The sequence below is a fragment of the Humulus lupulus genome, chromosome 6, assembly GCF_963169125.1.
Source record: "Humulus lupulus chromosome 6, drHumLupu1.1, whole genome shotgun sequence".
NCBI lineage: Eukaryota > Viridiplantae > Streptophyta > Magnoliopsida > Rosales > Cannabaceae > Humulus > Humulus lupulus.
The window spans coordinates 178,790,868-178,862,956 of record NC_084798.1 but is presented as its reverse complement, the minus strand read 5'-3'; the positions used below and the strand labels follow the sequence as shown (position 1 = coordinate 178,862,956).

The 72,089-nt window shown below is 39.8% G+C and overlaps 1 protein-coding gene across 10 annotated transcripts; it reads right to left on the bottom strand.

Moving 5' to 3' along the window:
- Positions 1–27,130: 27,130 nt before the first annotated feature.
- On the bottom strand, positions 27,131–67,678 carry LOC133782758 (uncharacterized). Of its 10 annotated transcripts, none has more exons than XR_009870704.1 (5): positions 67,371–67,640; positions 29,112–29,197; positions 28,755–28,890; positions 27,472–27,600; positions 27,134–27,394 (listed from the first exon to the last, which is right to left on the bottom strand). XR_009870704.1 is itself a non-coding variant. In XM_062222128.1 (4 exons), the coding sequence occupies exons 1-4, from the start codon at positions 67,376–67,378 to the stop codon at positions 27,313–27,315; spliced, it is 312 nt and encodes a 103-aa protein (XP_062078112.1). In that variant the 5' UTR covers positions 67,379–67,658; the 3' UTR covers positions 27,131–27,312. The 10 variants fall into 10 exon arrangements, 2 of the variants coding, with proteins under 2 accessions (XP_062078112.1, XP_062078111.1); XR_009870702.1 differs by having other exon boundaries at positions 27,134–27,406; positions 27,472–27,683; positions 67,371–67,625; XR_009870703.1 differs by having other exon boundaries at positions 27,135–27,394; positions 27,472–27,683; positions 28,755–28,865; positions 67,371–67,625.
- Positions 67,679–72,089: the final 4,411 nt, after the last annotated feature.

The window sequence follows — 72,089 nt, the reverse complement described above, 5'->3', positions numbered from 1 at the left end:
AGGAAGTTTGAATGGGCGTTAAGATCTAAAATTTGTATATCGGGAGGCACACTGCCTAATCTTTTAGTAAGTGAGAAATGATAAACAGAAGCCATAAGGGCTATTATGACTCTAGGGTATCTCGGGGTTAGTATTGAGGGATATAGTTATGGACCATAATGGGGGATCACCTCAGATGGTGGTGAGATGAGTGGATGCGAGAAGTGGTGACTTGACATATTAGATTAGCACACTCTGGTTTGTGTGAGCGAAATATAATAAGAATGAGTGTGTATGAAGGGAGACCGTACGATTCCGTGGGACACCAAAGTTGATACCATTGGAGTGAGACCTTTTATTCCCTAAGTTCTAAAAAGGGCCATAGAGGGCGATGAGTATAAGATTGGAATTTGAAATTATTGGTTACCTTCAGACAGACTAATAACCTGAAGGACTGACTCAGACTTTAAGTATTTTACTTCAAATATAGAAGTTTTCAAGACAGTAAGGCCAATACGGTCCCTTGGATGGACTGTTATAGTGATGAATACCAGTCGATGGTCAGAGTGACTTTGAATAAGATGTTGTGAGATAGGGAGTGAGAAGTACTCATTATGGGAAATGAAACAAGGGACAGGAAGTATCCTGGTTCAGAATCAGTTTAGAGGACTAAGGATTGTTAAGGCAGGGGTGTCTGCTTATTTGAAAGGACATAAGAATTTTTAAATTTGAACATGGGAACGTGGAGTTCCCGGATTGGAGACTTTGTATTTCTCCGAGTATTGTAGACAAAAAAAAGGGTAAGATAGTTTAGGAAAGAACAAGGGGTTTTGACTCTAGATTTGATAGACTTGAGAGATCCTAATGAGGATTAGGCCAGGGGTCTACAAATTAGCCTTACCCCAGCATGGGTAAAGGCTCATGAGGTGTTACTGGTGCCAATGTTAAGGGAATAAATGTTGAGTATTACCATTGATTGGGTGAAGAAACCTTGGAATTTCAATGGAATTTATTGTGTAAGGAAAGACTAGTGGAAAACTTTGATAGAATATATAAAGTCTTATGGGATGAGAATGCCACTCTAGTGAGGGTGTTACAAGAAAGTCACAGGGCAAATAATTTGACTCCAAAGTTAGAGTTAGGTGTGCAGGATTGGTATCCCCAGTTATTAAGGATGGGTGCCTTGGTTATTGTGCCAGGAGGGCATAATCGGGTTTATATGCGATATAAATGATTTGTGTGGTAATGTGACTAGATATGCATATTTATGTGTATTAAATATTCATGTGGGCCCATTTTTGTAAATTGGGGGCATATCTGTAATTTTTGACCCATTGAGGGTATATTTGCATTATGTATGTGTTGTGAGTGAGACCCCAGTGTTATGAGGATATATTTGAGATGTGTGGTCCAAGGCGATCCTAGTAAGCGTGTTATCCAAAAAGTAGGCATGGATGACGTGGCAGACATTTTTAACACGTGGCTAACACCTGACAGAGGTTCTGTTTGACCATCGACCAGTGAGATTCCCCTGACATAACATTTGGATTTTATATACGACCAGCTTGGTCATATACTCCGTATATTTTGAGATGATCTTGTAGAATTGTAATCATATCCGAGATTATCTCCCATTATTCCTGATGATCCGATTATTTAGGAAAGAATATCTGTAACTAATTCATGTAATCCTCCTTGAGCCTATAAATAGAGAGAAATAACTCAAGGAAGGGACTTTTGGCTGATTTGAGTTTATGCTTTACAAGAGAATTATAGCTATTATCTTTCAATTGTACTATTCATCCCTCTAAGGCTTGTGAAACTCGAAGAATCCTAGTTCTTTGATCACTCCTTTGAGAATTAATATCAATAATAGCTTAAGTGGACGTAGGTCATTACCAATTCATGGGGCCAAACAACTATAATTTGTTGTGTCGTTTACTGTTCTTTCCATTAGATCTATTTCAACACTTTCTATCACATCAAGCATTTGACTCCGTGTCAATTGACCAAAACGAGGGTTAACAAAGCGGATTAGCAGAATAGTCACAACAGGTTAAATACCTGGTTCGAGGTGAGCATATGGGTGTTTTGGGAACTTAATGAGTATTTGGGATTTATCGGTAACAAGTAGTTATGTAGTGATTATTTGGATACGTCGAGGTTAATTGGAAATTTATAAGAGTATTTGAGGATTAGCAGGAAATGTGGTAAATGACGGTTGCCCTTAGGGGCATTAAAGGGCAAGTTTTGATTTAGGGGTATTTTGTTCCTTTTTATGCCAAGGGATAACTTAGGAAGCTAGAGGAATAGTTAGGAACACTTAGGATATTCTCAGACCTTCCTCCCCAACTCTCTCTTGTTTCCCTCTCTCTCACTCCCATTATTGAGGTTTTGGAAATTTTATGAGAAAAACACTAATTCTCTGAACTTTGGGGCAAGGATTTGTTGGGGATTGAAGCTCAATTGAAGATGGGAGCTTCTAGACTTAAGGGGAGCAGCTGGGCACAATTCAACCAAGGTAATCTGAAGTTTTAGTTTGAGTTTGCTTAAGTTTTTAAGTTTTGAAAGTCTTGCTGAATTTTTGGTTCCTAGGGGATTTTGGTTAGAATTTGAGGTGGTTGCATTGCTCTGAGTGTACTATTGAGGTGTAGAGGCTCAATTCTGGCTTTGATGCATGTTTAAGTTGGATTTTGATGATTTAGGCTCAGAGAAAACGCAGGGAAATGTTGGAGTTTTTGGGTTTGCGGGGTCGCGCTGTGGCACTGTTCTTGAGCCCCACGGCCTGCATGAACCCAAAAGGTCTAACGGGTTTGCTAAACTGCCCAGGCATCGCGGCTCAGCTTGGGGCGCGCAACAGCCCGTGTCCCCCAAGTGAGAGCCTTGAGCTCTCTGACTTGTAGAGGGCTGCGGTGCCTAGAGGAGGATCGCGACTCAAATAGAGAATATTGGCCAATTAAGGGTTTTAAGCTCAAGAACTCACGTCTAAAGGCTCGGGAAGGATTCTACTACCAAGTTTAGTAGAATTCGAGGTCCCAGAGGCTAGTATATTATTTTGAAGCCTCTAATTGATTTATATTTTGAAAGTTATTCGTTATTACATTGTGACTGGGTTTTACGACTAAGGCTCAGGATTAGGGATCGTGCTTGGGATTGCCTGGTGCTGTCAGCTCAGAACTCAAGGTAAGAAAATTGTTTGTGCTCGTAGAGCAGGGCATGACCCGATTATATGTTCTTATATTGTGCCTATATTTATGTCTAATTATTTATAACTATTATTGGATACATGTGTTTGTGACGGGAGTGGGAAAGGCCATGAACGACAAAGGTCGAGATTAGCAATGGCCAGGAGCGGCAAAAGCTGGAGCGAAAAAGGCCAGGATTGGCATTGAGCATGATGAATGCAGGTCGCCAGGGTGAGACCCTCTAAGGGTGTTGTACACACCCGCTTGGTTAAGACCATGAACTTGGTGCCTGGTAACGCACCCTGACCAGTATGGAGTAGTGCGTACATGTTTGGCCTACCTGGCCGCCACGACTGGGGATAGTTTTGAGGAATGTACTATAAACATTTGATTTTGTCGCCTAGGTTGACTGTACACTAACTTTTGAGTGTAAATATATTTTAAAACAATATTTTGGGATCCCAATGTAACACTTTTATTATTTAAATGAATGTCCAAACTTTTATACTGCATTCTTATTGAAATGAGTCTTTACTTTAATTAATTACAGTTTTGGTCTAATACCTCAATTAGCAAGTTTTAAAATCACATGGTAACAACTCGAGGGTAGTAGGGCGTTACAAGTTCCATCTACATTTTTCTTAATTTTGAACACCCACTTGCTTCCAACTTTGTTCACGTGAGGTGTTTTTGGAACCAATTTGCAAGTTTCATTCCTGACCAGTGCATCATATTCTTCAACCATTGCATCTTTCTACCTTTTTTATTTCAAAGCCTCCTCAACCGAGCTTGCTTCTCCACTGATATTCAAACAACTAGATTGTCCAAGACATGTCTTAGGCTTAAAAATTCCAGCCTAAGACCTTGTCACCATAGGATGAGTTGGTCGTGTTGGTTTAGGGTCATGATCACCATCTAGGGAATGATCAGATTCTGTAACACATTCAATGCAAGAGCCAGGGTGATCTTGAGACGCTGATGCACCAACATACCTGTCAGTTATTTCAAAACTTGAAACAATATGGTCAATTTCATCCACCGGATGTGTGCTAGAACTTGAAGATGAATGTGCAGGTGGTGTTATGTGTGGTGGACTGAGATGAGAACTATCAGTCCGATTACCTGTAGTAGTATTTGGTGAAACATTTGGTGAAGAATTTGACATGTTCATAAGAGTAGAAGCAGACCATAAGGGCACTAGAATAGACACATGTGGCTCAGACTAATGTTTATTTAAAAAGCCAGATTTGAAATGAAATTATTCTTCATTGAAGATGACATTCCTGGATACATATAATCCACTTGTACTGGATAGAAACTTGTATCCCTTGTGGCTATCAGTATAGCCAAGGTTCACAGACTTAGTTGAATGAAACTAGAATTTATGGGACTGATATGAACATAAGTAGGGGAAACATGTTGCACCAAAGATTTTTAGAAAGCTATAGTCAGATTGTTTCTGTAAAGAGTGTCTCATACGATGTTTTCTGATCAAGGATAGAAGTAGGCAACCTATTAATTAGGTAAACTGAAGTCTGAAATGTATCCCATCAAAAATTTTGTAGAACACTTGCTTGAGCAAGCAATGTGAAACCCGTTTCAACAATGTGTCTATGCTTATGTTCAACTCTTCTGTTTTGAGTTGAAGTATGGGGACAAGAATGTTGAGAAAAACAATTCCATTGTCATTAAAAAACTGAGTGAAGGCTTGATATTCTCCCCCCAGCCAATTTGAAGCTTTTTGATACGACAATTGAATTGGTTTTCCACAAGATATTTGAATTGAATGAATGCAGTCAATGCATCCGACTTGGATCTCCAGGGATAAATCCATGTGTAATGACTGTAGTAATCAACAAAGTGGATATCAAAATAGATATTAGTGTTATACATAATGGGAGATGGCCCCCATACATCTGTATGCACAAGTTCAAGAAGTGATTTTGCTCGGTTAGGATTAGTTTTGAATGGAAGGGAGTGTGATTTACCAAATTGACAAGCATCACAAAAACTGAGAGCATGATTAGCATTCTTTATATTGATTTTGTTTAGAACAACATCCAAGACTCGACTAGACGGGTGTCCTAACCTCCTGTGTCATCTGTCTTTGATTGAACAAAAGGATAGAGCAGCCACAGGCTAGGTTACATGGGTATAAGAAGACACTACAAGACCGAAAAAATAGTCAAAATGACAACGGCTGACTGGAATGAAGAGATGATGCAAAATTTGGAATGTCGAACTGATAAAGGCCATCTCTAAACTTCCCCTTGAGAACCACCTGCTTTCTCTCCTTGTCCTTCACAAAACACAAATTAGAAAAGAACTCAACATACACATTGTTATCTGATGTTAGCTTTGAAATACTGATTAGATTTTTAATAATGTGAGGAACATGTAAAAGCTCTTTCAAAATTAAAGGTGAAGCTGATAAAGTATGTAATGAGCCTAAACCAACAAGGTGGATGGGAAGTCGATTACCATTCCCAACTAACACAGTCTCTTTACAATTGTACTCCTCTTTTAGAGTCATCTTGTTGGGTTCAACAATGATGTGGTTGCTAGCACCACTATCCGAGAACCAGGCATCATGATCCAAGGTGTTAGGTGATGCTATAAATGCTAAAGCATTGCCTGAAGACTTGTTCTGACTGCTGTTTAAGCCACTAGGTGCATTTCCCATGTAAGTCTCATCCTAACTGTTGCACCAATAGGTAGCCGAGTGGCCATACTTTCCACACACTTGACAAGTTGGTCGTGGCCCATTACTTTTACCCCCTCTTCCACAAGATCTGTTGTTGACACCTCTGTTGTTGCTAGAACCTCCCCTGTTACTGTTGGAGCCTCTTCCATTTCATAGGAAGTGACCTTTGTTAGAAAAATTTGTTGAGGGGTTCAGAGAGTTCTCAATCCAGAAATTGAGTTGAGTCACTCCATTTTGCTATCATAGCTGAGGAGAATGTCCTGGAACTCTGACTAAGTGGTAGTGCTTCGTGCTTCAATGAGAACTACAATGGGAAGATAGTCAATATACAAACCACATATGACATTTGCTATAATTTGATTCTCTGGGTATGGATCTCCTGCCAGGGCAAGAACATCAGCCAACTATTTCTTCTGTCGTAGGTAGTCGGACATAGTCAAGGCTTCTTTCCTTGCTGTTTGGATCTTGGTGCGATACTCATCCATTTTGGATTTAGAGTGAGCACCATGAAGAGCTTCAAGAGCTATCCACAAAGAAGTTGATGAGTCACAGCCCATCACCTCGGAGGCTATACCTTCAGACATCAAGCCATAAAGCCAGCCGAGTAACAATTGATTGTTGACGATCCACTGATCAAATTCGGGGTTAACCAGTCCTACATAACTCACACCACCAGTTAAGTCTGTAGAAGGAGGAAGAAACTCTCGTGGTCTGGGTAACGTACCTCGAAGATAGCCATCCGATCGATGACCACAAACTATGACTGAGACCATAGTTTTCCACAAGGAGAAGTTGTTGCGATCCAACTTCAATGCAAATGGTTGGTTTAACATGCTTCCAAACTGAAGAACCACCATATTCAGAGCTGGAGCTTGAGAGGTGACATTAGTCACTGTGTTGGGAGTAGAGGACTGCTAGTTAGCACCTGTTCCTTCCTTAGTAGCTGAACCGCCGCCTGTTGTTGGAGTTGTCTTTCCGTCGCCGTCCATGTAGCTTGGCACACACCAAATGAATGCTCTGATACCAACTTAAAATTTAGAAAACACCACTGTATTGAATGAATAAAACTCAACTCAATAAAATCTGAGGCACTATATTGTATTTATATTGAAACGTATACAAATGCGAGAATATTATAGAATATACACGTGTAAATGACAGCTAAGAATTTGTTACAATGCACCGAATTTGATAAAGATATTCTAATAGAATACCGTTATAATCATTGCCTATAATGGACTTTTCCCAACTTCTTGGATCACTATTGATTTCTCTATGACATGCGCCTCACTGGTGTGTGTGTGTGTGTGTATATATTCTACTTTTGTATTGCTTTACTTGAAGATAATTAAAGTGGTAATAATTAGAATGCCAATTTAATTATTATACTTTTGTATTGCTTTACTTGAAGATAATTAAAGTGGCAATAATTAGAATGCCAATTTAATTATTAGGTAATGTGCAATAAAAAGATAACAATAGTCGCACTTAGCATACATGCCATAGCCATGTACATTACGGTGATATAATGTATTTAGATATAAAAAAAATTATAAATCGGTAGTAAAATGAATTAATAAAATATATAATTAAGAAAATATTAATTTAAAAAAATATGAAACAAAATAATTATGTAATTGAGAAAGAAGGATCATTTAATAAAGAAACAAAATTAGAGAGAATAGATATGCAGTCAAGTATACGTGTGCGAAGTGTTATTATTCATTTATTATAGCAAAATAATATGAATGCAAGAAAAAGAAACAAAACAAAAAATGGATAGGATTGGAAATGTTTGAAAAGGTTTGACAAAAAAATTTATGATAAGGGCATATACTGCCTTAGTAGATAGTAGGATATATAGCATAGACAGTGATGGGTAGTGAGTGACAAAACCATGCACAGATTTTGAAGCAAATAATAATGATCACTTTGAAGCAAGCTGGAGTGGCATGTTGTATGGATGAGAAGGCACTAAGATTAGGATTCCTTTAAAGTTTTTTGCATTATTATTTGGACAATGATCTCTTGGTTTCTTTTTTAACCCTTTCCTGAAAACACATGAATCGGATCCTCCTTCTGAAAAGTGTAACCAATAAACTCTGACAATCATTCTTTTACATCAATTCAAACCCCACCAAAAACCTGCATTCCAATGTGTTCCTCACTTCCCCTTAAAAAAATGTGTTTCTCACTCCCTTGTAATGCTTGGTAACTCATTTTAGTATTCTTCCACAGCTCATTTTTCCACACAACAACAGCCATAATTATATAGTAAAAAAAAAAGAAAAAAAACCTTTATATGGTTGGTATCGTCATGATATTTCTATGAATAATCTTGATCGGGATGGAGAAAGAAATATAGTTCAAAAGGTAAAGAAAAAAATAATAAAGGAGGCAAATCATTAATTTTTTTTTAAAAAAAAAACACAAAGATTATTGTTGAAAATGATCAATACTAAAAAAATACAACAAAATTAAAAATATTTCAAAATCAAATACTAAAGTTTCAAGAGCAAGTAATATTAAAGCACACACATTTATGCATTTAGGTCATAGATTAACCTATATCTACGTAAAGAAACAATTTAAAGTCACATAATCGATCTTAGCGATCCTCCAAGTATTACAATGTACAAATAATTTTTAAACAGTCTTCCAGTTTCTTTCTTCAACTATAGAAAAAGCTTAACTTTCAAATGAGTTTTCAAAAAAGAATATACTTACAAGCTTCCCTAACAATGAATCTTTACTCTATATGATCTCTAATTTTGTATTTCATTCTCTCGAAGAATATCTCACTCTCTCTAAGAATGATCAAACCCCCTTCCAAGATCTTACATTCTCCAAGAATGGCCCACTACTCTCTCAAATGTCCCCACACTTAATGTTTAACCTTGATTTTCACATTTAACCTTTATTTTATACTAGATATAGGAACCATTCAGATCAAGTGTAACTAACAAAAAATGACAACCTCTAATTTATTTTTTTATTATTATTTTAATTTTTCTTCATATTACTTTTTAAATTCATTCTTTTTTTTTTCTATGCATCAACCTTTATTTATGCATCTGACCTGTTGTGTCCAAAACTCTTAATGAGGTTTCGTACCTTAATAACATGTTTGGAGGAGATGAGTGGAATTTATTATGAATTTTATTATTATATATTAGAATAAGCTTGATTATGTGCATAAAACGTGTTTAAAGACCCGATTTTGAAAAAAATTGGCATTTTCATAATTTTGAGTCGTTGATAATATATTTGTAAATTTTATGTGCTATGTGCATTGTGACCACATTATTATGTGGATATATGTTATTTTCGGCAAAAGTGGATCAAGCGGTAATAGTAGAAAAATGTCAGAATGGGGAAATGATGAACCCAAAACGGGTATGTTTAAAAATTTATACTCGCAAGCGCACGAATCGTATTTATAGAATAATTTTCGTGTAAGCACGAGATCGAACCCAAAGGAGTTGTCTAAAATCGAAAAGAGAAACTATTTTAAACCAAAATTAATAAATTCTAACCTAGTTCCAAAGATTGATGAGTTTTAATATTATGAACATAAAATAAAAGATTGAAAAATAAAGTTATTTAAGAGAATGAAAATAAACCAATAATGATTTGACAATAAGTGTTAAAAGAAAAGATTATTAAGATACTAGAATCCACAAAATGTAAGTTTAATAATATTTATTAGTATATTGATTCCCAAGTTTTAGTGATAGTTAAAATAATTTAAACTATCATTTTCCAAAAATATTTATAATTTTAAACACAAATTTCTTATAAAAAGATAGGATTTTTCTTCATTTTTCAAAATTATAATTTCAAAGCATTTAGTGTAAATCAATCTAATGAAATAACAAATAAATCAATGAATATTATTTATAAGGCAAAACATAATATTTTTGTTCTAAGCATGGATGTGTACAATTTAATGACACATCTTACACAAAGAATATTATGTTTATGCACTAATGAGGAACAAAGTGTAAATATGTTCTAACAATCTAAAATACAAGATATTTAAGATGAAAGAAATATATGTAGAAGAAAAATCCATAAACTTTGTTGTATTACAAGGGAAATCAATATACAACATAAATATTACCTAGTTACAAGTTGCTTCATCATGATCTTAATAATTTTATGAAAAAGATTAGAAGCACATAACTAGCATAGAAATTACAAAATAAAAGACATACATACTTGCAAAATGCTCTTGAAAAACCCAAATGGAAGATAGAATGGTAGAGAGAAAATGAGAGAAAAAAGATGGTAACCAAAATTAAGCACCTCCAAATGGTCTTGAAAACCCTTATTTATAGCCAAAATGACATTATTAAAATAATCAATTTAAATTAAGTAAATTGATTAAATTAATAATAATATGGTTAATAGGGATAAATTGTAGGAGTGATGATGATTTTGGGGTAAAAGTGTGTAGACAAAAGGGTAAAAAGTGGCATTTTGAGCATAGGGGACAATTAGTACATTTAGGCAAATTTAGGCTCAAAATGTGGCATGTATAGCTGTAACAGGCGGCTGGGAGCTGTGGGGACTTGGGCCGGTTTGGCTGGGCAAAAGGACAGGCCCAAGTTGTCTCGGTTGGGGATGTGGCTTGCTGGAGGCATTGGTGCAATGAGGAGATGCTGCTGGCAAGGAGGATGGCAGGCGTTGGTGGTGTGCTGAAGGGAATAACTTGCTGGAGGGAAAGAGTGAATGGCTCACATCAGGAGGCGTACGACTAGAAGGGGACACGGCTGAGATGGTGAGGCTGAGTCGTACGGCTTGGAGAGATGAAGGCTGCTGGGGCAGGTGCATATATGCTGAAGGGGAAAGTGGGCCTGGCACTTGGGCTGGGCTGACTTGGGCTTTTGCTCAAAAACACCACTTTTCTCTCTTTTCTTTCAACTCTAACATTTTTTTCTTCTCTTTTCAAGAGCAGTAAAAATGCAACAATATAATTCCTACAAGATAAAAATAAATTAAATAACAATCAAATATTTTCAATTATAAATAAATCATATTAATTATTTGAAAATATTGATTATAACTTAATTTAATAAAGCATTTAAGTTCAAAAGAATTACATTTTTAACTTCTATCTTAACAATACAAATTTCATATAATTAAATTACAACATATTATAATAAAATATCTATAAAAACATAAAAAAATCTATAAAACTACACTAAGACTAATAAATTAAAAATTACATAAAAACTTAATAAGTTAATTAAAAACTCAAGAACTAAGAAACAATTAGCATATAAAATATGGTAAAATAACTCTATTTTGTAGAGTTATCAGGAAAATATCTCGCTCGAGTGGAGCCTAGGGGTATTATTGGAATTATTACATTTTATGGATATTGGTGGAATAAAATTAGTTATGGAATTTTTATGGTTAATGGACATTAGTTGAATAATTAAAATTAGTGGTATAATTAGGGTCATGGGGAAGATTACCAAAATGCCCTTGTGTGTAGTTAAAGGGATAATGAGATGGGATGGGTATTGTGGTCTTTTGGTGATAGGAATAGTGAAAAGAGAATGAATTCTAGTTAGTTTCTTTCATTCACGTTTTTCTCTTCTTCCCATCTCCTTGTTCGTCTCTTCATACTCATCCAAACACCAAAATCACTTAAGGCTAAAGTTCAAGTTCTTCAATTTTGGGGATTTTTAGGAGAGAATTCAAGCTTCAAGGAAGAGATTGACAGCATCTAACTTCATCTTCATCTCTAGGGAATCAAATTTTGAAGGAGGTATGAATTTCCCTTCATGTTATTCATATTGTTCTTGAGTAGGAATTTGAGGGTTTAGTTTGATTTTCGAAATTTGATGACATTAAGTTGTTTAGATGGGTAGATTGATGATAGAAACAAGCTGAGGAACTATTTTGCAGCTTGAATTCCCATTGAAAACCATGAATTTGTTGAGTTTTGGAATTTGGAGAAAGAATGAGGATTTGTGACCTAAATCTTTGAATTTTGGATGTAGGAACTGAAAATGAGTGTTTGGTTGTGGCAATTGGATGTGTTTATGATGTGTACACTTGTTTTGATACACAAATTCTGAGCTGGGTACAGATTTGTGGCAATTTGAGGTCAGATTGAGCTGAGAAAATAGCAGTAATTATAAGTTTTCCGGGTTTGCGATAGGATTTCTGGGACACGGGCGTGACCACGCCAGATGCCTCGAAAAGCCATTTTTCTGATTTTAATTAGTTTCGTACGAGAATTCTGTAATCTATTTTGAGGATCCATTTGGGGGTTCGGGGAACGATTCCACTAGCGTACCAAATGGGTTTAGAGGTTCCAAAAGTTAGGGTTTGATTCTTGGGTATGTGATTAGATTTTGTTCTAATTGAGTGTACGGTACTTGTTGTGACTAGGGTTTCAAGTGACTTGAAAGGGGATCGCACTTGAGGTCGTCTCTTCTGTCACTAGACTCGAGGTAAGAAAAGTTAGCATATTCACATAAAGCAGGCATTGGCCCTGATATATACATATAAACAGTTATGATCGTATAAAACAGAGATCTAGCTAGGGTTATGTACCCTTGTTGCATATGTGTTTGTCATGTCTAATTGTACTGAATTTGTCTATGACTAATTGGTATGAACCATATTCGGCTATAATCATGTGGAATACAGGTCGTGATGGCAAGGCCAATATTGGAGTGCAATGTACACTTACTCACTCGACATAGGCCGAGCATGGTGCTTGGTGATGCACCTTATTCGGCATAGATCGTGTTAAATGATTATATGGTTAAAATGAATGCATTTTATGATTTGAAAATTGCTACTCATATTTATTGTGATCATTATTTATGCGTTATGGGATTGTTCTTGCTGGGCCTTGGCTCATAGGGGCTCTATGGTATAGGTAAGGGCAAGGAAAAAGTAGACCAACCATGAGTTGGAGAGCGTGGCGGTGACATGTACATGTACGACATGCTCAACCTGTGGGGTTGAGTTACCTGAGGGACTCGAGTCAAAAAGCCCAATTTCGTTGTTTAGGTCGATCTTTTTTAGAACAAAAGTTGTAAATATATTTTGTTTTAGACTAAATAAGTTCCACTGTAATTGCTATAACTTTAAGTAAAAAAATTATATCTTTTAATCAATTTTTTTGGCATTTTAGTTTCCTATTTAGTTTTAAATCACACTTTTGAGTCCAAACTTTCTTGCTTAGCGAGTTAAGCACTATTTAAACACACGAGGTGACGGTCCTGGATTAGTAGGGCATCTGTGTAACGTCCCAAATTACCTAATAAGGCTTAGAGCCAGGATGAAAAATTATCTGTTTATGTGATATATATATGTGTATCATTACATGATTACATGAGTTATATTACAATATGACTAGATATGCATGTTTAGGTGTATTAAATATTTATGTGGGCTCGTTTCTCATCAGAAGGGCAACTTTCGTAATTTGGACGTTACAGGTATATTTGGAGTATATGTGCATATATGTGATATATGTGTGAGACCAGCTTATTATGTGGATATATTTGGGTTACTCGGCACGAGGCGATCCTAGGGAGCAAGCTAGCGGGAAAGTCACAACGGGACCAATACTTGACTCGGGGTTAGTCAAGGGGTATTATGGGTATTTAGTACATTACCGGGATATTGTTTAATGGGAATAAATATTTGAGGATATATTCTAAGTTGGTGAGATTAGGAGGGAATTCTGGGGATTTTGACAATTTTTCCCTCAGGGACGTTTTTGGGTACCCCGAGCCCTAGGATTTGCTTAAGGATACTTGAACTCAAAGTAACCTCTCATAACCATATAACTTAGAAAAATATCTCATTCTCTTTCTCGCTCTCTCATTTCAGCTCGTTAGCATTTTCGAATGAAACTCAAGTTTTAGAGCTCGGATTCAAGCAAGGTTAGAATCATAATGATTCTAGGGAAAATTAGAAGCTTGATAGCTTGGGGATTTAGCTGAAAAACAACGTAATCAGAGGTGATCTAAGCTTTAAGTTTCTGAGTTTAAGTTTCTTAAGCTTTGATTGGATTCTATAATTTTGATGAGATTTTGATTCATTTGTAACTTGAGTTTTGATGGTTTTGGGCTGCTGAGTTGATTGGGAACTTTACTTTTGGGATTTGGCTATGTTTGGATAGGTTTATGGAGGGATTTGGCTTGAGAAAATGGAGGAAAAGCTCAGTTTTCATGTCGAGTCGTGACCTTGTTCTTGGGGCACCGCGACTCTTATGAATAGGAAGAAGGAGGATGTGTTGAACCTCTATTTGAGTCGCAATGCGTGTGTTCAGAAAAGAGCCCTTCGACTCTCTGGCTTGGAGCAGGTCGCAGTTCAAATATTTGGGGTGCAGCGCTTAATGGGTTTTTGAGCCACGAGGAGGTTTTGAGTGCGAGAACTCAAACCTAAGGGCTCGGGATGAATTCTACTACTCGGTTTAGTAGAATTCGACATCCTGAAGGCTAGGACTCAGTCCGAAAGCCTTTATTCGTTCATTATTGATGGGATTCCATACTTGGTTGTGCCTAGGTTATCACTACGGGCTCAAAACCAGGAACGTGCTCGATGGTCATTCATTCTTAACCGGTGCAGGGACCAAAGGTAAGAAAACTGCATCTAATACGTGATGTACATGATTAGGGCTTGGCCCGAATGTTGAATATAGATTTAATCAGGGCTTGGGCCTCTATAAATGTGCATGATTATGATTATGCCTATGATTGATTGATTAAGCATGCTGAATGCTTTGTATCTTGATATTTGTTATATAATGGCTGTCTGTTTGCATTATTTGATTGAGAAAGGCTTGACTTATGAGTCAAGGACGGCAATAGCGCTGAGTGTTGGTCGAAAAACATTGACTTATAAGTCAAGGGCGACAATAGAGCGCTGATCGCTGGTTGTTTTGGTTAGGCTAATTTGGAGTGCATCATACTCATGTCCGACCCAATGGTCGTGGAAAATTAAGCGTCAAGTACGCTAGGCCAGCTCCAAGGCTGGTTATAGAGAGGATAGGGAAATGGGTCCCGGGGTGACTTATTAGTCCCATATCCTAGGGCTAGGCCCCAGACATGACTTATAAGTCAAGAACGACATTAGCGCGTTGAGTGCTATTTGAAAGCATTGACCTATAAGTCAAGGGCAGCAATAGCGCACTGAGGGCTGATCGATATGGTTACGCCTATTCAGGAGCGCATCATACACTTGTCTGACCCAATGGTTGTGTAAAACTCAGTGCCAGGTACGTTGGGCCAGCTCCAAGGCTGGTTATATAGAGGATAGGGCAAAGGGCCCTGGGTGACTCATTAGTCCCATATCCTAGGGCGCTCAACCCCAATATGATTCATTAATCATGTATTTTGGGCAACGGGCCCCGGTATGATTCATTGAGAATTTAATTAGGGAAACTGGCCCCATTTGACGTTTTTGTCATTTATATGAATGGTATGCATGCATGAGTAGGGTTATTACTGGTAGACATGCTTATTATGATTTGGTAACATGTTAATAACTGCTTATGAGCATGTTTAAGTTTTCTTGCTGAGCCTTGGCTCACGGGTACTATGTAGTACAGGTAAAGGGGAAAAGGAAGCTGGACCATCCATGAGTTGGAGAGCTTCGATGACGATGTGTACATATGCAACTGCTCGACCACCACGGCCGGGGTTTCTCAAAGGAACTTGGGTCAATCCCTATTTTGCCACTTAGGACGGCTGGTTGTAATTTTTCAATTGTAATTAACCTTTTTAAATGGTAGTTTCGGATCCCATGTTCTACATTTTGACCAATTTTTACCCTAAACCATTAATCACGTTTAGTTACACAATTATGACCAAATGACTCGTTTAGCGATTCTAGCATTATTTAAAATACAAAGTGTAACGGTTCTTGATTAGGAGGACGTTACAACCACGTATTATAGTGTGCCAAGGTTAAGGGTTCCTGAAGACAAGTTGGGCATGTAAACTCGCCACTAAGGACAAGCTCCACTCAGGGTTTGGTAACTATTTATGTGGTTATGTGCTTAACTACTTAAAATAGGATATAGATGCCTTATCTACCCGCCTTATTAGGAAGCATGAGATATTCATATAGGGCATGGCCCTTGACTGCTGATATGATTATGTGCTTGCCTACTCAGTTGATATATGAATGCTTTATCTACATGCTAGAGTAGAGAGCATGATATTTCGTTGGTAAGAGCAGGGCTTATTGATTGATGCATGAATTTTATGGGCATGTATTTTAGTACTATAGTGGTATGTGAATGTGGTGTTGTTTGGTTTTCTCATGGGAGGGCTTTTGGATGTGATCATCATGCCTAATGGGTCAAGTCATTGATTGTAGACGAACTCGGAGGTTATGTACCCAAAGAAGTTAATGGGACCTGGCAGTGTTTATGTTGAGGCTGGAAATTATAGCCAGGGCCAAAGCCCCTCGCCTACCCCTCAGAATTGGCAGCAGTTATTTACAGATATGCAAGCAAGATTATAGAGGCAAGAGGAAGAGATCAGGTGTTTAAAACAGCATGTGTTGCCAGAGTACACCTCTTCCATTGTTATGCAAGGAGTGGCACCAGCTTTTGCTCAGCCTAGGGTTGAGAACAGGTGGGAATTACTATATGAGAGATTTCAAGAATATTACCCTTCAGTATTTTAGGGAGGCCTAGATCCATTCATAGCTGAGCAATGGATGGGCATGATCAGTTCCATCCTCGACTTTGATAGGGTGATTTGTGCTACGTATGTGTTACGGGAGGATGCCCAGACTTGGTGGGAAGTGGTATCCCAAATGTGAGATATAGCTACGATGAGCTAGGAGGAATTTAGGCAGTTGTTTAATGAGATATATTATTGTGACGTAGTTAAGACTGCAAAGACAAATGAATTTCTGAACCTAGTTCAGGGAAACATGACAGTAACAGAGTATGTTAACAAATTCGATGGGTTGGCCAAGTTTACTTTTGATATGGTACCCACGAACGTGGCTCGGAAAGAGCGATTTATCAAGGGATTGAATTCCGGGATAGCTCAAGGCATTATAATCGCCCCAGTACATGAGATCTCTACCTAGCTCAGGTGGTAGGAATGAATCTTATAATTGAGGGCACAAGAAATGAGATATGGAGGGAGAGTGTCGGAGAGCACGGAGCTCATACAGTGACACCTCTGTTTATTGGATCAGGCAGGGGCGGAGGCCCCAATGATCAGAAAAGAAAAGTTATCAACATATTCAGTACCCCTGGACTAGAAAAGGGGTTCCAAAATACTCAGATAGGCCATCAGGGCAAGGACGTGGATTGGAAACTCTACCCAGAATGCGCTTGGTGCAGGAGGCGCCATTTGGGAAAATACCGAGCAAAGGCATGTTTCTTATGTAGGATGGTTGGGCACCTCAGGAGGGATTGCCCAAGGCTAAGGAAGGATGAACCAAATGGGGCAGATAGCTTGACTCCAGCTCGAGTGTTCGCTCTGACGCAGTCAGAGGCTGAGGCTGGTCCCTCAGTAGTGACAAGTTAGCTTCTTAGTTCTGATTCTTATATTATGCTGATTGGTTATGATGCTATGTTTCCTTTGTGTTGTTGTATCTAGTAGAGGCATAGACTTAGTATGTAGATTATGTGGTTATGTTGTTATGAAAATTTGGAACCCTACTGGTAACTTTTTAAGAGATGGATTAGATCATTGTGGAAAAAGATTTATCAGTTGATTTGATAGAGTTGGTTATGACCGGCTTTGATATGATCTTGGATATGGATTGATTAGCCAAGTATGGGGCAACAATGGATTGCAAGAAAAAGATGGTAACCCTTGAGCCTGAGGGTGAGAGACCCTTTGTATTTGTTGGCACTGTGCATGGACCCCGTATACCTATGATATCTATACTTAGAGCTAGAGACCTATTGTAAGGGGGATGCAAAAGATTCTTAGCTAGTGTCGTGGATATCACTCACGTCATGTCAGTGGGACCAGGACAGACTAGATTATTCTGTGAGTTTTTGAATGTGTTTCTAGAGGATCTGTCAGGGATTGAAGATCTCTTTGATCAGTGACAAGGTAAGACGGTATTCTCCATGATAGATCTTCAATCTGGTTATCAGTAGCTGAGGATCAGGGAGGAGGATATACCAGAGACTGCTTTTGAACCATATATGAGCATTATGAGTTCTTAGTCATGTCTTTTGGTTTGACTAATGACTCATTTGCTTTTATGGATAAGATGAACAGAATGTTTAAAGATTACCGGGATCAGTTCATGATCGTTTCTATCAACGATATACTATTATACTCTTAGTCAGAGACAGAGCATGAACAACATCTCATATTAGTACTACAGAGGCTGAGAGAGCACAGATGATATACGAAGTTCAAGAAGTGTTAGATTATGGTTTGTTGTGACGCCTCGAGACAGGGTTTAGGTCGTGTTCTTATGTAGACAGGAAAGGTGATTGCCTATGCATCACATCAGTTGAAGGAGTATGAGCAGAGATATCCCACACATGATCTAGAACTTGCAGCAGTGGTACAATGTGAGATAGATATCCAAAGAGTTAGCAGAGGATATGACTAGGGATGGAATAGAGTTACTGGTGGGTCAGTTGACCACCATTACGTTTAAGTTTACTTGTTTAGAGATGATCAAAAGAAAATAGTTGAGTGACCCATAATGGGGAAAAGATTAGAGGGGATGTCCTGGCTAGAGTAGCTAAGAACTATACAGTGTCAAGCATGACTTTATTGAGGTATAAGGATTAAATTTGTGTTCCGACGGACACTAGGATTAGACGGGAGATTCTGGATGAATCTCATACTACCCCTTATTCTCTACATCCAGGCACCATGAAGATGTACCAGGATCTTAAAGCTTTATATTGGTGGCCTGGAATGAAGAGGGACGTGACTGAGTACGTGGCAAAGTGCCTGACCTGTCAGTAGGTCAAGGCGGAGTATCTGAAACCAGTGGGGATACTACAACCTTTGGGTAACCAAGAGTGGAAGTAGGAGGACATCACAATGGATTTCGTGGTGGGGTTGCCCTGGACAGTGGGCCAACATGATTCAGACTGGGTCATTATGGGTCGGTATACAATGTTAGCTCACATTTTACCAGTGAAGACGAGCAATATTGTTGAACAATATATAGATCTCAATGTGAGAGAGATAGTACGCCTTCATGGGACTTCAAGGTCTACCCTATCAGATAGGGACCCTATTTTTAATTTCAAGTTTTGGGGAAGTTTATAGAAGGTGATGATGTAACGTCTCAAATTACCTAATAAGGCTTAAGATCTTGATTAGGGGGCCAGGATGGCAAATTATGGAAATTATGTGATTATGTGATATATGTGTATCATTATATGATTATGTGAGTTATATTATAATATGACTTGATATACATGTTTAGATGTATTAAATATGTATGTGGGCCTATTTCTGATTGAAAGGAAATTTTTCGTAATTTGGTATGTTATGGGTATATTTAGCATATATGTGATATATGTGTGGGACTATATTATTATGTGGATATATTTGGGTCATTCGGAACGAGGTGATCCTAGCGAGCAAAGTAGCGGTTTAGTCACAACGGGGTCAAATACCGGGTTCGGGGTGAGCCTAGGGGTAATTTGGTAATTTAGTACATTACTAAGATTGGGTAATGGGGAAATTATTTGGTAATTATTTGAAGATATTAGAAGTAACGGGAAGTGTGAGATGTTAATTATGATTAACGGGATAAGTGGCAAATAACAAATTTACCCTTGAGGGCTTAAAAGGGCAAGGCTTAGGCTAAGGGGCATTATATTCATTTTGTGTTAATTTAGTGACTTAGTCACTTACCTTAGGCTGTAGGAAACCACAAAGCAACAACAAAAAAACAGAGTTCCCTTCCTCTCTCTCTCTCGGCTCGTTTACTCGCTCTCCTCTCTTTCGATTTCTTGAGGAAAAAGCTTGGATTTAAGGATTTGGAGCCAGAATTCAAAGTCAAGGTCAGTATAGGATTGTTCTTAGCTACTGAGGTAATGATTTTGATCCCTAATTGCTCTGGTTTTCTGAATTCTTACTCTGTTCTTGGTGTTCTTGAGTTTTACAAACTCAAGACTTGGATTATGAGTTCATATGGGGATTTTGGGTATTTGCTGCTGTTTTAATGTTGCTGAGCTATTGGTTGAACTGCTTGGATGATTAAAATGTTGATTTGAGGGGATGGGGAACTGTTGGGGTCGGATTTGGAGCTTTGAGGCTCGGAGAACATGAAGAGAAAACCCATAAATTTGAAATTCTGATATCAGCGTTGTAGCGCTAGGTTGGTAGCGCTACAGCACTAGGCTGCCTTTTTGGGGGGTTAAAGTTCTGACTATAGCGCTGTAGCCCCCAATAGGTAGCGTTGTAGCGCTATATAGGTTTTAGGACTTGATTTTTTGGTACTTTTTGGGGTTTTGGCCTGAAGGCTCGGGGGATGATTCCACCAACCTGTTTGGTGGGATTGGAGGTCCCGAGAACGTGGGATTGGTCCCAGGATTGGGTTTTGGAACTTGAACTCATTGAAACACCGTTTATGGATGTGACTAGGTTATCGCTAGGGGCTCGGAACCGGGATCGTGCTTGAGGGTTGTTTATTGGTAACTTCTGCTTGGACTAAAGGTAAGAAAACTGCACTGTGATTATGGCTTGGCCTGAATGCTGAATATATAATTCATCAGAGCTTGGGTCTTTGTAAATGTGCATGATTATGATTATGATTATGCTTTTGATTCCTAAATTGTTGAACAGGAACATATACAGGGCACGAATGCCTGAGTATGTGCATGATTATGATTATGTTTGTCATTGTTGATTAAGCATGTTGAATGCTTTATATCTGGATATTTGATATATGATGAATGCCTGTTAGCATTATAAAATTGGGAAAAGCATTGACTTATTATTCAAGGGAGACATTAGCATGTTGAGTGCAGGTTGTAAGGCATTGACTTATTAGTCGAGGACGACAATAGCGATGAGCGCTGGTTGTAAAGCATTGACTTATTAGTCAAGGGCGGCAATAACGTGCTGAGATCTAGTCATTTTGATTAGGCTAACCAGAAGCGCCAAGTACGCTTAAGTAGAGGATAGGACCAAGGGATCTGGGGTGACTTATTAGTCCCATATCCTAGCATTGACTTATTAGTCAAGAACGGTCTTAGCACGTTGATTGTTGGTCAACGCATCATACGCTTAAACAGAGGATAGGACTAAGGCATCCGGGGTGACTTATTAGTCCCATATCCTAGCAATGACTTATTAGTCAAGAACGACCTTACACATGGAGTGCTGGTCAACGCCAAGTACAGTTATACAGAGGATAGGGCTAAGGGACCCAGGGTGACTTATTAGTTCCATATCCTAGCATTGACTTATTAGTCAAGGACGACAATAGCTTTGTGAGTGTTGGTCGTAAGGCATTGACTTATTAGTCAAGGACGACACTAGCACGGTGAGTGCTGTTCATAAAGCATTGAGTTATTAGTCAAGGGCGACATTAACACATTGAGTGTTTGTTGTAAGGCATTGACTTATTAGTCAAGCAGGGTGATAACTCGCTAAGCGCTAGTCCATATGATTTAGCCTAACCAGGAGCGCAACATACGCTTGAACGATCTATTGGTCGGATAATACTTAGTGCCGAGTACGCCAGATCAGATCCAAAGCTTGTTGTACAGAGGACAGGGCAGAGGACCCCGGGTTGACTCTATGGTCATCTGATTAGGGCTGCAAGCCCCAGAATGATTCCATAATCATTTATTTGTACTTGTATGCATGCATGAGTAGGGTTATTACTGCTAGACATGCTTATTATAATTTGGTAACATGTTATTAACTGCTTATAAGCATGTTTAAGTTTTCTTGCTGAGCCTTGGCTAATGGGTACTATGTGGTGCAGATAAAGGTAAAAGAAAGTTGGACCATCCTTGAGTTGGAGAGCTTAGGTAACGATGTGTACATATGCGGTTGCTCGACCACCACGGCCGAAGGTTTAAAGAGGAACTAAGGTCAAACCCTATTTTTCCGCTTAGGTCGGCTGGTTGTAACTGTTTTATTGTAATTATCCTTTTAAATGTATTTTGGGATCTCATGTATACAGTAAGCGTTTTAGTGAAACGTTTGTATCATTAACCACAATTTTTAACTCTAAACTGTTAATCACATTTAGTTACACAATTATGGCCAAATGACTCATTTAGCGAGTTTAGCACTATTTAAAATACACAGTGTAACAGTCCCTGGGTAGTAGGGCGTTACAACTTGGTATTAGAGCATGTCAAGGTTAATGGTTCCTAAAGACAAGCTGGGCATGTACACTTGTCACTAAAGACAAGCTTCACTTAGGGTATAGTGACTATTTATGTGGTTATGTGCTTAACTGCTTAAATAAGATATAAATGCTTTACTTGCATGCTTTATTAGAAGTATGAGATTCTAATAGGGCCTAGCCCCTGACTATTGATATGATTATGTGATTACCTGCTCAATGAATATATGAATGTGTATCCTGCATGCCAAAGTAAAGAGCATGATTTGTATGTTGGAAAGAGCAAAGGTTTATGATTGATGCATGAATGTTATGGGCATGTATTCTAGTACCACAATTGTATGTGAATGTGGTGATGTGTGATTGTTCTCGTGGGGAAGACTTTTGAATGTGCTCATCATGCTTAATGGGTCAAGTTATTGACTGCAGACTAACTCAGAGGTTAAGTACCCAAGGTAGTTAATGGGACTCGTTGGTGGTTATACTGAGGCTGGGAATTTCAACCAGGGCTTGAGCCTTCCGCCTGCCCCTCAGAATTAGTAACAGGTGTTTACAGATATGCAATTAAGATTGCAGAGGCAAGAGGAAGAGATAAAGTGTTTAAAACAGCAAGTTCTGTCAGGGAACACCTCTTCATTTGTTATTCTAGGAGTGGCACCAGTATTGGCTCAGCCTAGGGTTGAGAACAAATGAGAATTTCTATATGAGAGATTTCAGGGGTATTACCCTCCAGTTTTGAGGGAGGCCTAGATCCATTCAGAGCTGAACAATGGATGGGCATGATCAGTTCCATCCTTGACAGTATGGGGGTGGTGGGTCACAATAAGGTGATCTGTGCTACATATGTGTTGCGGGAAGATACTACGACGTGGTGGGAAGTGGTATCCCAGACACGAGACACAGCTGCAATAAGTTTGGAGAAATTTAGGAAGTTTTTTAATGAGAGGTATTATTGTGATGCAGTTAAGACTACAAAGACAAATGAATTTCTGAACTTGGTTCAGGGAAACACAATAGTAACAGAGCATGTTAACAAATTCGATGGGTTGGCCAAGTTTGCTTTGGATATGGTACCCACGAATGTGGCTTGGAAGGAGTGTTTTATCTAGGGATTGAATTCCAGAATACCTCAGGGAGTTAGAATCTCCCTAGTACATGAAATCTCTACCTACGCTCAAGTGGTAGGGATGGCCCTTATTGTTGAGGGCACAGGAAACGAGATTTGGAGGAAGAGTGCTAGAGAGCGTAGAGCTCAGGCAGTGATACCTCCATTTATTGGACTAGGCAGGGGTAGAGGCCCCATTGATCAGGACATAAGAGTTATCAATGTATTAGATACCTTTGGTTTAGAAAAAGGGTTCCAAAATGTTCAGATAAGCCATCAGGGCGAGGACGAGTATTGGAAAGTCTACCTATAACGCACTCGGTGTAAGAGGCATCATCTAAGGAAATGCCGAGCAAAGGCATGTTTCTCATGTGGGATGATTGGGCACCTCAAGAGGGATTGCCCAGGGCTAAAGAAGGATGAGCCAAAGGGAGCAGACAGCCCGACTTCAGCTCTAGTGTTCGCTCTGATGCAGTCAGAGTCAGAGGCTGAGGCTAGTTCCTCAGTAGTGGCAGGTCAGCTTTCTAGTTCTGGTTCTTTTATTATACTGATTGGTTATGGTGCCATGTTGTTCTTTGTTTTGTTGCTTTCACTACTACAAAAACGAGATTTCCCAACAGTTTTTAACTATCTCTATTGAGCAACGACGATAATCGACTAACTGTCATATTTGCCTATGCCAGCGTAGGGGTTGCTATGCTGACAGTTAAACATTGTCTCTATTGCGGGCAATGCCGACAGTTATTAAGTGTCGTCGTTGCTGGCAATGCCGACAGTTAATAGGTGTAACGACCCAAAATTGCTAATAAGGCTTAAGGGCCTTGATTAGTGTGCCAGGGCGACACAGTTGGTATTTATGTGAATAAATGATTTAATGCATGATTGTGTGGCTTGCATGACTATATGATTATATGGGGATGATTAAGTGCATGCTTATGAGTATTAAATATGCATGTGGCCCCTGTTTTATTTATAAGGGCATATTTGTAATTTTGGCCCATGGAGGGCATAAATGTAATTATATGTGATAATTGTTGAGACCACATTATTATGTGGATATATTTGCAGCATGTGGCTCGAGACGGTCCTAGTGAACAGATTGGCAAAATAGTCACAGCAGGGATTTATACCCGGCTCGAGGGAGCCTGGGGGGTATTTTGGGAATTTGGGAGAATAATTTGGGAATTATTATATATTGGGTAAATAAATGGTAGTTCGTTGGATGACAGGATTTAAGTGGTAAATAATAGGAATTCTCGAGGAATTAACAGGAATTGGGAACAAATGACTAAAATACCCTTAAGCACCCTTGGAAGATGGATAAGGTTAGAAGGGTAAATGGGTCTTTTGGCTATTAGAGATATACTCAGCATTATTAGGACAAAACAGAAAATTGTGGAATAACTCAATGAAGGAAACAGAAAACTCTATTAGCTCTCTCTCTCCCCTCTCACGTACCCCCTCCCTTTCATTCTCCCTTGTGAATTTGAGACTAAGGAAAAAGGGCTGAAGAATTCAGACTTGAGGCTGGGGTTTTGGAAGGGAATTCAGCTGGGTCAAGCTGAGGGAAGGAAAGTTTAGGATAGCTATAAGAGTTAGGGAAACTTAGGCCATCATTTCAGGTAAGGTTTTGACTTTGAATTCACTGAGTAGTTGAGCTTGGAGCATGTGTTTATTCTGGGATTTTGAAAAGATTGTAGATGAACTGAAGCTATGGAACTGGGAAGGGTTTAGCTAAGACTTAAGCTCAGAGTTTGGGGTTGAAGCTCATGAGAAGATGGTCACAACTGAGGTAAAAATTATTACTGATTATCTCTGAATTTATCAGTTCTTACTCTGGTTTTTATGGTGTTTGAGTTTGAGAGTTTGAATATGGGTTTTGGGGATTGATTGGAGTTTTTGAGAAAAACTTGGTTAGGTTTTGTTGCTTATGATGAGTATAGTGTAGTTCCATATTTAATTTTGGGTTTAGAGGTTTTGAAGGTTGGATTTTTTGAGCTTTGGCTCGGGGAGATTCGAAGGAGAAACCCAGAAAATATGCATTTTCTAGTTCCAGCGTTGTAGCGCTAGGTTAGGACCGCTACAGTGCTAGGTTGCGTTTCTGGGGGGCTTAAGTTTCTGACTATAGTGATGTAGCGCCCTCTTGTAGTGCTGTAGCGCTACCCTGCCTCCAGAACTTAGTTTTTAGGTATTCATTAGGGTTTTGCTTGGGGGCTCGGGGGGACGGTTTCACCACTTCGTTTGGTGGAAGTAGAGGTCCCGAGAGCTTGGGATTGGCCCCGAAGTTGGTTTGCGGAATCAAATTATAATGAGGGTTCTATTTATGGATTGTGACTAGGTTTATCACCAAGGCTTGGAGCTAAGGATCGTGCTCGAAATCATTTAGCATTCTTCGCTTCGAGTTGAAGGTAAGAAAACTGCACCCTTTTGTGTGGGTGTGATATGACTAAGGGCTCCATATATCTGATTACAATTGTTGTATGATTATGATATGCCATGTGAGCATGAAATAAACGGTCTAAGAGTGCCGGAATTGATATTTGCGCACAGAACGCGGCTCGGCCACTGGTAGCTGAGTTTAATTAAATAATCACTGAGCTTGGCCTAAGCGAGCTAGAGTCAGTGGGTTAGAAACTGGGCTTGGCTTAAATGAGTCAGAGATAGTGGATTAAATAGAGGGTGCGGCCTAAGAGCGTCGACCCTGAGTATTGTATGATGATCATGCTAAACTGTTGATTATGAATGTGATTACTGTTATTAATCTGATATTGATGGCTCGTTGAATACCTAGATGATAGACTAGTGATTCTTTGTTTGTTGTCACTAATTTTGTGCCTGTTATGGCCTGCTAAATATTTGGTTAATATAGTAGGAATTATTTCATTGTCGAGATTATTTATGCTACATAGTTTTCTTGCTGGGCCACGACTCACGGGTGCTACGTGGTGCAGGTAAAGACATGGGTTTAATGGTTCAACCATGAGTTGGAGAGTTCTGGAGGCGAGGTGTACATTGTCAACTACTTGGCCACCACGGTCGAGGGATTATACAGGGACAGAAACCTAAAATCCATAGTTTTTCCATTAGAGTGACCTTGTTTATTTATAACTTTTGGAAAATTTGTAAATATGTCATTTAAAACATGTTTTGGGATCCCATCTACTAAATATTTATTTTAATGACAATTAACTGTTTATGACCAAAATCTTTTAAACTTAACCTGTTTATGACTATAGGGTCACGTTTTCATTTTGAAAGACTTGATTAGTAAGTCCTGCACTATTTTAAACACACAGTGTAACAGTCTTGGTTCTCTAGGGCGTTACAATAGGTTTCGTCGTTGCTAGCAACGCCGACAATTATTAGGTGTTGTGATTGGCTCTCTATTGTTACAGATTTTAACTATCGCAAAGTTTCCACACCAGAGGACATTGGAAATATGTTGTCAATGCCCCTGGTTTCAAAATCAACGCAGCAATTGTAGTAAAAGAATGTACATAAAAAAATAAATTAAATTAACATTGGTAACACTAACTTTATATTTGATTAGTTCTAACACTTTTTAATAAAAGAAATACATAGTTCTAAAAAAGTTTGTCATGAATGGATATCTAGCAAAGTTAAAAAAAACTAGTTTGTCATAAAATGGATATTTGGCACAGTATGCACATCAAAAAGCTAAATTAACTCAACCTATAATTTGTTAGATTGATTCTGTATTTGATTAGTTCTAACATTCTTATAAAAGAAATACAAAGTTCAAAAAATGACTAAATCCTCTTACATAACTGACCTATGGTGTTTTGTATCACAAGTCAGTTGTACAACCGACTTGTGGTGTTATTATTATATAAATATATATATATATTATATGCATATTTATCCCAAAAAAAATCATGTTTTTATACAAAGCGTCCAAAACATTGCTAATTACAATAATATGACTAAACAATTGAACTAATTATCCAAAATTATGAGTCTCGTGCATATTTTAATTAGTTAGCCAAAATATGAATAGACTTATGATGTAGTATTTAAAAGCTCCATGACATATTGTGCCCATTCTTCACATACTTCATTGATATCTTCCTTTGTGTACGAGTTCTTCCCGCCACACTAAAACAAAAACTATTGCATTATGAGAATATTGAGATAATGTTAGAACTTTAATAATAAATATTATATTAACTTACATTACTAGTTAGCCATTTCGTTGGAGCCTCATTCATGAGAAATTCTTTTATCATCCTTATAACATAGAATCCACATTGAACTGATTTTTCTGGTTGAAGAGGACACTTAACACTTCTCCCAATCATAACCTTATGAAAAAACATACCAGTGGTTGTAGTAATTCATAATGTTATAATCTCCCAATCATAACATAACCTTATGCCTTTCAATCCTATCATTAAATAAATTAACCATAAAATGACCCTATTAGATATTGAATAAAATTAATATAAGTTGAATATATAAATATATATAAATCTAATTGTGTCATTCTAAGAGATATTTTGTCAAACAACGTGTGTGCATTAGAAATGAAAACATAACATAGTACCAATAATACAAGGAGAATGAAAGAGTTCAATATACTTTCCAAAGATTTTATTAATTCTTACTATAAATATATAGATATATCTTTTCCAAATGTGTACAATAAAAACAGAGAAAATGAAACTTAAGAATAATTAATTAGTTATATCGATATGTATATGTATATATTTATATATATATATATATATATATTATATTTGATCATATAACAATAAAAAGACATCAAGTAGAGGTGGTCACATGCATTCAGTGATAAAAAATTAATATGCTATGAAGAATTATGCTCATCCAAAAACTAGTCAAATACTTAAATTTAAAAAAGATAACTAATCTATAGGATGGTAAATTCCATATAAACAAAAGACAAATATTTTAATCACAACAAAATGCAAATGACAGAAATCTAGAAAAATTCCATTAAATTCTGTCAAAACAAAACAAGAAAAATGCATCCAACAATTCTCGTGTAGCTATATAACCATGTTAGCAAGAAAAAGGTTTATGATGATGTTAATGTTAATGTTAATGTTATGAGCATTTTCTTTTATGAATCTAGTATCGTTTTCTATAGTACATAACGCCTATAAGCCAAAATAAAATAAACAATTCGTTACCTTCTCCTTTCTCAAACACACAGTACATTTTATTTTAGGAATTTAGTATCAAATTATATAGTATTTTGGTTCTTTGCGTCATTATCTCAAACATTGAGGGAAAAACCGTTAGTTTAAGTGCTCCATATAGCATAGTTTCTCTACACTAGATTCAAGATAAAAACAAGCAAACATCCAAAAACAAACTAACTCAAAAACTACTCATACTCTAGAAACTAACCCAAAAAAATTCCCAAAGTTTCAAGAATTTTTTTAGAGAAACAAATACATAAAAGAAAATGGGCAAAACAATAAAAACTTACAAAGCAAAGAAGGTTGGAGCCTGGAACCGATGAAGAGGGGACTGAGGTGGAGTCATTATATCAAACCATACACAAAAAATCCCAATGTTGCAGTAAGGTCTTGAGAAATATCTACACGCACATATGTCCATAATGCCTAAAATCAAACTTCCATAATCTTATTAATCATATACACAAAATCAAACTCTTATCTATCCATCCAAACTTCCATAATCAAAAAATTTAACAAATGAACTCAGTCTTTCAATTTATAAAAATTAGAAGAAAAAAGGCGAGGAAAAATAAAAGGGTCAATGGTGAGAAGGAAAAATGGGTTATTGTAAGCCCTATCGAGATAAATAATAGAGATTGGCTCACCTTTCTTTTCTTCACCGATGATGAGGTTGACAAATGAGAGAATAACAGTTTCTCTAGCATCTCTGCTGGCTCTGACCAACATGAAACTAGTGAAAGAAGAGAGAGTGAGAGAGAGAGGGATAGAGAGGGAGAGAATGGGGGAAAACTAATGGATTAGTAAAGAGGGTGGAAGGGTGAGAAGAGTATTTTATTTAAAGCTTCTTTTGTTAATGAAAAAATTGGGGTGGGGGGGTTAAAAGGATTTCCCAAAAAAAAAATTAATCAAAGTGCTAAAATATTTGCTTAGCCCACCTTTTATTTTACAACCCCTTTGCCCTTTTATTTAAACCTAACCGATCGTGACAAGTTTTATTTTAATATTATATATTATTAATAAATATATTTATTACATAATTTAGTTTATTTAAAAAAATAAATTATTCATTAATTGTATTAATTAATGAATAATTTAATTTTATTTGAATTTCGGCGACATGTTATAACTGTTGGTATTGGACTTTTATTAATTGTCGGCATTGGGGTCAACTACAACAGTTTTTAACTATTAGCATTGGTCTCGAATTAACTGTCGGCGTTGGGGTCAACTACAATAGTTTTTAAATGTCGGGTCTCGAATTAACTGTCGGCGTTGGGGTCAACTACAACAGTTTTTAACTATCGGCATTGGTCTCGAATTAACTGTCGATGTTGGGGTCAATAGCAATAGTCAAAAGCAATAGTGACACTTACTCACTGTCGGCATTGATTTCTATGCCTATAGTTTTTAACTGTCGGCGTAGAGTCGCGCTAAGAAATTACGACAGTCGTGGTTGGGTGTCGGGAAAGCTTAGTTTTGTAGTAGTGTTTTGAGAGAGGCATAGACTTGATATGTAGATTACATGGTTATGTGTGATGAGAATTTGATATCGTATTGGTAATTTTAAGAGATGGGTTAGATTATTTTTAAAAAAGACTCATTAATTGACTTCATAGAGTTGGATATGACCGACTTTGATATGATCCTTGATATGGATTGGTTAGCCAAGTAAGGGGCATTAATAGATTGCAAGGAAATGATGGTAACCCTTGAGCTTGAAGGTGAGAAACCCTTGTATTTATTGGCACTGTGCAGGGACCCCATATACTTATGATATTTGTACTTAGAGCTAGGGGCATATTGTAGGAGGATGCATAGGACTCTTAGCTAGTGTGGTGGATACCACTTAGGTCGTGCCAGTGGGACTAGGACAGACTAGATTAGTCCGTGAGTTTCTGGATGTGTTTCAAGAGGATTTGTCAGGGTTACCTCTACATCGAGAGATAGAATGGTGATTATGTTGGTGCCAGGGAAGGAACCAATGTCTAGTTCACCGTATTGAACAGCTTCAACAGTTCTGTAGGAGCTAAATGTTTAGTTATTGAGTAAGAAGGTATTCTCCAGGGTGGATCTTCGATCTGGTTATTACCAGCTGAGGATCAAGGAGAAAGATATGCAGAAGACTACTTTTCGTACCAGATATGGGTATTGTGAGTTTAGTCATGTCTTTTGGATTGTTTAATGCCCGGTAGCACTTATGGATAGATGAACAGGGTGTTAAAGGATTATTTGAATTGGTTTGTGATCGTCTTTATCGATGATATTTTGGTATATTCTTATTCAAAGATTATCCAAGGCCAAGGAATGCCTCAGAGGTCAGGAGTTTCCTTGGATTGGCAGAGTGTTACGTATGTTTTGTGGAAGAGTTCTAAAGGATTATTACCTCACTAATAGAACTGACATGGAAAATAAGAAGTTTGCATGGTCAAATAAGTGTGGTAACAGCTTTCAAGAACTGAAAAGGTGATTGCCTACGCATCATGTCAGTTGAAGGATATGACTAGAACTAAAATAGAGCTACTGGTAGGCCAGTTGGCCACCATTACACTTGAGTTTAATTGTTTAGAGATGATCAAAAGAAAATAGTTGAGTGACCCATAAATGGGAAGGATTAGGGGGAATGTCTTAGCTGAAATAGCTAAGGATTATACAGTGTCGGGTATTAGTTTATTGAAGTATAAGGATAAGACTTGGTATCTGATGGACACTGGGATTAGATGGAAGATTCTGGATCAATCTTATACTACTCCTTATTCTCTACATCTAAGCACCATGAAGATGTACCAGGATCTGAAAGCTTTATAGTGGTGGCTTGAGATGGAGAGGGACGTAATTGAATATGTGGCAAAGTGCCTAACCTGTTCGAAGGTCAGGACAGAGTATCAGAAATCAGTAAGGCCATTACAGCCTTTATGTATCCCAAAGTGGAAGTGGGAGGACATCAAATGGATTTCGTGATGGGATTGCCCAGGATAGTGGGCCAACATGATTCAGTCTGGGTCATAATGGACCGGTATACAAAGTGAGCTCACTTTTTCCAGTGAGGATGAATAATATAGTTCACCATTATGCAGATCTCTATGAGAGAGATAGTACGCCTTCAAGGGATTTCGAGGTCTGTCTTGATGGATAGGGACCCTACCTTGCTTCCAAGTTTTGGGGAATGTTACAAAAGGCAATGATTATCTAGTTGAAGTTCAGTATATCTTATTATCCTTAGACTGTTTGTAACAACCCAAAATCACTAATATGGCTTAAGAGCCATGATTAGTGTGCCGAGAGGGCATAATTGACTTATGAGTGAATTTATAGATTCAATGCATGCTTGTATGATTATTTGAATGTAAATGTGATTAAATGTTATATCTATGGGAACCACTTTATTATGTGGGTAGATTTGCAGTGAGCGACTTGAGGCGATCCTAGGGAGCTAGATAGCGGGAAAAGTCACAACGGGGCTTAGTATTTGACTTTGGATAAGTCGAGGGTATTTTAGGTATCAGGTAGTTATTTAGACTATCGGGTTATGGGAATAAATATATGGAGATATATTTGAGGATAGAAAGCTTAGGTGGGAATATTGGGGAAAATTACCATTTTTCCCTCGGGGACGTTTCTGGTACCCCGAGCTTGGGGATTGACTTAACTGATTAGGATTAGACTAAGTTAATGAAAACAAGGGAACAAAACAAAAACCGACTCATATTCTTTCTCTCTCTCTCCTCTTCTCTTCTCTTTTCTCTCCCAAGGAACCACAAACCAAGGAACCGCCATGTGCGCTAGTGTAACCCTTGGGTGCATTCTTGAACATTTGGGGATTTTAGGTGCGGGAGTCTAGCCTAGGGTACTTGGGATCGATTTCCCCACTGTGCTTGGTGGAAATTCGATGTCCCGGAACCCAATACCTTGGTTGTGACTAGGTGTTGTGACTAGGTTGAGGAGCGTCGCTCGTAGTCAGTGAACGCAGAGACTAAAGGTAAGAAAACTGCACCTGGTTGTGTATTTGTAATGGGACTAAGGGCTCTCTAATATGTATACTTGAAAGGATGGTATTATGTCATGTAAACAGTGAACCAACGACCTAAGAGTGCCAAGGGTTACACTAGCGCACAGGGCGCGGCTTGGCCACTGGTAGCCGAGGACAGCTTATTATGCACTGAGCTCGGTTTAAGCGGGTCGGAGTCAGTAGGTTAAACAGAGGGTCCGACCTAAGTTGTCGGCCTTGATTATTATGGACCTGGTTATTATGATACTTGAATGTTATTTGTGATTAGTTGCATCTTTGATTCTGAGTATGTGTTGGATGGTTAATGTGGGATACTTAATGATTGATCATGCTTAAAGAATTGATTAATTATTATTGATGTTTGTGTTGCGCATTATGTTTTCTTGTTGGGCCTTGGCTCACAGGTGCTACGTGGTGCAGGTAAAGGCAAGGGAAAACTTGATCAGCCCTGACTTGGAGAGCTCTGCAAGCCGAATGTACATGACCAACTGCTCAGCCGCCACAGTTGGGGTTTAGGCAGGGACGCAAGAACCAGAAATTTCTATTTTGCCTTAGTATGGCTGATGGTTGTCTGGATTTTGGGAATTCTGTAAACCAACTTTTAAACTCTATTTCTTTTTGGGATCCCATGTATAAAACTATTTAATTATATAAAGTGAAACTTTTGAGGCGAAAACCTTTTAACCCTAGCTCATATATGTTTAGTGACACGTTTTTAAATTAATGACTTGATTAGCAAGTCCTGCACCTTTATAAGTACATAGTGTAGCAGTCTTGGCTATCCAGGGCGTTACAACTTGTGGTAGGTCAGTTAGCTAATATTACCTTGCAATCGACCCTGTTAGAGAGGATTATGGAGGGACAAGTGGTGGATGCACAGTTGCAGGAGGTTAGGCGGCATGTTTTAGCGGGGATAGCTAAGGATTATTCTGTCTCTGAGAATGGTATGCTTCGATATCAGGGGAGGATTTGTGTTCCAGCGGATGAGGGGATCAAATGGGAGATACTGGATGAATCTCACACTACGTCATACTCGCTTCATCCGGGTACCGCGAAGATGTATCAGGATCTACAGACATTATACTGGTGGCCTGAGATGAAGAAGGATGTGGTAGAGTATGTGTCTAGATGTTTGACATGTCAGCAGGTAAAGGTTGAGCATCAGCGACCAACGAGATTGCTTCAGCCTTTGGGTATCCCATAATTGAAGTGGGAGGACATCGCAATGGATTTCGTTGGAGGATTACCCAGGACAGTGGGACTTTATGACTCGGTGTGGGTGATAGTAAACAGATACACCAAGTCAGCTCATTTTCTACTAGTGAAATCGACCTATACAGTAGAACAGTATGCAGAGTTGTATGTGAGGGAGATAGTTCATCTCCATGGGGTTCCAAAGTTTATTGTGTCTGATCAAGATCCCATCTTTACCTCTAAGTTTTGGGGAGCTATGCCGAAAGCTATGGGGACTCAGTTGAAATTTAGCACAGCTTTTCATCCTCAGAATGATGGACAGTCTGAGAGGACGATTCAAGTATTGGAGGACATGCTTAGGGCATGTGTGATTGATTTTGAGGGGTCTTGGAGTAAGTACTTACTATTGATTGAGTTCTCGTATAACAACAGTTATCAGTCCACAATTGGGGTGGCCCCTTATGAGATGCTATATGGGAGAAAATGTAGATCACCCATACATTGGGATGAGATGGGTGAGAGGAGGTACTTAGGGACAAACATGGTTCAGAAGACTAATGAGGCTATCGAGAAGATTCGAGCATAAATGCTTGCGTCGCAGAGTAGGCAGAAAAGCTACGCTAATCCTAAGCATAGGAATGTGGAGTTTCAGATTGGGGACCATGTGTTTCTGCGAGTCTCACCATTGAGAGGGGTAAGGAGATTTGGAGTAAAGGGCAAGTTGAGCCCTCGGTTTGTTGGACCTTTCGAGGTTCTAGAAAGAGTTGGACAGGTGGCTTATAGGTTGGCCTTGCCACCATCGCTGTCAGGGGTTCACGATGTGTTCAATGTCTCCATGTTGTGGAAGTATGTTTCAGATACAACGCACGTGCTGAAGTATGAGGACTTAGAGTGACAAACAGATTTGTCTTATGAGGAGCAACCAGTTCAGATTCTGGATCGGAAGGACAAAGTCTTACGGAATAAGACAATCTCGTTAGTTAAAGTGTTGTGGAGAAGTAGCAAGGTCGAGGAAGCGACCTGGGAGTTAGAGTCAGCGATGCGGGATCAGTATCCTGAGCTATTCAGGTAAAATTTTGAGGACAAAATTCTCAGTAGGGGGGATAGTTGTAACGACCCAAAATCACTAATATGGCTTAAGGGCCCTGATTAGTGTTCCGGGCGGGCATAATTGACTTATGAGTGAATTTATAGATTCAATGCATGCTTGTATGATTATTTGAATGTAAATGTGATTAAATGTTATATCTGTGGGAACCACATTATTATGTGGGTAGATTTGCAATGAGCGACTTGAGGCGATCCTAAGTCACAACGGTATTTTAGGTATTGGGTAGTTATTTAGACTATCGGGTTATGGGAATAAATATATGGAGATATATTTGAGGATAGAAAGCTTAGGCGGGAATATTGGGGAAAATTACCGTTTTGCCCTCGGGGACGTTTCCGGTACCCCGAGCCTGGGGATTGACTTAACTGAATAGGATTAGACTAAGTTAATGAAAACAGGGGAACAAAACATAAACCGACTTATACTATTTCTCTCTCTCTCCTCTTCTCTTCTCTTTTCTCTCCCAAGGAACCATAGAAAAACTTAAGAGAAATCAACTGGAGTTTAGTGATTTGGGCTGGAAACTTGCAGGTTAAATCCAGTGCTCAGCTAAGGAAACTCAACCAGGATCAAGGTAATAATTGAGTTTAATTTTTTGGAGTTAAAAATTCTGAGTTTTGACTGAATATTGAGGTGTTTATGGTTTTAATGTTTAAGGATTGAATTAAGCTTAGAAGCTAGGATTCTAGCTCAGGGATTCATCAAGAAGGTGGTTCAGCAAAAGAGGTAAGCTTCAATCCGTATTCAGAGGTTAAAATTTGAGTTTTGCATGACTGGTTTTGGTGTTTAGAGTTGCGGGGTTTCAGATAATCAAAATGGAATTTTGGTAGGTTTTTAGGCTGGATTTCTGTTGGGATATGTTGTTAGAGTCATGTTAAAAGTCTTGTGATTAATGGATTTTGAATTGGGATGCTTTGGAATGGTTTTGGATGGGTTTAGGATGCTAGAAATGGTGGTTTTTCTGGGCACAAAGGGAAGGGCCGCGGCTCTGTTCTAGAGCGCAGCGGTCCTACGAAGCAAGAGAGCCAAGGAGGCTCGGCCAGGGGAGAGCGCCGCCACGCCCTTGAGCAGGGTCGCGGCGCGTGTCTGCTTGTTGGGGGCCTTGGGCTCTGTTTTAGAGGCGGGTCATAGCTAGGCTTCAAGGGCCGCATCCCTTGGGTCTATTCTTGAACATTTGTGGATTTTAGGCGCGGGAGTCTAGCCTAGGGTGCTTGGGATCGATTTCCCGACCGTGCTTGGTGGAAATTCGATGTCCCGGAAGCTAGTATTGTACCCAGAGACCTTTACTTGAATATTAATGGAACCCAATACCTTGGTTGTGACTAGGTGTTAAAGCTAGGGCTTGGGAACAGATCATGCTTGAGGAGCGTCGCTCGTAGTCAGTGAACGCAAAGACTAAAGGTAAGAAAACTGCACTTGGTTATGTATTTGTAATGAGACTAAGGGCTCCCTAATATGTATACTTGAAAGGATGGTATTATGCCATGTAAACAGTGAACCAACGGCCTAAGATTGCCAAGGGTTACACTAGTGCACAGGGCGCAGCTTGGCCACTGGTAGCCGAGGACAGCTTATTATGCACTGAGCTCGGTTTAAGCGGGTCGGAGTCAGTGGGGTAAACAGAGGGTGCGGCCTAAGTTGTCGGCCCTGATTATTATGTGACCTGGTTATTATGAGACTTGAATGTTATTTGTGATTAGTTGCATCTTTGATTCTGAGTATGTGTTGAATGGTTAGTGTGGGATACTTAATGATTGATCATGCGTAAAGAATTGATTAATTATTATTGATGTTTGTGTTGCGCATTATGTTTTCTTGATGGGCCTTGGCTCACGGGTGCTACGTGGTGCATGTAAAGCAAGGGCAAACTTGATCATCCCTGACTTGGAGAACTCTGCGAGCCGAATGTACATGACCAGTTGCTCAGCCGCCACAGTTGGGGTTTAGGCAGGGACGCAAGAACCAGAAATGTCTATTTTGCCTTAGTATGGCTGATGGTTGTTTGTATTTTGGGAATTCTGTAAACCAACTTTTAAACTCTATTTCTTTTTGGGATCCCATTTATAAAACTGTTTAATTATGTAAAGTGAAACTTTTGAGGCCAAAACCTTTTTAACCCTAGCTCATATATGTTTAGTGACACGTTTTTAAATTAATGACTTGATTAGCAAGTCATGACCTTTATAAGTACACAATGTAGTGGTCTTGGCTATCCAGGGCGTTACACTGATGGTAAAGCAGAGAGAGTTATCCAGTTAACTTTTGGAGTGGCACCTTATGAGATGTTGTATGGTAGAAAGTATAGATCACCCATTCACTGGGATGGACAAGGCAGAGGAAATGTTTGAGTCCTGAATTAGTTCAGATGACCACTAAGGCTATGGAAAGATTAGAACTCGGATGCTCGCTTCTTAAGAATAGACGAAAAAGTTACGTTGATCTGAAATGTAGTAACATGGAGTTCCAAGTGGGAGACTAGGTCTTCCTTAGAGTCTCACCATGGAAAGGGGTAAGGAGATATAGGAAAAAGGGCAAGTTGAACCCTAGGTTTGTAGGACTGTTTGAAATCCTGGATAGGATCGGTCAGGTGGCCTATAGATTGGCCTTATCTTCGACATTTTTAGACATATACAATGTATTTCATATTTCCATGTTGAGGAAACATGTATAAGATGAGACTCAAGTGTTGAGTTATGAGGATCTGGAACTAGAGGCAGAGTTATCCTATGAGGAATATCCAGTTTAGATTTTAACAAAAAGAACAGGGTTTTGAGGAACAAAACTATACCTTTGGTTAAGGTATTATATAGAAACAGTAAGGTCGAGGGAGCGACCTGGGAACTGGAATCAGATGTGTGGGATCTATATCCCGGGCTATTCAGATAAAATTTCGAGGACGAAATTTCTTTAAGGAGGGGATAGTTGTAACATCTCAAATTACCTAATAAGGCTTAAGGCCTTGATTAGGGAGTCGAGATGGCAAATTATGGAAATTATGTGATTATGTGATATATATATATATGTGTATCATTATATGATTATGTGAGTTATATTATAATATGACTTGATATGCATGTTTAGGTGTATTAAATATGCATGTGGGCCTATTTCTGATTAAAAAAGTAATATTCATAATTTGGCTTGTTATGAGTATATTTAGCATTTATGTGATATATGTGTGGGACCACATTATTATGTGGATATATTTGGGTTATTCGACACGAGACAATCCTAGCGAGCAAAGTAGCGGTTTAGTCACAGTGGGGTCAAATATCAGGCTCGGGGTGAGCCTAGGGGTAATTTGGTAATTTAGTACATTACCGGGATCGGGTAATGGGGAAGTTATTTGGTAATTATTTGAGGATATTGGAGGTAACGGGAATTACGAGAAGTTAATTATGATTAATGGGATAAGTGGCAAATGACAAATTTACCCTTGAGGGATTAAAATGGCAAGGCTTAGGCTAAGGGGCATTATGGTCATTTCGTGTTAATTTAGTGACTTGGTCACTTACCTTTGGCTGAAGGAAACCATAAAGAAACAGAAAAAAAACAGAGCTCCCTTCCTCTCTCTCTTGGTTGGTTCTCTTTCTTTTCTCTCTTTGGATTTCTTGAGGAAAAAGCTTGGACTTAAGGATTTGGAGCTAGAATTCAAAGTCAAGGTCAATATAGGATTGTTCTTAGCTACTGAGGTAATGATTTTGAACCTTAATTGCTCTGGTTTTCTGAGTTCTTACTCTGTTCTTGGTGTTCTTGAGTTTTACAAACTCAAGACTTCGATTATGAGTTCATATGGGGATTTTGGGTATTTGCTGTTGTTTTAATGTTGCTAAGCTATTGGGTGAACTGTTTGGATGATTAAAATGTTAATTTGAGGGGATGGGGAACCGTTGGGGTTGGATTTGGAGCTTTGAGGCTCGGAGAACACGAAGAGAAAACCCGGAAATTTGAAATTTTGATATCAACGCTGTAGCGCTAGGTTGGTAGTGCTACAACACTAGGCTGTCTCTTTTAGGGGTTGAAGTTCTGACTATAGCATTGTAGCACCCAATAGGTAGCGCTATACAGTTTTCAGGACTTGATTTTTTGGTACGTTTTGGGGTTTTGGCCTCAAGGCTCGAGGGATGATTCCACCACCTTGTTTGGTTGGATTGGAGGTCTCGGGAGTGTGGGATTGGTCACAGGATTGGGTTTTGGAACTTGAACTCATTGAAACACTATTTATGGTTGTGACTAGGTTATTGCTAGGGGCTCGAAACCGGGATCATGCTTGAGGGTCGTTTATTGTTAACTTGTGCTTGGACTAAAGGTAAGAAAACTGCACCCAGTATGTGATACATATGATTATAGCTTGGTCTGAATGCTGAATATTGAATTGACCAAAGCTTGGGTCTCTATAAATGTGCATGATTATGATTGTGTTTGTGATTCCTGAATTGTTGAACAGGGACATGAATAGGGCATGAACGCCTGAGTATGTGCATGACTATGATTATGCTTGTTATTGTTGATTATGCATGTTGAATGCTTTATATCTGGATATTTGATATATGATGAATGCCTGTTAGCATTATAAAATTGAGAAAAGCATTGACTTATTATTCAAGGGTGACATTGGCACGTTGAGTGTAGGTCGTAAGGCATTGACTTATTAGTGAAGGACAATAATAACAATGAGTGCTGGTCATAAAACATTGACTTATTAGTCAAGGGCGGCAATAGTGCGCTGAGCGCTCGTCATTTTGATTAGGCTAACTAGAAGCGTCAAGTATTCTTAAGAAGAGGATAGGACCAAGGGATTTGGGGTGACTTATTTGTCCCATATCCTAGCATTGACTTATTAGTCAAGAACGGTCTTAGCACGTTGAGTGCTGGTCAGCGCATTATACGCTTAAACAGAGGATAGGACTAAGGGATCCGGGGTGACTTATTAGAACCATATCCTAGCATTGAATTATTAGTCAAGAATGGCCTTAGCACGTGGAGTGCAGGTCAGTGCCATGTACGCCTATACAGAGGATAGGGCTAAGGGACCCGGGGTGACTTATTAGTCTCATATCCTAGCATCGAGTTATTAGTCAAGGACGACATTAGCATGGTGACTGTTGGTCGTAAGGCATTGACTTATTAGTCAAGGACGACATTAGCACAGTGAGTGATGGTCGTAAAGCATTGAGTTATTAGTCAAGGAAGACATTAACACAATGAGTGCTGGTCGTAAAGCATTTACTTATTAGTCAAGCAAGGTGATAGCACGCTAAGCGCTAGTCCATATGATTTATCCTAACCAGGAGCGCAACATGTGCTCGACCTATCTATTGGTTAGAGAAAACTTAGCACCGAGTACGCTAGATTAGCTTCAAAGCTGGTTATACAGAGGACAGGACAGAGGACCCCGGGTTGACTCTATTGTCATCTGATTAGGGATGGAAGCCCCAGAATGATTCCATAATCATTTATTTGTACCTGTATGCATGCATGAGTAGAGTTATTACTGATAGGCATTCTTATTATGATTTGGTAACATGTTATAAACTGCTTATGAGCATGTTTAAGTTTTCTTGTTGAGCCTCGGCTCACGGGTACTATGTGGTTCAGATAAAGGTAAAAGAAAGTTAGACCATCCTTGAGTTTGAGAGCTTAGGTGATGATGTGTACATATGCGGCTGCTCGACCACCATGACCAAGGGTTTAAATATGAACTAGGGTCAAACACTATTTTGCCGCTTAGGTCGGCTGGTTGTAACTGTTTTATTGTAATTTGTTGGATTAGCTTATACAGGATCTTTATTTATTTTCATGTATATCTAATATTAAACAAATTAATACAAGATAGCCTAAAACATGTTTCTAAAATTGAATTTAAAGAGAAACAAATAATATAATACTACAGTATACGCAGCAGAATTAAGAGTCCTTCCTTCAGTTTCTCTAACTCTTGTATCCTTTCTGTCGCAGAGTATTATCAAGAAACTGAACCGATCTTCTATTTTCTTCACGATCTTCCAATGTATCCTTAGAACCACCTAGACTAGTGTGGGAAATTCTCAACACATGAGATAGATATAGAGGGAAAAAGAGAAAATAACAAAGTGGCTTAGAAAAGGACCTGTGTTTAGAGAGAATATAAAACTATCAGAAAATCTGACTTGTGACTTATCAAACTTCTCACTAAGCACTCCTTTTATAGACTCAATTAGGCCATTTAATTTAATTAAAAAATCAATAAAATAACAGCCATTTTGAAGCCCTAGGTCGAAATTATCATGGGTTATAGGCCCATGAAATTTCCCATTTGATTATAAGCCCGTTGGACTTAAAATCAAGGCCTGTATTATTTTCTATTGAATTAATTAAATAAATAATTATTTAAATCATTTATCAAATTAATTATTTATAATTTGAACCTTGATTTAAATTTATTTATTAATTTAGATACCATTTTATCTTAATTAATAAATCTGCCATAAATTCTATTTTCTTCTCAAAATTACACAACTCTGTGAAACTATCCAAAATTGACCTAGTCAACTTTGATAATTCTAATTGATAATTAAATCAATTAATTGAGACTATCTAAATGATTTTATCCAATGTACAATGGGGACCATGGGCCTATGAAATCAAGCTCCAATAAGTTATCATAAATCTAACAAATAAATTTACTAACTTATTAATTCCTCGTGACTCCACTATAGACTTGGAATTGCACTCTTGAATTCATAGAACGCTCTATAATAAATATAGATACGCTATTAATTATCCATTGTTACAACCATAATTGTCACTCAATCCTCTATAGACGGTCTACAATGAGATGGGACTAAAATACCGTTTTACCCCTCATTGTATTTTATCCTTAAAACACTTAGTTCCTTGTAAATGATATTTCAGTAAACTAATTTAATTACTGAAATGAGATCTCTATCATTTAACACCTTGAACCAAACTAAAAGGAAACCATCGTTTCACTTCTTCATCAGAAGCTATAGATGTTCATATCTATGATTAACACTCCCACTCAATTATACTATCGAGTTCCCAAGATGTAAGTATGGGCTAGTCCGTAGGGTAAGCTGGTAACGAACAAGTCAAAGAACTCAAATAATACAATCAGTTAGAATACTAACCACTCAGAATTGAGATTGAATTGACCTATGGTCAACTATATGATATGACTAGAATAGATAATAATGGTATGTTTACTTATCTTATCAACTGTCAATATCGGTCCTGTCCGATGTAACAAATACATCCGATCTTATCTACTTTGTTAATATTCTGGAAAGAACATAACACTGTAATGTGTAAGTAGATCATATCGTAGATTGGCAAGTCAGTGTAAATCCGGTGCACTGACTAATCTTAGGACTAACTTATTTTGAACATATAATCATATTTATATTCCACTGTGATTGCGTCACTATAAATAAGATTAGCTATATGCTCGGGATTTAATAGAAGTTTATATTAAACAAATAATCATGAAAATAAAACATGTGAGCAAAGTGATTGACCAAGTCAAAAAATGATTTCTATTCTTTTATTGATAATAAAATGAGATTACAATGAATTTGGGTTTTAATTAGGGCAAAACCCTAACATAATTAACATTTTAAATGTATTTTGGGATCCCATGTATACATTAAAAATTTGTATCTTTGACAAAAAAATTTAATCCTAAACCGTTAATCACCTTTAGTTACACGATTATGGCCAAATGACTCGTTTAGCAAGTTTAGCACTATTTAAATACACAGTGTAACGGTCCCTAGGTAGTAGGGCGTTACAGATGAGTACACAGCTGAAGTTCAGTACAACTTATCATCCTTAGAATGATGGTCAGTCTGAGAGGAATTTCCAAATATTGAAGGACATGCTGAGAGCATGTGTATTGGGCTTTGAAGGGTCCTGGAATAAATATTTGCATCTAATAAAGTTTTCCTATAATGAAACTATGTGTTGACTCTTGGAGTGGCACCTTATGAGATGTTGTATGATAGGAAGTGTAGATCGCCCATTCACTGGGATGAGATGGGTGAGAGGAAATATTTGGGTCTTGAGGTAGTTCAGAGGACCATTGAGGCTACTAAAAATATTAGAGATCGGATGCTCGCTTATCATAATAAACAGAAAAGTTTTGCTAATCCCAAACGCAGGAACATGGAGTTCCAAATTGGAGACTATGTCTTCCTTAGAGTTTCTCCATGGAAATGGCCTAGATTTGTAGAATTGTTTGAGATCCTGGAGAGGATCAGTCAGGTGGCCTATAGATTGGCCTTACCTTCAGCACTGTCGGGCGTACACAATGTATTTCATATTTCCATGTTGAGGAATATGTATCAGATAAGACTCATGTGTTAAGTTACGAGGATCTGGAGCCTCGGGCAGATCTCTCGTAGAGGAACAACCAGTCCAGATACTAGACAGGAAGGACAAGGTCTTGAGGAATAAGACTATACCTTTGGTTAAGGTATTATAGAGGAACAGCAGGGTCGAGGAAGTGTCCTAAGAGCTAGAGCTAGACATGCGGGATCAGTATCTCGAGCTATTCAGGTAAAGGACGAAATTCTTGTAAGGACGGGATAGTTGTAACGTCCCAAATTACCTAATAAGGCTTAGGGCCTTGATTAGTGGGCCAGGATGCCAAATTATGGAAAATTATATTTTTATGTGATATATATGTGTATCATTATATGATTACGTGAGTTTTATTGTAATATGACTAGATATGCATGTTTAGGTGTATTAAATATGCATGTGGTCCCGTTTCCCATCAGAATGGTAACTTTCGTAATTTGGTCGTTACAAGTATATTTAGAGTATATGTGTATATATGTGATTTATGTGTGAGACCACGTTATTATGTGGATATATTTGGGTTACTCGGCACGCGGCGATCCTAGGCGGCAAGCTAGCGGAAAAGTCACAATGGGACCAATACTTGACTCTGGGTGAGTCAAGAGGTATTATGGGTATTTAGTACATTACCAGGATATTGGGTAATGGGAATAAATATTTGGGGAAATATTCGGAGTTGGTGAGATTAGGAGGGAATTCTGAGGATTTTGACAATTTTGCCCTCGACGACGTTTTTGGGTACCCCGAGCCCTGGGATTCGCTTAAGGATACTTGAACTCGAAGTAACCTCTCATAACCATATAACTCAGAAAACTCTCTCGTTCTCTTTCCCATTCTCTCATTTCAGCTCGTTAGCACTTTCGAAGGAAAATAAAGTTTTTGAGCTCGGATTCAAGCGAGGTTAGAGTCATAATGATTATAGGAAAAATTAGAAGCTTGATAGTCTAGGGATTTAGCTGGAAAAAAACGTAATCAGAGGTAATCTAAGCTTTAAGTTTCTTAAGATTTGATTAGATTCTATGATTTTTATGAGTTTTTGATTCATTTGTAACTTGGGTTTTGATGGTTTTGGGCTGCTAAGTTGATTGGGAACTTTACTTTTGAGATTTGGCTATGTTTGGATAGGTTTATTGAGGGATTTGGCTTGAGAAAAATGGAGGAAAAGCTCATTTTTCATGTTGAGTCACGAACTTGTTCCTGGGGCACCACGAGTCTTATGAATGGGAAGAAGGAGGAGGTGTTGAACCTCCATTTGAGCCGCGACACTTGTAGAGGCGCGCCATGATGCGTGTGTTCAGAAAAGAGCCCTTCGGCTCTCTGACTTGGGGCGGGTCACAGCTCAAATGTTTGGGCCGCAATGCTTAAGGCCCAAGGAGGTTTTGAGTTCGGGAACTGATATCTAGGGGCTCGGGATCGATCCTACTACCTGGTTTAGTATAATTCGACGTCCCGGAGGCTAGGACTCAGTTTGGAAGCCTTTAATCGTTCATTATTGATGGGATTCCATACTTTTTTGTGACTAGGTTATCACTAGGGGCTCAGAATCAGGATAGTGCTCGAGGATCATTCATTCTTAACCAGTGCAGGGACCAAAGGTAAGAAAACTTCACCCAATACGTGATGTACGTGATTAGAGCTTGGCCCGAATGTTAAAAATAGGTTTGATCAGGGCTTGGGCCTCTATAAATGTGCATGATTATTATTATGCGTGTGGTTGATTGATTAAGCTTGTTGAATGCACTATATCTGGATATTTGTTATATAATGAATACCTGTTTGCATTATCTGATTGAGAAAGGCTTGACTTATGAGTCAAGGACGGCAATAACACTGAGCGGTGGTCGAAAAGCATTGAATTATAAGTTAAGGGTGGCAATAGCGCGTTGAGCGGTGGTCGAAAAGCATTGAATTATAAGTTAAAGGAGGCAATAGCGCGTTGAGCGCTGGTCGTTTTGGCTAGGCTAATCAGGAGCACATCATACGCTTGTCCGACCCAATGGTCGTAGAAAATTAAGCGTCAAGTACACTGGACTAGCTCCAATGGTGGTTATACATAGGATAGGGCAATGGGTCCTGAGGTGACTTATTAGTCCCATATCCTAGGGCTAGGCCCCATACTTGACTTATAAGTCAAGAACGACATTAGCGCGCTGAGTGCTGTTCGAAAGCATTGACCTATAAGTCAAGGATGACAATAGTGCGTTGAGGGCTAATCGATATGGTTACGCCTAATCAGGAGCGCATAATACGCTTGTCCGACCCAATGGTCATGGAAAACTTAGCGCTGGATATGCTGGGCCAGCTCCAAGGCTGGTTATACAGAGGATAGGGCAAAGGGCCCTGTGGTGACTCATTAGTCCCATATCCTAGGGCGCTGAGTCCCCATATGATTCATTAATCATTTAATTAGGGCAACTGGCCCCATTTGACGTTGTAGTCATTTATATGAATGGTATGCATGCATGAGTAGGGTTATTGTTGTTAGACATGCTTATTATGATTTGGTACGTGCTAATAACTGCTTATGAGCATGTTTAAGTTTTCTTGCTGAGCCTTGGCTCATGGGTGCTATGTGGTGTAGGTAAAGGGGAAAAGGAAGCTGGATCATCCATGTGTTGGAGAGCTTCAGCGACGATGTATACATATGCAGTTGCTCGACCACCACGACCAGGGTTTCTCAGAGGAACTAGGGTCAAACCCTATTTTGCCGCTTAGGTTGGCTGGTTGTAACTTTTCAATTGTAATTAACCTTTTTTAAATGTTAGTTTGGGATCCCATGTATGGAAGTAAACGTTTTAGTGAAACAGTTATACCGTTTGATCAAAAAATTTGACCCTAAATCATTAATCACATTTAGTTACACAGTTATGGCTAAATGACTCGTTTAGCGAGTCTAGCGCTATTTAAAATAAAAAGTATAACTATTCTTGATTAGGAGGACGTTACACTCTCATTACCCAAAGAATTTATTCTCATACTATTCATGAATTTTTTTCTCTCCCTAGTTTGCTCACTCTCTCACATTTTAGAAATTATATAATGTTTGTTCTAACTTTTCTTATTATTACTTTTAGCACTATATTTTTGTTTGTTATATATCAATGTTGTTCTTCTCTTGTATCTTTTTTTATTCTCTTTACTTTCTCATACTTAAATCTCGAACCTCTTAAAATGTTAGCATCGTTAGTTCATTCCACTTTTCAATCCAAATTTTCTATTAAGAGAAACTGGCTTTTGTGTAGAAATTACCAACTTACACATATTCTCTGCACTTAGGTCCCAAATTTTAAATTTTGGCATTAATTTTTTTAATAAAATCTGAACAATCAAAATAACAATAATAACATAATCTTTTGATTTATTTGTTCTGAATTTAAAATAATTATTAATAATTGTCTTAAGAATATGTTATATTATTATTATTGAAATTTTCATAATTAAAAAATAAATATTTATTACAACTATATTAAAACTACATTTAAGAAACTGTTGTTTAGATATTATAATAAATCTCATATATTTATAAATTAAAAATAATTATGAAATATAATTTTTCAATAAAATTTTAAAATTTTCTATATTCGGAGGAAAAAAAATTAATGCAAAAATCTAAAGTTATTGAGCTAATTGCAAAAGAATGTATAGATTGGGAATTATTTGCCACATAACCTACTTTTTTAACATAAAATTTGGATGAAAAATGAAAATGACTAATGATACTAACTTTTTAATAGGTTAAAAAAAATATTTGAGGTTAGGGAGACATATTAGGTTGGAGGATTTTGCTCTAAATATGCCTTTTTTTTTATGAAATTTGAAAAGAATCATTGCAATTCGCACAATAATAATAGTAGCAGTAGTAATGATAATAATAATAAAAAGAAAAAAAAAACCCTTATGTGGTTGGTGTCGTCAAGATATTCTTATGAACAATCTTGTTATGACACAAGAAAAAATACTTCAGAGTGAGCTAACTTATGTGGTTGGTGTCGTCAAGATATTTTTATGAACAATCTTGATCTGACACGGGAAAAATACTTTAGATATTCAAAATTTTGAGGGCTAAAGCCCTTTTTTATAGGTCAACTATCCCTAATCTTGATTGTAAATGATCAACACTAAACAATTCCACAAAAGGTTTTTTTTTCATAAATACCCACTTTTTATGATTTTTTTTTACATTTTTATGGTACTTCATTTTTTTTTTCAATTTTAATAACTCAAGTTTTCAAAATTACAATTTTAGTATTTTAAAATTACAAAAATACGATTTACACTAAACATCAACTCACAAAACATAACGTTAAAAAAACAACAAAAAAGCAACACAACAACAACCTTACAACAACACAGTGCAACCCATTGTAGCTACAAAAAAACCAAAAAACAACATCAAAAAAATCATTCTTTCATTTAAAAAAAGCAACACACTGCAATACAATATCAAAAAAAGCAACTTAAATGCAACACGACAACAACCTCACAACAATACAGTGTTGAAAAAACAATTAAACATCAATTCATTGCACTAACTCAAAATAAACTAAAAAACAACAAAAAAGCAACTTCAAAACAATTTTCCCTGCATTTTTAAATGTGTCAAAAATAAACTCAAAATATTTCTCTAAATAACTAAACATATATCCAAAATAAACTAAAAAAATAATTGGAAAACAACTAAACATTAACCCACTACATACTAACACATTAAAAAATAACTAAAAAACATTAATTGGACAACAACTAGAAGTCAACACATTGCATACTAACATGTTTTTTTTTTTTTAAATTAAAATATATCTGAGAACAAGTAAACAATAATTAAACATCAACACAACAACATGACAACTATATATAAACTTAAACAACTAAAAAATAACATGAAAACAACTATACATGAATCTACTACTTAGAACTAACAATTGTTTAGATTATACATTTTCATAATTGTGCTCTTTAACATGCAATAATATACTATTCCATTTTGAGCTTTCTTTGTGTGCTTTCTTGTGTTGTGTGGACCAATGTCTACTAATATTACATAGATCAAACACGTACAAGAGTTTAGCTCTCAGTCATGACTTCCCCACATTTTCAAGATGGTGTGATGCCAAGTGTATATGCTTAAATTTTATGGAGTTGGCGAAAGACAGTAACTCCATGCTCATGCATGACTAATTGAAATGAAGTTTTATATGTTAAATCCAATCATCTTAATATATATAAATGGGAAATCTAAAAAAATGCACTAAAAGTTTAAAAAAAATATGAAAAATATGGTGCATTACAAAAATATGGAATTTTTTGATAAAAACACAGAATGACAAAATTGTAAATACGGAGTGGCAAGATCATAAATAAAAGTTGTAACATACAATTTTTTGTGAACAACGTTTACAAACTAGTAAATATCTGTTACAAACTTGTAAATATTTGTTACGTGTTTGTAAATAATATTTACAAAATCCTTTATAGAATTGTAGATTTTTTTGTTTTTTTGTAGATAAAACTTACAAACAAATTTGTAACTAAATTTTTTATTTTTGTAACAATATTTTACAAATCTAGTTTTACAACTGTACGCCCTGATTTTCTCACGGGCTGATTAGCGAGTTGAGCTGCGGCCTAATCATGATTATCTCATGGACATCCCCAAGACCGGAGCTTCCGTCATAAGGTCGTACCTACTTAGCTCGAGGAAACCCAAGGGTTTGCCAAGATTGCCCAAGACTTGAGCCCGGACTCTGGAGGCCGAAGGTCGAGTTAAGTAACCAGCTCGTGGCACGAACTGGGCATGGAGGCTGTGACCCTTCGTAAAGTCAACACACGCAAGGTAAACGTGCATATATCAAAGTGTACGTGTCTGATATGCCCCTGACTTCTCGGACACGCAGCAGGAACATGCGTATTCAGACGCCCACGACTGGGTTGGGCCGTGCGGCGCATTATCTCCTTACCTATTGATTTGACCACACTTATGTGTCAGGTTTAGGAATTAATCATGAATGTCACAGAGTTGATATGATAGGTAAGAAGGTCATGGGATGACCTTCTTACCAACTTCCAGGTGCCTTCTCCTATAAATATGGAGACCCTGGGAGTTGATAGTGGTTGGATTATCTCTTGTAAGAAATATCCTGTAATGATACACCAAGAATAGAGAAATAATATTGACTAGTGGAGTAGAAGGATTTTAACCTTTGAACCACTTAAAAACCGTGTCTTGAGTAACCTTTCCATTTCCTAAGATCATATATCTGTTTCGGTTCATTATTAGCACTAATCCCTTTCTCTTCCTTTCTTAAATTACTTGTTGGCGAAGAACCGCGTCAACAGTTTGGTGCTTTCATTGAGAGGAAGTCCGATTCAGTGCTGTCGCTTACATCCAACTATGGTGACAACTCGATCCAGGCACGGTAACGAGGCAGAGCAACATGATGGGCAGGAGGCTCATCATACTGCCACCTCTGGTGAACAAGTTCCTGAAGTCCAGCAGCGGCCAGGAAAACAGCCAGCGGGCCAAGACGACACCGAAAGTTCGGCGCCTCGGCCGCCTAATCCGAACCCATGTTATTACACTGCGGTGGAAATGGAGAATGCTTAGCTGAGGAGCCAACTAGCAATAGCTAGTCAGCAGATTAAGGATGTGCTGGCCCGACTACCCCCTCTCACAACCGACGTTAACGTCGGAGAGAGGCAAGGCGAGGCTTCTAAGTCTCGCCGGGGTAATCGGTCGAGGCGTAGTCGTTCAGACAGACTTCTGACGCCCAAATCCAGTCCTTCATCACACCATCGAGAGGCAAACTTCAGAGGAATGCCTAGAGCCGAACAACAGCAATACAGTCGTTCGGTCAGAACGTCAACTCCTAGCTCCCAACCATCCTCAAGTGCGCCCAGGAGAGCTCGAAGAAATTCCCGAAGGAGATCCGGGGAGGGCTCACAACATCAACCCGTCCCCAACAACCGTCCTGCGCCTCGTCCAGATCGCCAGACGCGGGACCAGCGGGTTGGCAGGGCCGAAAGGCCCCCACCGAATCTAATCCGACCTGACGAAACCAGGATCGCCTCTCCATTCAGGCATCCTCCGTCTCCGATCAGGTATCCGTCTCCTCCTCGACCCGTTCGAGATATTCCTGCCTACGAAAATAGCAGGAGAGATCCGCCATCAGCTGGACCTTCCCGGCGTAGCAGGGCGCCAGGGGAAAGCCCAGGTCCTCACCACCAAAGGCGGACTCCAAGCCTATCTAGCAGGAGCCACTGGACCGGCAGTCGCCGGAGTGATCTCTCTGGGGGAGACCTGCGCCAGCGTTTGAGTTCGCAAAGTCCTCGAGTCACCCGAGGAGGCGACCTTCGAGATCGCCTCAACTCCCATAGAGGGGAGCAGGTGGGAGGAGACAGCCACACTCGCTCAGGGGGGGCCCTGTCCGAAGTACGTAACAGAGGGAATGCCCCAAATAACCTATCTCAAGATAGGAGGGGCAATAACCCACCAAATATGTACAATGGATCCAGAGCTGTTGAACAGCCCCGGAATAACCAAGGACACCAGGACCAAACCCTCGAATGCCTAACTCAGATGGAGGAGCTGATGAGGAAGCTCCTGACGGAGAAAGAAAAAGATGAGTACGATTCAGGGGACGAGATGGAACTCTTCACCCTCAGTATAGCAGCAATGGCATACCCATCTGGTTTCCGTATGCCTCACTTGTCAAAGTTCAATGGGGCTGGAGATCCATCGAACCATCTAGGGATGTTCAACACCCTCATGATGGCCCATAACATTGGCCCCGAGCTGAGATATTTAATCTTCCCTTCCACATTGACTGGATCTGCCAGATAGTGGTTCAAACAAGGTGAAAAGCAGTCAATCAGCTCCTGGAAGACTTTCTCGCCAGATTTCAAAAGGGCATTCCGAGCCTCCCAGGCCGCTCGCGTTCAGGCCGACTCCCTGGCTAACGTGAGGCAGCAGCCCGGTGAGACTCTGAAGGCCTACCTGAGCAGATTTGCGAGCGTCACTGCTCGAGGCAGAGATGCGGATGATAGCTCCAAGCTCATGGCCATGAGAACTGGAATCCTCGTTGGAGGAGATCTCTGGAAGGATATACAAAGGAAGGGAGTTAGCTCGGTTAACGAATTCCTTAACAGGCCCAAGAATGGCTTAACTTGGAGGAGGCCGAAGCCTCAGCTGTGGGAACCAGCCAGGCCCCCGAACAGACCGCTGGAGTGGGGACGGAGGTCGTGGCAGCGACCCAGAACGTCACACAGAACAACCAGCTCGGAGGAGGCAAAAGAAAGGGGAATGGTGAAGGCAGCCAACACGGTCAAAAGAAGAATAAGTCCATAGACAAGTTTAAGACTGTCTTCGTGACTTATACTGAGCTCACCCAGTCTAGGGAGAATATCTTCCTAGCCAACTCTACTCGAGTCCCCTGGAAGAGGCCGGAGCCATTAAAGCACCACAAGGGGAAGAGAGACGCTTCCAAGTTTTGTCGTTTTCATAACGATGTTGGCCACAATACCGACGATTGTAGACATCTAAAGGATGAGATCGAGACTCTCATTCGAGCTGGCCCCTTGGCTCAATACGTACGGAACAGGGTTCCAGCAAGTCGACCTACCCCTGAAGTCCCGGCCAGTCAGCCCGGCTCTCGGGTAGACTAGGATGTACCTCCTCCTATGGTAGGAGAAGAGATATCCACCATCTCTGGAGGTCTGCACATGGCCGGCATGAGCAGAGGCGCCCAGAAGAGATACGTGAACGAACTAAAGGCTCATAACGGAGTGGAGTTCGTCCCGGAACAGCGTCAGTCGAAGCAGCAGCGATTGGAGAGGCAACCAATCATTTTTACGGAGGAAGATGCGGGCCATGTCCAGTTCCCTCACAATGATCCTCTGGTCGTAGCAGTCTAGCTCGCCAATCAGAGAGTGAGGAGGGTACTGATAGACAACGGGAGTTCGGTGAACCTCCTATTCCGATCCACCTTAGAGAAGATGGGTTTGACTGTCGCCGAGTTGAAGGCAACCTCCATGATGTTGTATGGTTTTTCGGGAGAAGGATCAACAGCGATAGGGACGATAGAGCTGGTGATCACCCTAGGTGAAGGATCTCGGACAGTCTCCAAACTCCTCGAGTTCGTGGTCATTGACTGCTCTGCTGCCTACAACGCCATTTTGGGACGATCTACGCTCATAGCTTTCGAGGCCGTCACGTCCATTCGCCACCTCGCGATGAAATTCCCTACTTCGATGGGAATCTGCACTATCCATGGCGATCAGCTCGCTGCCAGGGAATGCTTCAGCATTTCCATGAAGGGAACATCTAAACCCGGGCAGCTGGCAATGGCCATTCAAGGTGAAGAGGAATCTCAGGAACCCGTAGCAGATCCTGAGATTGAAAAACCTCAAAGCGCCGAGGGGGAAAATGTCGTCTTAAGTGAGGATATTGGCCCCCGAATAGGCGAGGATAGATCCGAGCTCCAGGCGATTGAGGAGCTCGAAGAGGTGAGTATCGATCCACAGAACCCTTGTCGGAAGGTCAAGCTCGGGAAAAACTTCTGTATCAAGAGGAAGGCGGAGATGACTAAGTTTCTACAGGATAACCTGGACGTGCTTGCCTGGTCCCACGAGGACATGGTGGGAATTAGCCCGAGTGTCATCATGCATACACTTTATCTAGATAAAAGCGTTCCTGCCAAGTCTCAGAAGCAAAGACGTTTAGGAATAACCCGGGCTGAAGCCCTAGAAGAAGAAGTAGCCTGGCTCAAAAAATGTGGCTTCATCCGTGAAGCTAAGTTTCTAATCTGGGTCGCCAACCCCATGCTAGTTCCAAAGCCTAACGGGAAATGGCAGACCTGCATAGACTTCTCCGACCTGAATAAAGCCTGCCCCAAGGATTGCTTTCCATTGCCCAGGATTGATCAGTTGGTAGATGCCACGTCAGGGCACGAGCTCATGTCCTTTATGGACGCGTACTCGGGCTACAATCAGATCGCGATAAATCCGGCGGACCAGGAACACACCAGCTTCATGACCCCGACTAACGTCTATTGTTACAAGGTCATGTCGTTCGGTCTGAGGAACGCCGGAGCTACCTACCAAAGGCTAGTAAATAGAATGTTCACAGACCAGATCGGAAAAAACATGGAAGTGTACGTTGATGACATGCTAGTCAAGTCAAAGACTGCCGATAACCATGTTTCTGACCTGGAAGAATGTTTTAAGATAATGCAGGAATATGGCATGAGGCTCAATCCACAGAAATGCACTTTTGGAGTCGCATCAGGGAAATTCTTGGGGTTCATAGTCAATTCTCGAGGAATTGAGGCGAACCCCGACAAGATCAGATCATTGCTCGAGCTTCCTTCACCCAGGTCGCGAAAAGATGTCCAAGGCCTGACAGGAAGAGTGGCAGCCCTCAACCGGTTTATTTCCAAGTCCACCGATAAGTGTTTTCCCTTCTACAACCTGCTCCGAGGAAACAAGAAGTTTGAATGGTCAGTAGAGTGCGAAAGTGCATTCCTCGACCTGAAGGCACATCTGGCTGAGCCGCCCGTGCTATCCAAACCCAAGGCAGGGGAGCCTCTTTTTCTCTACCTGGCTGTCACTGAGGATGCAGCTAGTGCCGTACTGGTACGAGAAGAGGACCAAGTTCAGAAGCCAGTCTACTACATCAGCAAGAGACTTCTTGGGGCTGAATCCCGATACCCGCTGATGGAGAAATTGGCGTTCTGCCTTTTCACGGCTTCGCGAAAGTTCAGGCCGTACTTCCAGTCCCACTCGATTCACGTCATGACCGATCAACCTTTAAGGAAGGTTTTGCAAAAACCTGAAGCATCAGGACGTTTGTTAAAGTGGACAATCGAACTCAGTCAGTTCGAGATTCTGTACACTCCGCGAACTGCTATAAAAAGTCAAGCCCTGGTCGATTTCATGGCAGAGTGCACGGGATTCCAGGAGGATCCCGCAGAAAACTCACCCCAAATCAGCTTGCCCCAGGCTTCGTGGAGGGTCTTTGTAGATGGTTCATCCAACGAGAACGGCTCCGGAGCTGGAATCATTTTGATATCCCCCGAGGGACATAGATTCCACTCGGCACTGAGATTCGGATTCGAAGCCTCCAACAACGAGGCCGAATACGAAGCTTTGCTGGCCGGGCTAAGAGTAGCCCAGGACTTGAAGGCGAACTCAGTCCAGTGCTTCAGTGACTCCCAGCTCATGGTAAACCAGGTCCTGGGCGAATATCAAGCACGGGGACCCAAGATGGCCGCCTATCTGGCGAAGGTAAAAGTTGAGCTGTCCGCGTTTGAGCGAGGCTCGATCGACCAGATACCTCGGGAGCAGAATGCTAACGCAGATGCTCTTGCCAAGCTCGCCACCTCTGGGGAAACGGAGACCTTGGGGCTGGTACCAGTCGAATTCTTGGAGAAACCAAGCGTAGAAGATGTCAGGACGGAGGTCAAGATGATCGATGCCAGACTGACCTGGATGACCCCCATCCTTGAATATCTCGCCAAAGGCAAGCTGCCTGAAGGATGTAACGATGCACGGCGAGTCCTGTACCAAGCTCCTAGGTATACGATAGTTGATGGGGTGTTGTACCGATGTGGGCACTCCCTACCTCTCCTCCGATGTGTTCTTCCAGGCGAAGCAAAGGCCATCCTACAGGAAGTGCACGAAGGATTTTGCAGAGACCACACTGGGGGGCAAAGCTTGGCCTTAAAGGTCCTAAGGCAAGGATATTACTGGCCAACTCTGTCCAAGGACTCGATCTCATAAGTGAAGAAGTGCGACAAATGTCAGCGGTTCGCCGCAGTTGCCCGAGCTCCTCCAGTCGAGCTAAAGATGATCTCGTCCCCATGGCCGTTTGCTGTTTGGGGGATAGACTTGGTTGGCGCCCTCCCCACTGGAAAGGGCGGGGTCCGCTACGCCGTGGTGGCCATCAACTACTTTACAAAGTGAGCTGAGGTAGAACCCTTGGCGACGATAACTTCCAAGAAAGTGCTTGACTTCGTGGTTAAAAACATTATCTGTCGATTCGGCCTGCCCAAGAAGATCGTTTCTGATAACGGCACTCAGTTCGACAGCGACCTGTTCACCGAGTTTTGTGAAAGGCACGGAATTGTGAAAAGTTTCTCCTCCGTGGCCTATTGTAATGCCCCGGATTCCCTAATGTGGTTTAACGGCTGGATTTGTAGGCTGGGAGGGCCATAATTGCTTAATCATGCCATTAAATGTGTTTATGCATGTTTATGAGAATTATATTATAATATAATGTTAATTGTATGCATGTCGGTGATATATGTTGAGACCACATTATGATGTGGGTTTGTTCAAGCTGTTCGACATGAGACAATCGTAGAACATTGATTAGCGGTTTAGTCACAACAAGTATAAGTGTTGGGACTTGGGTTGAGTCTCGGGGTGATTTTGATGATTAGAGCGTTACCGGGAGATAAAGGGTAACGGGTTGTGAATTATTGGTGTTTGAGATTATTGAGAATAGCGGGAATTGGAGAGCGTTAATTATGATTAACGAGTTAGGAGGAAAGTACCAAATTTTCCCTTGGGAGCCTTTAGAAAGTATTTAATGACCTAGGGGTAAAATGGACATTTCACCCCTAGGATAGATATAACTCTTGATGGCTGAAGAAGGTAGTGGAAAAACAGAGTATGCAAGAGGAGTTCTCCCGTACCTTCTTTTCTTCATTTTTCTTTGTGGTTTCTGAACCAATTTTGAGGATTCAAGCTTGGGAAGCAAGCCTTGGGAGTTTGGGAGTGTGTTCCACCATTGAAGACCATCATAAGCCGAGCCTTGGGTAAGTTTCTAACCATGGTTTTCTCTGGTTTGCCTTGTTCTGGTTTTATTTTGCAGCTGAGATGTTTAGGGTGAATTCATGGTTTTGTTGGGAGTTTTGGCTAGGGTTCCCATGCTTGTGATGTTTGGGGTGTGTTGGGATGGTTTTTGGGTTCTTTTGGCATCAAGAATAGGCTTTGGAAGCTTGGAAATCGAGTTAGAATCGAGGAAGTTGAAGAAGGTCGGTTCAGGGGTATTTGGGCCTGGAGGTAGCGCTACAGCGCCCACCCTAGGGCGCTATAGCGCTCCTCAGGAGGCTTTCTAGCACTTGGGAGGTTCTGAGTAGAGCGTTGTGGCGCTAGGGGTTGAGCGCTGTAGCGCTACCCTGTTCCTTCTAAGTCCCGTTTTGAGTGTTTTTAAGGGTTTTTGACTTGGGGTTTCAATCCTTAAGGCCCGGGATCGAATCTACTCACCGTGTGGGCATGTTTCGAGGTCCCGAGGGTGGTGCTTAGGTTAAGACCCTATTATTGTGGATTCTCATTAATGGAGGTCATAATTGGTTGTGATTAGGTAACCGCTAAGGAACTAAAAGATCGATCGTTCTCAGGGGTCGTCTTTCTCATACTTCTCGCTCGAACTTGAGGTAAGAAAACGGAGTATGAGTACAACTGCACCCTGTATAGGGATATGACATGCATGGTTTGATATTAAAGCATGTTGGTTGATATATGTGGACGTGGATTGCATATTAAATCCTAATGAATGTTGATTACCTGTTTGAGACACTGACTAGTCAGGGACCGACTCTAAAGTCGATGATTACGCATTGAATGGCTCTATGGCATTAATGCGGGACCGGCCCTAAGGTCGAAGAACTTATAAGCGCTTGCCTGGTCTATGACCAGATGTCTATAGCCAAGGTATATGACCCCGGTGACCGTTAGTCACGTGGCTAAGAGACGTTGTCCATAGCTTCGACTCTAGAGTCGTGAGGAAGGTTATGATGGTGACTAATCACCATGCACCTATCCTGGTCGAACATATAGAATCACTTATCAGTTAAGCCCTGGTGACCCTATCATCACATGGCTAGAAGGAGCGATGCTCATTATTGTGACTTTTGGCTATTGTCAACGGTTATTATGATCGTTTTTGATATTATATCATGTCTTATTGTGTTTTCTTGCTGGGCCTTGGCTCATGGGTGCTATGTGGTGCAGGTAAAGGGAAGGAAAAGCTTAACCAGCCCTGAGTGGAGAGCTTGGGCGATGTTGTGTACATACAGGGCCACTTGACCGCCACGGTCAAGGAGTTCTCAGAAGGACTAGGGGTTTACCCTATTTTTGCCGCTTAGGCCGGCGGGGATTGTAAATTTGGAACTATAGCGACTCTTTTGTATTACGAACTACTTGTAAACATTTTGAAAGGCTCATGAGCAATTTATTTACTTAATGAAATGTACCCTTTCCTTTTTGCTGGTTTTTCACCTTAACCTGATATTAACACTTAGATCACGTTTTTAACCAAAGGACTCGGGTAGCGGGTCAAATTTCTGGTTCACCGTTCACCGTAACTGTTCTGGGGTAACCAGGGCGTTACACCTATCCTCAGGCGAATGGCTAGGTCAAAGCTGTCAACAAGACCCTAAAGGCGAGCCTCAAGAAGAGATTAGACGAAGCAAAGGGGGTCTGGCCAGAACAGCTCCCCCAGGTCCTATGGGCATACCGGACCTCGCATCGGACTTCTACGGGTCATACTCCCTTTTCCCTAACCTTTGGGAGTGAGGTAGTCCTCCCCGTGGAAATTAAGGTGCTTTCGCATAGAGTCCAATCTTACGACCAAGATCGAAACCACGAGCTCCTGTGCAATTCCCTCGATCTAGTTGATGAAAGGCGAGAAGATTCGCAACTCCAGCTCGCCCACTATCAGCAAAAGATCACTCGCTATTTCAACTCCAAAGTCAAAAAGCGCGCCTTCAGCGTTGGCGACCTGGTCCTAAGGAGAGTTTTCCTGGCCGGGAAAGATCCCAAAGAGGGAGTTTTGGGACCAAACTGGGAAGGACCATACCAGGTCATCGAAATCATTAAGGAAGGAACTTATAAGTTAGCTCGACTTGATGGAGGGGCGGTCCCGCGGAATTGGAACGCCATCCACTTAAAGAAATATTATCAATGATTCACTTGTAAGGCTTGGAAGGCCACTTTTTATGTATGAATGAGAATTAGCTTTTTGTACATGTTTGCAAGTGTAATCTAAAGTAACCATGAAAGACCCTTTCCCAGTTACTTGGGGGGCATATGGTGCCTGGATATAACCAGGTCTCCTTAATGACTTAGAAGTTGATTCATATCGATTGACCGTTGTTTTTCTTAAAAAACGCGAGATATTGATAAGGATTAAACGCTAACTAAGTCCTATCCTGGATATAACTGGGTCATAAAACTTAGAAGTTGATTTAAATCTATTTGATCGTGGTTCTTCTTAAAGAGCTCGAGATATGGATAAAAGTTAACACGAACTAAGTTTTCAAATTAAGTTCCTAATCCTAACCGGGTCATAAAACTTAGAAGTTGATTTAAATCTATTTGATCATGGTTCTTCTTAAAGAGCTCGAGATATGGATAAAAGTTAACACGAACTAAGTTTTCAAATTAAGTTCCTAGTCCTAACCGGGTCATAAAACTTAGAAGTTGATTTAAATCTATTGATCGTTGTTCTTCTTAAAGAGCTCAAGATATGGATAAAAGTTAACACGAACTAAGTTTTCAAATTAAGTTCCTGGTCCTAACCGGGTCATAAAACTTAGAAGTTGATTTAAATCTATTGATCGTTGTTCTTCTTAAAGAGCTCGAGATATGGATAAAAGTTAACACGAACTAAGTTTTCAAATTAAGTTCCTGGTCCAAACCGGGTCATAAAACTTAGAAGTTGATTTAAATCTATTGATCATTGTTCTTCTTAAAGAGCTCGAGATATGGATAAAAGTTAACAAGAACTAAGTTTTCAAATTAAGTTCCTGGTCCGAACCGGGTCATAAAACTTAGAAGTTGATTTAAATCTATTGATCGTTGTTCTTCCTAAAGAGCTCGAGATATGGATAAAAGTTAACAAGAACTAAGTTTTCAAATTAAGTTCCTGGTCCTAACCGGGTCATAAAACTTAGAAGTTGATTTAAATCTATTGATCGTTGTTCTTCCTAAAGAGCTCGAGATATGGTTAAAAGTTAACGCGAACTAAGCTTTTTAAAAAAAAAGGTTGTAACCAAAATGCGTAAAGGCAAGGAAGAGGATCAATTAAAAGCGTTAAATCAAATTGTCTCGAGGTGAAAGCACCTCATGCAAAGGTTACATAAAAAGTATTTAAAAATATTGAAGGGCACAAGAGAAGAAACCCCCTAAGCTCCACCAGGTGGCCCCTTGGAGGTCGTCGTCTCGCCTTGCTCAGCTGCACCAGCACCATCCCCGGTCTCCGAGGGCGCCTCTTTATCAAGGCGAGCTTGGAACTTCACCAGCAAGCGCTCCCAGAGGCTCGCTGACATGAAGGAGAATTATGCATCTGGATTGTAGACCCAGCAATGGTAGAACAGATCTTCCATGGACTTTTCCGAAGTTGTCCGCTTGGCCTCTTGGGCAGCCTGGGCGACCTGGACCTCAGTCTTCGCGGCATCTAGGTCTGTCCGCGAGGTGGCGAGAGAGGCCTCGAGCTCTTGGACGTTCGAGTGGGTTTTTTCCAACTCGACTTGCGAGGCCGCCAAGGCATCCTTGGCTGCCTGCAGGGTAGTCTGGTGCTCGCTCCTCATGTCCTCGAGCTGAGTTTTGGTCCTGACAATGCTCCGGTGAAGGGCAACGGCTCTCTGCGAAGTTGAAAAGACAATTGCCTTAGAAAAAAGGGAAGGAAAAGTAGAGCAAAGTGTAATGATAAAAACCGCAAAAAAGTAAGTTAGCTTACCGTCATGGCCATGCCCAATGAAGACTCCAGCACACCCACCGGGCTCAGTGTCTCGATGGCCCGGAGCTCCTTCTCGGTGAACCTGTATATGTGGCTGGCGGCGTAGTTCGCCGACTCATACACTGTTCCCCGGAAGGCCTCGGGGATCTTCTCCAAGTCCTGGGGATTGACAGGGATGCGTACATCGGAGGGTACAACCGCCGAAGCCCCGAGCTCCGTTCCTACGTCCCGGGTGGCGGCTGGAGCTTGCGGAGGGGGTGGAGGCATGTTGCTTCCCCCTGCAGCAGGAAGAATCGCTCCCGCGACCTGGGCAGCCGGGGTTTGCTCCTTCTCCTTTGCCGGAGACTTAGTGGGGACCCCAGCGGCGTTCTTGGACGTCCGGAGCCTTTTCATTTTTGGCCCAGCTGAGGGGTTCCCCCCGAAGACCGCACCTCGCAGGCTCTCCTCGGGCTGAGACATCTCTTCTGTCAAAACAAAAACATGGTTAGTACGAGTTAGCAACCATACAGATACAAAAACAAAGGGGTAAAGATAAAAAGTATATGAATACTATGGGAATCCTACCCCCCGAGCTCGAAGAAGAATCTAAGTCGATTACTTCCTGAACTAGCGCAGGTTCTGGCTCTGAGGCTGACTCAGGGCTAGATTCCTCTACGTATTGCCTAAGCCCCGGAGCTACGGCACCCCTCCGGAGTGATGGCCATGTCCGAAGGTTGGTCCCATACTCCTCGAATAGGATCGACCTAAAGGCTAGGGTGTTATCTACTACTACGGTACCCCTAGGCCGGCTATCTTGGTAGTCCAGCACAAGCCGGTCGACACAATGGAGCAGGATTGTGTTCAGGTTCGGATCACTTCGGTGACGATGGACGAGCTGCCTAGGATTGAACCTAGCCAGCTGGGGGTCTGCTGTGGCCCTATCTAGACTCCTAAACATGTAAGGGTTACCTTGGCCAGAAGGACCCTCGGCTGCTCCGGATTGGATCCTCTCCTCGCCCGTCCCCGGGACGGCCTCCAAAGCCCGCTTCCTATTCCTCACGAGGGGAACTTTGTCGCCCTCGTCCTCCTCATCTTCATCTCCTGCGACCTCCTCCACGATGATGGGTCGGGTGTCACGAGCTGGGGGAAGCCCCCGGGGCCTCCTGAGGTTTAAATTCTGATTTGGGAAAATCAGCTTGCAGGCTATCATCGTCTCGTCTGTTACGAGCACGCGGTAATCTTTCTCGCTGGGGGGCAAGCCCGCCAGCCTCTCGTATTGGGCCCCAAGGGTCACAGATTTCTCCGTCCTCGCGAAGATAGCTGCAGAATTAGTCTAAGTCAGAAAGAGGTACGGGAGGAGCTAAAACGACACTTAACTTACAAGCTAAGGATGAAAAACACTTACGAGGACGATTGAAGTAATGGAGCTCGCAATTCCTGAACCCCGTCGACATGAAGAATTGATCCTTAAAGTCGTTGGGGTGGCTGGGCAGCTCGATGACCGCAGCCGTATTGGGGAATCGGGTTAAGTAGTCAAACCCGTCACCTCGCCCCCGCTGATCCGGGCTGGCCTTGAGGCAGAAAAAGTATAAAATGTCCACTGGAGTGGGGACCTCCCAGTCATGCTTCAAAAATAAATATCTCAACCCCGCCAACAACCGATAAGAGTTGGGGGGAGCTGAAATGGTGCCAACCTCACATAATTGAGGAAGTCCGCGAAATACTGGTCCAGCGGGAGGAATGCCCCCGCCTTGAAATGCTTGCCGCTCCAAGCCGCGAATACCTCGTCGAGCGACGCGCAGCTCCGCTCGCCTTCCGCGGGAGGTCGGGCCACCATAGATGTTCTCCCCAGGGCGACGTTATGGGAGAGAAAGATTTTGTTGATCTTCGCCTGGTCGGTGACCTTTGAGACGATCCTCTCCGCCTCAAAGAAGGCATCGGGGGCGACCTCGACCTCCTGCTCCACCGCCGGCCCAAAGTTAGGGATGGGGGAGTCCGGCATCATCGCCTTTCCTTTGTCTTGCTGTGAGGCTGAGACGGTCTTCTTGGGAGCGTTCCTTTTTGGTGCCATCTGGTCGCCTAACGAACAAGAGAAAATATTTCAGAAAAGGCGACCCAAGCGTGAGGAAAAATCAAATGTTATTTGCACGAGCTGAGATAAGCCCAGCCCGTGGAGAGTGGGACCACGCGGTTCAATGAACACGCGCCTGTGCTCCCAACAGATCCCAAATTACTCGGAATTCGTGTGTCAGGAGAGTCAGGAATTCGATAGGCAAGGAAGGCAAAACCGCCTGTGAGGCGTGTCCCCTAAGCTACCCGGTTTTGCACCCAAAATATGTCAAAAATCCTACCCAGAAAGTGTCCCCAGAAAAAGCATCCTGTAAACCATACTCTTAAGTGATTTCCTACAGCAAAAATACCCTAACCTAAAAGGCTTTCACCCTCCGTATCCACAAAACCCAGTAAACCCTTGCATGCGGCTACAATAAAAGATTTACCTAAGCTACAGTGAAATATATTTTCAAAACACACATGGTTAGGAAACTTACAGTGTTTGGCTGGGAGGTGGATGAAGGTGTCGCCTAGGTGAAAGCTTCGTCGGAGTATTGGCTTCCAAAGCTTTGAAGAAATCCTTACGTCTGAGCTTCTTGAACGCTGAAGAGAAGAGAAGAGGGTTTTTCTTCTGAGATGAAGAGAGAAGAAGGAGAGAATTCTTGAGGAATTTCAAAAGAAAGGGTGGTCCATGCTTGGGGTGGCCACCCCTTTTATATACGTGAAGGGTCACGTATAGAGGGCTGTTGGATGGCCCTGACGTGGGATCCAAGGCCCTCCACTCGAAATACGAAACGACGGCTGGGCATAGGCTAGGCCATTAAATGCGGTTCTCGGAAGACGTACCGTCACCAACCATGATGTTCCACGTATCAGGCGCCTGCGTAAAGTGTGGAATATGAAGAGTTCGTGGGGGAGCCTAAAAGTCCCTACTGTGGCCTTATACGACGTCGTATGCCACGAGCAGGGGCTTGGGGGCAAATGTACGCCCTGATTTTCCCACGGGCTGATTAGCGAGCTGAGCTGCGGCCTAATCATGATTATCTCGTGGACATCCCCAAGACCGGAGCTTCTGTCATAAGGTCGTACCTCCTTAGCTCGAGGAAATCCAAGGGTTCACCATGATTGCCCAAGACTTGAGCCCGGACTCTGGAGGCCGAAGGTCGAGTTAAGTATCCAGCTCGTGGCACGAGCTGGGCATGGAGGCTGTGACCCTTTGTAAAGTCAACACACGCAAGGTAAACGTGCATATATCAGAGTGCATGTGTCTGATATGCCCTTGACTTCTCGGACACGCAGCAGGAACGTGCGTATTCAGACACCCACGACTGGGTTGGGCCGTGCGGCCCATTATCTCCTTACCTATTGATTTGACCACACTTATGTGTCAGGTTTAGGAATTAATCATGAATGTCACAGAGTTGATATGATAGGTAAGAAGGTCACGGGATGACCTTCTTACCAACTCCCAGGTGCCTTCTCCTATAAATATGGAGACCCTGGGTGTTGATAGGGGTTGGATTATCTCTTGTAAGAAATATCCTGTAATGATACACCCAGAATAGAGCAATAATATTGACTAGTGGAGTAGAAGGATTTTAACCTTTGAACCACTTAAAAACCGTGTCTTGAGTCACCTTTCCATTTCCTAAGATCATATATCTGTTTCGGTTCATTATTAGCACTAATCCCCTTTCTCTTCCTTTCTTAAATTACCTGTTGGCGAAGAACCGTGTCAACAACAACTAAGAAAGATATTTTTGTAACTAATATTTACGAAAATATTTTATAGTTAAGAAATCATAAACAAAATATACATAAAAATATTATATTTTTCTATATTATTACAATATTGTACCAAAAAAATTACATGAATCGTCATATTTATGCTATACAACTTAAAAATACAAATTTAAGATATTCATTATTTATGTTGACGCGATTCTTCGCCAACAGGTAATTAAGAAAATAAGAGGAAGGGATTAGTGCTTAACTATGAACCGAAACAGATGAATGATCTTTTGGAGATGGACTGGTGACACAATTACGTTTTTTAGGTGGTTCAAAGGTTAAAATCATTCTACTCCACCAGTCAATATTATTGCTATATGCTTGGTATTCTTTTACAGAGTATTTCCTTACACAATAGAATCCAACCATTTGCAACTCCCACGGTCTCCATATTTATAGGAGAGGGCACCTGGGAGTTGGTAAGAAGGTCATCCCGTGACCTTCTTACCTATCATGTCACTTCTGTGACATTCATGATTAATTCCTAAAACCTGACACATGAAGTGTGGTCTAATCAATAGGTAAGGGGGATAATGGGCCGCACGACCCAACCCAGTCGTGGGTGCCAAAATACGCACGTTCATGTTGCGTGTCCGAGAAGTCAGGGATATATCAGACACGCGATGTCTGATATATGCACGTTTACCTTGCGTGGTTGACTTTACAAAAGTTCAAAGCCTCCAACTCCAGCTCGTACCACGAGCTGGATGCTTCCCTCGACATGTGGCCTTCAGAGTCCAGACTCAGTCCTTAAGTAATCTTCGTGAACCCTTGGATACCCCGAGCTAACGAGGTAGGACCTGACGACAACAGCTCCGGTCATGGGGGATCCACGTGGCTGATATAGTTTAGGCCGTATCTCAGCTCGCTAATAGCCCGTTGGAAAATCAGGGCGTACAATTTATAAAACACTTTATTGAATGTAGTGGTGAAAAACAATATTTTCTTAAAACAAGTTTTACATTTTTGTAACAACAATTTACAAAACTAATTTCACAACTAAAAAGTTTATTTTTGTAACTCACATTTACATAAATATTTATAAATTTATTTAACATGATTATTACAAAGATTTACAAAACTAATTTTTTAACTTTAAATATATTTTTGTAACAAAACTTGAAACTTGGATTATATTATGATTTTGGTTTAACATTGAGTGTTGAGACTTGACTAGCTATGATTTAAAAAATATATATAATATTTTTATAAAGAATAATAATATTGTGATTATCTTTAACTGTATATTGTAACATATAGTTATTAATATTAATTTTAATTAACAACATATTGTAACTTGTATAAATATTTATTTTAATATTAATAAATACATTCTTTTTAAATAAAAATAAATTAATCTACTTTATTGAAGATAGTAGCTATGATATTATCACTTTTATTATTATATTATTTGTTAAGCTTGAATTTTCATTAAAAATGGACACAAAAAGACAAAAAAAAAAATTTAACACGTACAAATCTGTAATAAGTGAGAGAGAATAATTTATATATATTATCTCTTATTGTGAAAGCGTGTGAGTATAAATATAAATACATAATTGAAATTACAAGGGTAAGAATATATACCCTTGGAAAGAACCGTAATTTTGTGAGTAATTTAATATACCGTATAAATTTTTTTTTTTTTAAATTACGGTGTTATATGTAATTAATCCTATATAAATTTGTGTGTGTTATACATTAGATCAACCGAACATAAATTAAAAAACTACACAAAAACAATATTTTGGGGTACATATTTAGATAATTTATGAAACAATATTAATCAAATACATATTACCATAAATTAAAAATACCACTTACTATAAATATTATACATTGTCTTACTAAAATCCATTCTACAATATCAAATACAAATAAATAATAATAATAATAATAATAATATCTCATCATAGAAAAAGACGACAAAAATTTTTATAGCTCATGACTTTCATATTATATATATTTATATATATATAATCAACAAAATTTTGGATTTATGTGACTTCAAAGCTCTAGCATGTTCATCTACTAATCATCATACAATATTTCTAGTCAAAGAACTTATGGCGCAAGACACTAAAACACTAGCCCTTCTCGCTCATGCAGCTACAAGATAACATAACCGTATATACCCACTTGTTGGAGAACTAAAAAAAAAAAATCACACGCAACCATGTACTCCTTCAAGCTCACCAGTCTCCGTTGAAAATAAAGTAGAATTTTTTTATACAAATATATAAATGAATAAGATTACTGCTATGGTTGTGAATTGTTTTTCTACAAGTTTCATTAGGAGTTTTAAATAGGACAAGGAAGAACTATATTCAAAACTCATCTCGTTAGTCATATGTAAGTTAATTCAAACATATGTAATTTTAAGTGGCCTGTAAGCATCTCCTTCTTTTCCCTTGTAAGCTTTTATTCACGTGAGCACAATCACTGTTTCTGATGTTTTTTTGTGCATTGTTTTCTTCCTATCTGTAGTGGGTTGAATCAAGCAGCGACAAACTTCTATTCATTTGATCAAGGGAGAATCGCTGCTTATAGACTTTATGAGATGATTAGTCGGTCATCCTCTACTGTTAATCAAGAGGGAACTACTCTTCCATCTGTTCAAGGAAACATTGTGTTTCGGAATGTATATTTCAGTTATCTTTCTCGTCCCGACATCCCTATTTTGAGTGGTTTTTACCTCACTGTACTTGCTAAGAAGGCAGTGGCACTTGTTGGCAGAAATGGATCTGGAAAAAGCAGTATCATCCCACTTATGGAGCAGTTTTATGATCCTACATTAGGTATGATGTTTATTTGTGGCCTTAAATTTTTTAAGATTCAGCCAAGACCTTTAGAGATAAATTTCTGCTTGCACACATCAATCCTTTTTTTCTTTTTTGGTGCAGGGGAAGTACTTTTGGATGGAGAAAATAGAAAAAACTTGAAATTGGAATGGCTTAGAAACCAGATAGGACTAGTCACGCAGGAGCCCACTTTACTTAGTTTGAGCATGAGAGATAATATTGCCTATGGGCGGGATGCTACATTTGATCAAATTGAAGAGGCTGCTAAGATAGCACATGCACATACATTTATTAGCTCACTTGAGAAAGGATACGAAACACAGGTAAAAAGCTGGAAGAGAGATTAATGTCATATTAACTTTGTTTTGAAGCTTTGATGGCACCGTAAAAATGAACTAAAAAATACCGGAACAGTATAAACAAAAAAATATCCGCATAACCGTAAAAAAGAAATTTTTGGGATATAAAAAGTGTATTATGTAAATATCTCTTCAAAAATCAAGTTCTATAGTTTCAAGAGCAAGTACACTCACAGCACACACATGTATGTAATTTAATCATATATCTATAGAAACAGTTAAAAAACATATAATCGATCCTCCAAGAATTACAGTATACAACTAATTTTTGAACAATCCTCGAGTTTTTTTCATCAACTAAAGAAAACTTTTTTTTTCTTAAGTGAAGCAAGGAAACACATATTCATTCATGATCAAAACAGATTCAGAAAACAAGGAAAGGAAAGAGGCACTTGATAGATTTTAATTTATGCTAATGAGCAAAACAATCAATAAAGATCATCAATCATCATCAAACTTATCACAAAAACTTGAAGTATATCAATGGAGCTTTGAACTAGATACATACCTCTTCATTTATGAGCATTAGGCATGCTTGGGAGCACTCCACTTTATGCAAACAACAAAACCAAAAGCGAACCAAGAGGGGAAGGGAACATGGATACTCACCAATCAACACACCCACAACCTCATCTCAGAGATGATACCAAAAACACTTCAACCACACATATGGCAGCCAAGTAGTCTTAATAAATAGACTACACAAAATGTGTCTTATACACGTAACAATGCTATCCAAAATGGTATCATGGTCTAGTGTGGATTCTAACCCAATGGGTTGGTTAGTAATTAAGATAGGTGCATCATGTGCCTCAAATGTAGTAAGTACCATACCATTATGGTCTTAAATAAACAATAAGCACTGCACTATGCATATAAATACATAATTTTTCATACATGCTGGCACTTAAGTGAGTCACATGATTATGTAAAGTCCATATAAAAAATTCTAACATCACTTCCATGCAAGCAACCTCGATCAACTAACAAATAACAGAAAACAATAAGCAATGCAGGATAATCAATAAAATAAGCAAAACACAATCAAAAGGTTCAAACAGAACAAACAAGAAAATAAACTACCATCGCACACAACACCTCTGCACTGACATCTCTATTTATGGTGGGTGCCAGACATCGCTTTAGTCTTTGTAATGATAGATAAATGTTGTTACATGTGCCCGTGTACTATTGCACTGCATACCAATATTACTTCTTATTTACATGGAAAAAAATACACATTAAACAACTCTTATATATATAGTACTAAAAATATTCTTATATATACACAATTGCTTAATAGTTTTGCACCACATTTTTTGTGATTGTGATATTTTATAGCGTGGTAATTATAATATGGTAATATGTGATCGATCCACTACACATACTCTGTAAGATTTACTCCAAGACTGCACAATTAATGAGTAAGAAACTTGTTGCAACTTTTATTTATTTATTTATTTTGATCAGAAACAGGACATCTTATTTAAACTCATAAAATGGTGGACAGAGAGGAGCCGTGAGTGTTTTGTAAAAACAAAACTTTAATAAGGGAAATAGCTTTTCAAAAGCATTTATTAGCAAAATGGCTTTTTTTTAATTAACAATAAAACTTAATGAAAACTCACTTAATTAACATTAATTTGGGCAGAATTAGATTGAAAATAAACAAAAAACTTTGGAGAGAGAAATACTCATGCTTTCTTGAACCTGAGTGCGCCTCCACTCTCCTCAACTTCTCTTCTTCAATGATATTCACGTTTCCTTATTTCTGTTGAATTTTTATGATGTCACTCATCTTGACTGCTACACTAATAAATTTTATTCAGTTGCTATAATGATCAAGAAACCACCATTAAAGAGAAAGGAAAATTTCCATTCAACAGTTGTAAATGTTAGTAATTTACTTGAATCTCATTTTTAATAATTGGATATTCATTATTTAGAGTTATATAACTATATTTAGCATAAATATTTTTTTGTGCTGAAAAAAAATCTGGTGTGAAAATAAGTTCAACTTGAGGTTGAAGACAGCCTGCCAATAAGTGATCTTGTGCAACTTGCAATTTTCAGTAGTGATCAAATTGCATTGAACGATCATATCTAAATCATAGGATCAAATGGGGTCTCTTAGAGCCACTTTGTATGTTTTAACTACGTACCTTTCCAATGTGAAGTTTCTACATGACAATATAATTTTGGAGCATGTGGGCAATGAGGATATAATGCGAGAAAGTGTCCAAGTTGACATGCGTCATAAGATGTTTGAAGCACAACTTATATGTTTTATTATTATTATTATTATTATTATTATTATTATTATTATTATTATTATTATCATGTGGTTTTGTAAATACTATGTATCAAGTTCCTTGTTTAAATCTATGCAAATTTTGTTGAGATTTATCTCATATTAGTGCATTTTTTATTGTGTCCCAATACTAGTCTAGGCGACTCTACGCGACCCTGAGGGTTTCTTAGTGTAATTTGATGGTCTCTTATAATTTAGGTCTAAATGATCTAATGCGACCTTTATGTTCTCTTAGTGCAATTGCATGGTCTCTTAATACAATTTCAAGGTCTCTTAATATTATAAAGTGTTATTATAATTAATTTAATCATTGAATTACATTATAAAAGATATTTTATTAATAGTTTGATCATTTAATAATATTGTATAAATGATTTACTTATCGAATTAGATTTCAATGTTGATAATTTGGCCAATTAATAGCACTATATAAGTGCTTGCATTATTGAATTACATTATAAAAGTCCAATTTCACCATTTAATTATTGAATGAGTGCATAAAGTCTACGAAAAAATAGACGTCGATCGAAATTTGTATGAAATTGAATTTACTCATAAGTTGGTTAGTGAAACAGTCAATAAAATGGCACCAAGTCGGGTTTGTTGTGATTCTAATACATGTGCATAAAAAAGTTGTGGTCTAGGTGACTCTACGCGACCTTGAGGGTCACCCTAATATATGCCTATGCATTATATTATTTAATTACATTATAAAAGACCTTTTATTTAAAGTTTGATCATTTAATAACATTGTATAAGTGATTTAATTATTGAATTTTATACCCAAAATTTGGCATTGACACGTGGCGACCCACAAAGAAATGACGTGTCAAGACAAAGTGGCAAGACGCTACAGTCACCACCATTCACCAAGAACAATGGCCCTCTTCACTCTCTCACCACTTCGACATAGGTGGACCTTGCCAACACCTTTCTACTTCTCCCATTGCATGAAGTCAAATGATCCCTAGATGACTAGGCTGCTGCCAATCGCCCTAACCAATTTCCCTAGCCAATTGCTCTAGCCAATTGCACTAGACAATCACCCTAGCCAATCAACCTATACATGAACAGGACACATCAGATTACCATTTTTGGTGAGACAAAATTTGCCTTCATTCAAGTGTACTGAAAATTAGCCTTATCAGGAAATAAGTTGCCACCGTCAGCTCTTCCCATCTCCACGACTTTAAATAGTTCAAATCAAAATGTAACAAGGGTAAAAAAAACAGTGAGTAACTGTTCATTTTCGGAGAGAGCTCATACTCTCCATTACTGTAACTGCCCCAAGAACAAGGTCAAACTCAGTGTACTTGTTCTTAAGGGTTCAAAGTTCATCACAATTATTACCAATAAAAGTGGACGTAGGTCATCTTTTTTTTAGCTGTACTACTATAACTCTTTGTCTCTTTCATTTATTACCACATTTATTTCTCTTTCTTTGGTTCACTACTCACAGTCGAGATTCCACTTTGGATTTTACACACAAAACAACTATTCATTTATTTCTCTGTGCAAGTTGGTAAAAAAAAAAAACCAGCCAACATGTTTGTGTTTTCTTTAAGAGTGTGAGTCTGAGAATGGGATCTCCTCACCTATCACCCAAGGTTTCCTACCTCCTTGTTGGTCATGGAATCTAGGCGTGGTTCAACCAAAGAAAATGGCCCTGCGGCCCCACCAAATCCTCATTATCCTTCAAGGAAACGTTGAGGAAGAACCTCGTGAGACTCTAGAATAGGGTTGTGGCAACCATATTCCCCAACATCCCAAGGCAGGTTGGTTGCCACTCTAAGAGAAGAGATGGCACGACCGCACACTGTGAACACCACTGCGGTAGCCGAGATGGCTTCTCAGTGAGGAGACATGGAGCAGTGCCAGTGAGAGACTACCATCGCCTTCAAAACGGTTGTCCGCATGGAAATGGGGGGTCGCCTAGCTTCCTCGGAGCAACCCCATTCCATGAACGGAGATGGGGTGGAGCAATCAACTACTTATCACTCCAGGAGCATGGTGAATCCCAAGAGAACTCGATCCCAGGCAGAACAAACCCTCAGCTTCCAAACTAGGGAGGTTAGCGACCATCCTAGGTGCGGGCCCCTGATGGAGTTTCGGTTAGCCACTCACTTCGTAGCCAACCATGTGGGTGAGGTGAGAAACTAGACAATTCCCTCACTGACAACGTCTTAATGCGCCTTTGAGAAATGGTAAGACAAATGAATGGCCCTGACTTGCGCAAACACCTGAGCAACCGGCGGGGTGATACCCAAGACCAGAATGTGGAGGGTCGGGACGACTTGTGTGACCATCTGAACTCCATAAGGGAGGAGAAAGGGGACCATCATAGGCGACCCCTAGTCACCAATGACCAAGAAGCCTCAGTCGTTGATGACCTAGTTCTTTCCTAGATTGAGGAATTGAGGAAGGTGATAAAGGAAATGGGTGAAGTCATGAATGGCGAGCCCACGCTAAACCCAAGAAAGGCGAGTCCTTTCTCCCCCACCATCGCCAATGCACAACTACTTAACAACTTCGGGATGTCACTAATGGTGACCTACGATGGAAAAAGGGACCCCTTAGAGCACATCATCAACTTTGAGATTCAGGTGAAAATTCACAAGGTGTCGGACAATGTGCGATGCATATTTTTCCCAGCCACTCTGTTCGGAACCGCGAAGCAATGGTTTTGGAAGTATCATCCTAGATTCATTGTCTCTTGGGAAGAACTCTCTCAAGACTCCTACCAGTAGTTTTACGCCGCATGTGTCCACTCCCATGAGGCTAACCACCTCGCCAATCTGAAGCAAGGCAAGAAGGAGACTCTAAAAGACTACATCATGAGGCTCCAGGAGGAAACCACCCTTGCCAAGATAGTTGGCGATGAAGGTTAGCTAATGGCAATTATGGTGGTCATAAGAG

Excerpts from the sequence above, each read along its gene's own strand:
- LOC133782758 (XM_062222127.1), bottom strand. The coding sequence starts at position 60,339 with ATGTCTCAGCCCGAGGAGAGCCTGCGAGGTGCGGTCTTCGGGGGGAAC. Across the intron at positions 59,786-59,880 it reads CATTGGGCATGGCCATGACG|AGAGCCGTTGCCCTTCACCG; the intron begins GTAAGCTAACTT and ends TCAACTTCGCAG.